A 72,089-nucleotide genomic window follows, 5' to 3' on the forward strand; every position below is an offset into this window, starting at 1 on the left:
GAGTAATCTAGATTGCGCTCGAACTCCATAAGTTTCTTTTTCCTTTCTCCTTCCGAAACTCCCACCTATAAATAGCACTGCGCAACATTTTGGTTGTCGTCAAACAATTCGAATACAACAATCAAGTACAGCTTAAACATCATCTGATTATCATCAGTCAAAGTCCTCATTCAGATAAAAATGTCTTTGATTCCAAGCTTCTTTGGTGGCCGCAGGAGCAACATCTTTGATCCATTCTCCCTCGACCTATGGGATCCTTTCGAGGGCTTCCCTTTCTCCCGCACAGTCGCCAACACTCCAACCTCTGCTCGTGAAACCGCTGCTTTCGCCAGCGCTCGAATTGATTGGAAAGAGACCCCAGAATCCCACGTCTTCAAGGTGGATCTTCCTGGAATTAAGAAAGAAGAGGTGAAGGTTGAGGTAGAAGAAGGAAGAGTTCTACAAATTAGTGGGGAGAGAAGCAGAGAGGAAGAGGAGAATAACGACAAATGGCACCGTATGGAGAGGAGCAGCGGCAAGTTCCTTAGGAGGTTTAGGCTGCCGGAAAATACCAAGATGGAGGAGATTAAAGCAGCAATGGAGAATGGAGTGCTCACTGTGACTGTACCAAAAATGGAGGAAAAGAAACCTGAGGTGAAGGCCATTGACATCTCTTGTTAAATAACAGAGGGCGCGCGAGCGGTGGCTACTGATCGCCTATGAGTTCTGTGATTCTACTTGTAATTTCAGAAGTGTTTTCAGTGTCTTGTTTTCTGGAAGTCCGTCTGGTTTTTAGTAACTTTTAGCTCAAAAATGTGTCTGCACGATGGTATTTGTATGTTTGTGGGTCTTTTACATATACGCTTGTAATCGATCAATGTAGAATGCTGTGTGCCTTTTCCGTCAACAGCTTATTTAGTGTTTACTCTGTATACGTATATCTAATATATAGTACTGATTCTTTCATCTGGTGATTTGTTTTCCTAAAGAGATTACTATCATAGCTTTAATTGAATGATACAAAGAGGTGTTGCCTGGCTTCACCAGAGCAGAAATTTTCATTGATATAGGGTACAAATGTCATTCACATAATGTTAAGAGATAAGTTTTTCAATGTCCTCAAGAGCCCACCAAGAGTTTCTTCCGGGAATTGCTTAAATTATCTTAAATTTAAATTGTATAAATTCTGAGTTCTTAAAATTTCCATTTTTAACAGATATCGAATATATTTGAAGACTCATAGCTGTCCCTTATTAATAGTACGATATACGACAAAGGGTCAAATATATCCTTTTATTTTCAAAATTGATCTAAAATTATCACTCGTTATATTATTGGGTTATTTATACCTCTGCAGTCATACTTTGGGTTCAAATATGCCTCTCATTTAAACAGAGGGACACATGTTATCGTCCTGTTGGTTAATTCTAAATATCTTCTAATTAATTAAAAAGATCCATTAATCATACCCGAAAAGTAATTTTTTTAAAGCAATTTTTTTTTTGTAAAACTGAAAAAAAAACTGAAATTATGAAAAAAACGAAAATATTTTTTTTCAGTTTTTACAAAAAAACTACTTTAGAAAAAATTGAAAAATATTTTCTAAAACAATGTTTTTGAAAAAAGATGAAAATAAATTTTTTAAAGTAATTATTTTTGTAAAAACTGAATTTTTTTTACTTAAAACTGAAAAAAACGAAAATACTTTTTTTTTCAGTTTTTACAAAAAAACTGCTTTAAAAAAAGCTGAAAAATATTTTCTAAAACAATATTTTTGTAAAAACTGAAAAAAAAAACTAGAAAGATAATTTCTAATTTAGTTAAAAATATTACAGTTTTTTTCAGTTTTTAATTGCTTTAGAAAATTATTTTTCAGTTTTTTTTCAATTTTTACAAAACTATTATGTTAGAAAATATTTTTCAGTTTTTGTAAAGCAGTTTTTTGTTAAAACTGGAAAAAGAAATATTTTTGTTTTTTCAGATTTTAGTAAAAATGTTTTTTTTAAAGTTTTTTCCAGTTTTTACAAAAAAAAAATTATTTTTCGGGTATAGATAATGAGTCTTTTTAATTAATTAGGAGATATTTAGAATTGACCAACAGGACGATGATACGTGTCCCTCCGTTTAAATGAGAGGTATATTTGAACCCAAAGTATGATTGCAGGGGTATAGATAACCCAATAGTATAACGAGGGGTATTCTTAGACCATTTTCGAAAGTAGATGAGTATATTTGGCCCTTTGGCCGTTTAATATAAAACAAAAATCTAAATTGTAACTAGTTCAATAAAGCAAGACATTGAAAATAAATCGTGAACAGTAAATCATGTTTAAGCTTTTTATGAGATCTCAGTCGATCTACTCAATTTCTGAGACTAATGTAAACGATTACATGATCTTTGCTTGTCTTTTGATAGTCGTGATACTTCAAATGAGTCCTTTTAGCATTTGATATGGAGGATATTAGCCTCATGTTTTAGTATTTCTTTTTCTTGCTTTTGGGGTTCGGCGGAGGGGGTTCGAAGAGACTACATATCATATACTTCCTCCAAATTCCAATTTCATTTATATGGGATATGTTTGAGTTTTTGATTAAAATTTTCCCTTACCTACGGAATTAGGTATATTTTTATCCTCCAAGAGCATCTTTAATCGAGGCTTTTGCATCTATATCCAGTTTTGGGGTCACAATTGAACCTACACCGACTTTACAAAAAAATTGCAAGCCTACGTACTTTAGGATCAACTTCAGACTTATCGGGTCTGAAGTTTAGTCTGAAGTGAAAAAATTGCACTTCAGATACACTTAAGGCCAAATAGGTCTGACGTACAATCAATGGTTTCATGTACTTAAAGTTAATAAGTCTGAAGTGAAAAATTGCACTTCAGATACACTTAAGCCAAAAGGTCTGGAGTGCAACTAATGTTTTCATGCACTTAAGGCCAAATAGTCCTGAAGTACAAATTGCCCAGAAATAGAAATTTGTTCTTCGAATTTTAACAATTCAATATACGATTTAATACCTAAATCTACTCTAAATGAGCTCAAATTTGAAACATAACCTCCAAATATCATCAAGAACAAACTTCAATCATCAATTTGTCAAAACAACAATAAATCTAACGAACCCATTTTGCAATTAAGAAAAAAAAAAAAAAACCTAAGCAATAGTAAAAAAATGTGAAACAGCAGCTCACCACTATAAAACATCATAAATTACCTTAAAATATATTCACAAACATCATATAAAATAATTGTTAGCTGAATAAGAAGAAGAAGAAGGAGAAGACGAAGAAGCCGAAAGATGAGAAGAAGGGCTGCAGTTATTTAAATATTGGGTCCAAGTTTTAAAAAAATTAAAAAGTGGGTACAGGTTTGTAACGACTCGACCGGCCGTTTTGAGCTTTAAAGTTCCGTTCAGTGGTTCAAGGTCTTGAGTAGCTTTCTATTGTGTATTATGACTTGCGTGCATGCTCAGATTTGATCTTTGGATGATTCGGAATGAATTTGGATGAGTGATTCTCACTTTAGAAGTTTAAGTGAAAAATATTGACTGAGGCTTGACTTTTGAGGAAACCACCCGGAACGGTATTTTGATGGCTCCAATAAATTTGTATCGTGATTTTGGACTTAGGTGTATACCCGGAATCGAATTCAGAGGTTCGTAGGTTGGTTTGTATTGTTTTGCCGAAAGTTGGCAATTTAAGGCTTAGAACTTTTTATAAGTTTGACCGCAAGTTGACTTCATTGCTATCGTGTTTAGATTTCTATTTCGGGACTTAAAATAAGTCCGTGTTGAATTCATGTATTTTGAGGTCCGATTCGTGATTTCGGATGTTATCTTGATGATTTGATCTTACGAGCGAGTTCCTGTTATATTTTTAGACTTGTGTTGATGTTTGATTTAGAGCCCCGATGGCTCGGGTAAGTTTTGGACGCATTTTGGAATGTTTGCAAGAGTTTGGAAATTGTTGGTGTGATTAGAGGCCTCAAGTCTCGCATTTGCAAGTTTTGGATTGCAATTGTGATGTTAGTAGTAGTTTGTTAGGTTCGCATTTGCGATGGGGCGCTTGGGAGAGGTGGTTCGCATTTGCGATCTTCTTGGTCGCATTTGCGATGTGTCCATGTTCGCATTTGCGAACAAATTATCGCGATTGCGGTGACAACAGAGGTGTGAGGGACTTCGCTTTTGCGATATTTTCTTCGCACTTGCGAATCCCAAGTCGCATTTGCGACACCTACGATTGGACAAAAAGCTGAGGGACGGGATGTTTGGTCTCATTTTCATATTTTGGAACCCTAGACTCGGTAGGAGGCGATTTTGAAGAGGGATTTTCATCTACAAACTTTGGGTAAGCGATTCTAATCTATTTCTAATCATATTCCATTGATATATCCTAAATATAACATCAAAATCATGTGAATCAAAGTGAAAATTTGTGAAAATTTGTCATGTTTTTGAAAAATAAAAATTTGAGTTTTGAGAGTCGATTTGGACTCGGATTTTGAAACTAATCACATATATGAACTTATGGGGTCATGGATAGTTGGAATCTACCATTGGACCCGGATTTAGACCGGACAAGTCCGGGATTGACTTTTGTTGGCTTTTGAGTAATTGTATAAAGATCATAGCTGTAATTATTGGAATTGATTTCTCTTGCATTATTTGAAGTTATTGAGTCGATTTTGATTAGATTTGAGTCGAGCGGAGGGGAATTGTAAAGGAAAAACTATTTTAGAGTATTGATTGAGGGCTTTTGAGGTATGTATCTTGCCTAATGTTGTATGCGGGAACTATCCCATAGGAATTGGTTTATTTGTACTACTTGAACTACATGAAAGACGTGTACACGAGATGATGAGTGTATACACGACTTATTTGTAGAAATTTGACTAGCTAGACTCTTAGGCTCTTATGTACATTAAAATGAAGTTGTCTTATCATGTTAAATCCCCCATTGCTAAATTTATCCTTATGTGTCTTATTTGAAGTTGATTGATTCATGTTCTGCCCTTGTTGCAAAATACACTCTTATATGCCTTAATTGAAGTCGTTGCCTTTTTATTGCCATGTTGTCTCTTTCGTAGTCGATTATCCTTAATTGAAGTTATTTTTATCTCTTCCATTATTGACTTATCCTTATTTTGAAGTCATTGTTATATATTATCTCTCTTATCGTTGAGTTGTACTTATTTGGAATCATTGTTATATGTTATCTCTTTTATCGTTGGGGTCACTCTTATTTGGAATCATTGTTACATGTTATCTCTCATATTCTTGAATTACTTTTGTTTGATATCGTTGTTACACACCTTTTCTCCCATTGTTGAGTTATTCTTGTTGAAACCATTATTTTTTGTCATGTCTTTCATTGTGAGCTCGTTCCTCCGGTTCTTTGTGTTATGTAATTCTTGTGTTGATTTCTTGCCGTACTCCCGTGTTAGTATTGTTGTTGTTGTACTCAATGTTGTTGAGTCGAGGGCTACATGTGGTTGTTTTATTGGAATTTATGTGGAGGAAATGTTGTGGTATATGGGCACATGTGGTGCGAGTTGTTATATTGTGTTGTTATATTTTTGGCACACGTGATATTGTTGAGAGGATTGTCGGGGTGTTTGCACGTGAATTGTCTGTGTTATTGTTATTATTGATATTGCACATGCGGAATGACAACATGGGCTATATATGTGGGATGTGCATGTGGGAAGACAAGGTGGAAATATTATTATGCACGTGCGGCGAGAAAAGGCCGGCATTTACTTTGTTGTTGCGCACGTGGCGAGACAAGGGGGCTATGTCGGGGATGATTTGTGATGACTTATGATAGCCTGGGTACATTGTTATTGATGACATTTGTGTAGTGGTGTGCTTACCTTGTGTGAGTCATGCATTTTACGCTTTGTTGTGTTGTTTCCTTTGTTTCATTTGTTGTCTCTGTTCTCACTTGTTGACTCGAGTTATAATAGAACACTTGCACAAGTATACACATTATTAACTACTCATATCGGTTTAATACGATGAACTCTGATGTCTATAGATCATTTACATATATTCTCTTGTACTTGCCTTCTGTGTGAGAGTTGTACTATTGGTATGTGAGTTATTTGTGAACTTATGAGTTATTGTTATAACAGGCACGTGAATTATCCGTGTCGATATGAGGTATTAATAGCATTGGCACGTGAGTTGTTCGTACAGCACGTGAGTTGTCAGTGCGATTGCGATTTGTAATGTCGGCACAAGATTTCAAGAGATTAGGGTTCATGACTTGGGACCCACTAATTGTGGTGATGAGGTATGGTACCTCGGGAAAGTTCTTGTATTAACCTTGTGTGAAAGCGGTTGTTTATTTGGTTGCTACCTGTTTTTCCTTACTTGATTTCACCGGACCTTGATTGTATTCAGCTTACTCTACGGTGCTATTACCTGTTTGTTCCTTGTTGCTAATTGTTGCTTCTAGTTTTCTATTGCAAGTATTGTTGTCGTTTTACCATGCTTAGCTTTATATTGGTATTGTTCCCTGTTAGTTCACATTTATACTTGTACATGTTATTATGCCTAGTAGGTGTCTTGACTATTCCTTGTCTCTACTCTACCGAGGTTACTCTTGATACTTACTGGATACCGCTGTGGTGTACTCGTGCTACGGTTTCTGCATATTTTTGTGCAGATCCAGGTACTTCAGAGTTTTTTGATCATTAGATAGTTGATCAGATATCGCTGCGGAGACTTCAAGGTATACATGTCATCGCGTTCGCAGGCATCGAAGTCACCTTCTGAAGTTTATTTTTTATAGTTTATTTCCGGAGCAGTTGTACGTAGAAATTTCCTAGTGAACTCAGTAGAGCTTATGACCAGCACTACCGATTTTGGGTATTGTATCATGTTAGGATTGTTGGCTTTATATAAAAATATATTGTTTATGTCTAATAGTTGTTTTGGTTAAATTCTCTCATTTAATTAAGTAAGTGTTAGGCTTACCTAGTCTTAGAGACTATGTGTTATCACGACATCCTACAGAGGGAAATTGGGGTCGTGATAAGTTAGTATCAGAGCTCTAGGTTCGTAGGTGCTACGAGTCATAAGCGAGTTTAGTAGAGTCTTGCAGATCGGTACAGAGACGTCTGTACTTATCTACGAGAGGCTATGGAACTATTAGGAAGATTTACTTCTCTCATTCCTATCGTGCGAGTTCATTGATTTTGGAGTTTTAGCCTTTATCATTCTATTCTCTCATAGATGGTGAGTACGAGCTGCAGTTACTGATGACGCTGCCCCCCAGAGCTGGTGTTGTTAGGGGATGGAGAAAAGGCTGAGGCAGAAGAGAAGCACGTGCTACAGCTAGAGCACCTACCAGAGAAGCAGTTGAGGAGCCACCAATAGCTCTGATTGGGGGACAGGTATCGGAGGCGCATGTCGGTGCCCCGGGACTTCAGAAGACTTTAGCGCAGTTCCTGAGCATGTTTGGTACATTGGCTCATGCGAGAATGATTTCGGTTGCGCCAGCTACTTCACAGACCGGGAAAGGAGCTCGGACTCCCACCGCCCGTACTCCAGAGCAGCGAGTTCACATTGGTCAGGTTCCAGGTGTTATGCTAGCACAATCTGTTATTTCGGTTCAACCTAAGGTCAGGCCAGGGGTATTTGGTGAGGAGCAGCTGAGACTTGAGAGATTCAAGAAGTATCTTCCTCCTACATTCAGTGGCTTAGCTTTAGAGGATATACACGATTGTTTAGAGAAGTATCATCGTATTCTCCGCACCGTGGGCATTGTGGATACGAGTGGGGTTGCATTTACTACATTCCAGCTATCGGGAGAAGCCTATCAGTGCTGGCGGGCTTACGAGAAGGGTAGCCCAGCCGATGTAGCTTCACTTTTATGGACTCAGTATTCAGAGATGTTCTTGAGAGAGTTTGTTCCCTAGACCCTTCAGAATGCATGGCGCGTGAAGTTCGAGCAGCTGCGCCAGAGGTGCTATGTCAATGTCAGAGTATGATGTTAGATTCATTGATTTGTTCAAGCATGCACCTGCTTTAGTTTCTACAGTTAGAGAGCGAGTCTGCAGGTTCATTAAGGGGCTCAGGTATGGTATCGGATTCAGCATGGCTCGGGAGTTGGAGATGGATGTTCTGTTTCAGCAAGTAGTAGAGATCGCTCGCCGATTAGAGGGCATGTGGGGCAAGGAGAGAGAGGGCAGGGAGGCTAAGAGGCCACCTGGAAAGGGAAGATCTACTGATCCCTATTTTGGAGGCAGGGTACGTCATAGTAGAGGTTTTGTGGGTCAGCCAGTTTAGTTTGCACTTCAGACTTCACCTGGTGCTTCAGATATCCATGGGTCCCAAAGTACCCGTACCGGACAGTTTTCACAGCCACGTCAGCAGAGAGGTTGCTTTGAGTGTGGGGTTACCTGCCATATGGTGAGAGATTGTCCCAGACTCCGGAGAGATATGCCATAGCGGAGTATTCAAGCTATGAGTTCTGCTCCAGTTGCTGTTATACCTGCACCGCCAGCTAGGGGTGGAGGTCAGGGTGGAGGTCAGGCGGGTAGAGACCGCCCTAGAGGGGGAGGCCAGGCCCATTGTTACGCTCTTTCTAGTTAGGTAGAGACCGATGCTCCAGATGATATTCTTACATGTATGGTTTTAGTTGAGTATAGAGATGCATTTGTGTTATTTCGATCCGGACCCATTTATTGGTAAGATTCATCCTACCTTGCTTCAGATATGGTTGTGTTTTGTGATTCTTCTACTCTATTCATGTGTTCACGCTAGTTGAGAATCTTATTGTGATAGCCTGTGTCTATCGTTCAGGTTTGGTTTCTATTATAGGTTATGAGACTTGGGTGGACTTTCTGTTAGTTAAATACGGTGGATTTGCTATGATCTCCGGATGGTTTGGCCCTACTTGTGGGTTGGGTGCTTTAAGGTATGAGAAGTTGTTACGTGTTGTGGTTCTATTTCTACGAGGTTGAGTTAGTAGGATGGTTTAGTTGCTGAGATGTTTACCTTACTCGTGATTCCAAGTGGATGATGGAGACCTGGTGTTCTGGATGGATAAGTGTGTTTGTACTGGGCTATGCGCTGCGGTGAGGTCATATTAAGGTAAGATTTTTTGTGGTTGTTGCGTGTGTCTTACTTCTTCCTTGTGGATTGGATCCACAATACGATATCGGTGGGGAGTTATGCATGTTTGGCTTATTTGACAGTTCTTCCATGTCTTTCTTTTTTCATATCAGTCATATTTGAGTTGTGCTTGTTGGGTTTGGATTTCGATGTGTGAGCCCAGATGGAATTTGAGGTAGCTTGTTGATCGGATGGGTAGTTATGAGTTCTGCAGGGTTCTTGCACTATTTTTAGCATTGTGAATATTTGGGACAAGGTTCTAGTCGATATAAGTCTGTTTGCCGGTACTAGGTTTGGTAATGGACGGTTGTTGCGGCCAGACTTGTTGCTATAGGCATATGAATGATGTGTTATGTCGTGTGGTTATACTTTGTGGGTGTATGCATGAGCCTTTGTAGCTAGTTAAGGGTTTTATAGTGTGTTTGTGTGATAATAGGGCCATTGGTAGATGTGAAGATTTGATTCTAAGGCTTATCGGCATGAGTGGAAGGAATAATCTACGGTTGAGATGGTGTTGTCGGGATTGTGTAAATTGAGGTGATGTAGGATCACCCGTGAGTATGTGCATGGTGAGTTTATACAGTGATTTGAAGGCTTGGGAAATGCTCTTAGCACGTTCGAGGATGAACGTCTGATTAAGAGGGGGAGGATGTAATGACCGACCGATCGTTATGAGCTTTAAGGTTCAATTCAGTGGTTCGAGGTCTTGAGTAGTTTCCTATTGTGTATTATGACTTGCGTGCATGCTCGAATTTGATCTTCGTATGATTCAGAATGAATTTGGATGAGTGATTCTCACATTAGAAGCTTAAGTAAAAAATATCGATTAAGGTTTGCCTTTTGAGAAAATGACCCTGGAACGGTGTTTTAATGCCTTCGATAAGTTTGTATCGTGATTTTGGACTTGGGCATATGCCCAGAATCGAATTAGGAGGTTTTTAGGTTGATTTGTGTTGTTTTGCCAAAAGTTGGTAATTTAAGGCTTAGAATTTTTTTATAAGTTTGCGCGTAGGTTGACTTCATAGCTATCGTGTTTGGATTTCGGTTTCGGGACTTGGAATAAGTCTGTGTTGTCATTTAGAACTTGTCCGCAAAGTTTGGCATCATTCTGAGTTGATTTGATAGGAATCGAACACGCGGTTATGTTTTTAGAAGTTCTTGAGTGTCATGTTGAATTCATGTGTTTTGAGGTCCGATTCGTGATTTCGTATGTTATCTTGATGATTTGATTGCACGAGCGAGTTCGTGTTATATTTTTAGACTTGTGTTGATGTTTGGTTTGTAGCCCCGGGGGCTCGGGTGAGTTTCAGATGCGATTTGGAATGTTTGGAAGAGTTTGGAAATTGCTGTTGTGATCAGAGGCCTCAGGTCTCACAATTGCGAGTTTTGGATCGCAATTGCAATGTTAGCAGTAGTCTGCTAGGTTCGCATTTGCGAACCCAGTGTTCACATTTGCGAACCCAGTGTTCGCATTTGCGATCTTCTTGGTCGCATTTGATATGTTTCCATGTTCGCATTTACTAACAAATCATCACATTTGTGGTGACAACAAGGGTGTGAGGGACTTCACTTTTGCGATGGTTTCTTCACCTTTGCGGCGTTCGCATTTGCGACACCTGCGACTAGACAAAAAGGTGAGGGACGGGAGTTTTGGTCTCATTTTCTTATTTTGGAACCCTAGACTCGGTAAGAGGCGATTTTGAAGAGGGGTTTTCATCTACAAACTTTGGGTAAGTGATTCTTATCTATTTCTAATTATATTCCATCAATATATCCTTGATTATAACATCAAAATCATGTGAAGCAAAGTGAAAATTCCTGAAACTTTATCAAGTTTTTGAAAAATAAGAATTTAAGTTTTGAGAGTCGATTTGGACTCGGATTTTAAAACTAATCACATTAATGAACTCGTGGGATTATGGGTAGTCGAAATCTACCGTTGAACCAAGGTTTTGACTGGACAAGCTCGGGGTTGACTTTTATTGACTTTTGAGTAATTGTGTAAACATCATAGCTTTAATTATTGGAATTGATTTCTCACATTATTTGATGTTATTGAGTCGATTTTGGATAGATTTGGGTCGAGCGTAGGTGAATTTTAAAGGAAAAGATATTTTAGATTATTGATTGAGGGCTTTTGAGGTAAGTATCTTGCCTAACATTGTGTGGGGGAACTACCCTATAGGGATTGGTTTGTTTGTACTATTTGAACTACATGAAAGACGTGTACACAAGGTGACGAATGTGTACATGGCTTATATGTAGAAATTTGACTGGCTTAGACTCTTAGGCTCTTATGTACATTAAAATGAAGTTGTCTTATCATGTTAAATCCCCCTTTGCTAAATTTACCCTTACGTAACTTATTTGAAGTTGATTGATTCATGTTCTACCCTTGTGGCCAAATATAGTCTTATATGCCTTAATTGAAGTTGTTGCCTCTTTTACCCCCAGGACTTTATTGACCGGTGCAGGGACTGGCTGCACAACATGAGGATATTGGAGTTTCACGGGGTGGATTTTACTATTTTCCAGCTGGAGGGTGGGGCCCGTAGATGGTGGCAGTCTTATCTTCTTGGCAGACCAGTAGGTTCTCCTCCCATGACTTGGGACCAGTTCACACGCCACTTCTTGGACAGATATATTCCGCCCTCTCATAGGGAAGAGTTGCGACTTCAGTTCGAGTAGCTCCAGCAGGGCCATATGTCAGTGACCGACTATGAGGTGAGATTCTCTGAGTTGTCTCGTCATGCACTTATGATACTTCCAACTGATGCTGAGAGAGTGCGGAGATTTGTTACGGGATTGCACTCTACCAGTCAGGCCACTACGGCCCGAGAGGGTGAGATGGGGACTTCTTACGAGCTAGTTGTAGAGATAACTTGGAGGATCGAGGGTGCACGTCAGCGTGCTCGGGAACAGGCTATGAGGGATAAGCGGTTCCGGTATTCTGGAGAGTTTAGTGGAGCCCCGGCTGGGGGCAGGGGTTAGTTCGTGAGGGGTCAGTCTAGCAGGACTACATATCCAGCACCGCCGCCTTCTCGGGGTGCTCTAGTGCGACCTTATTTAAGTGCTATGCCAGAGAGTTCTTACCATCTGCCAGCTATTCAGGGATCCTCTAGTGGGTATTCAGGTCATCACGGTCAGGCTTCCGGTCAGCAGTCCACCGTTCTGAAAGGTTGTTATGAATGTGGGGATCCTGGCCACATGAAGAGGTTTTGTCCTAGACTTCGGGGCAAGGCAGTGTAGCATGGACACCAGTCTATGATTACAGCACCAGCTGCCCCACTAGCCGTCCGGCCGCCCAGAGGCGGAGGGTGGGTGGGTAGGGTTTTCCTAGAAGTAGAGATCAGACAGAAGGAGGCCAGTCAGGTGGCGCTCCAGCTAGATTCTATGCTTTTCCAGCCAGACCAGATGTAGTGGCCTCAGATGCCATGATCACATGTATTATTTATATCTGCGGTAGGGATGCTTCGGTACTATTTGATCCAGGGTCTACCTATTCGTATGTTTCACCTTTGTTTGCTCATTTCCTGGGTGTTTCTCGGGAGTCCTTGGGTACTCATGTTTATGTGTCCACTCCAGTGGGCGATTTTGTTGTTGTGGATCGAATCTACCGGTCCCGCATTATTGCGCACGTGGCAAGACAAGGGGGCTATGTCGGGGATTATTTGTGATGACTTGTGATGGCCTGGGGGGCATTGCTATTGATGATATTTGTGTAGTGGTGTGCCTACCTTTTGTGAGTCATGCATTTTATGCTTTGTTGTGTTGTTTTGTTTTTGTCATTTGTTGTCTCTATTCTCACTTGTTGACTCGATATGTAATAGAACACTTGCACAAGCATACACGTAATTAACCACTCATATCTATTTAAGAAGATGAACCCTGATGTCTATTGATCATTTACATGTATTCTCGTATACTTGCCTTTTGTGTGAGAGTTGCACTATTGGTACGTGAGTTGTACGTACGGTTATGAGTTATGGTTATTGCTGGCACGTGAGTTGTCCGTATAGATATGTGATATTGTCACTCTCTTAGCACGTGAGTTGCTCGTGCCGATATGAGGTATTAATGGTATTGGCACGTAAGTTGTCTGTGCGATTGTGATTTGTAATGTGGGCACAAGATGCCAAGAGATTATGGTTCGTGACTTGGGACTCGCGAATTGTGGTGATGAGGTGTGGTACCTCGGGAAAATTTTTGTATAAACCTTGTGTGAAAGCAATTATTTATTTGGTTGCTACCTGTTTTTCCTTACTTGGTTTCACCGGACCTTGATTGTATTCATCTTACTCTAAGGCATGTTTGTTCATTGTCTCTAATTGTTGCTTCTAGTTTTCTATTGCAAATATTGTTGTCGTTTCACCATGCTTAGCTTTATATTGGTATTGTTTCCTGTTAGTTCACATTTATACTTGTACATGTTATTATATCTAGCAGGTGTCTTGACTGTTTCTCGTCACTACTCCACCGAGGTTAGTCTTAATACTTAGTGGGTACTGCTTTGGTGTACTGATGCTGCTCTTTCTGCACATTTTTGTGCAGATCTAGGTACTTCGAAGTTTGTTGATCGTTAGATAGCTAATCAGATATCGCTGTGGAGACTTCAAGGTATACCTGTCGTCGCGTTAGTAGGCCTTAGAGTTACCTTCTGAAATTTATTTTGTACAGTTTATTTCTATTCCGAAATAGATGTACTTAGAAATTTTCTAGTGAACTCAGTAGAGCTTATGACTTGTACTATCGATTTTGGGGATATTGTATCATGTTGAGATTGTTGGCTTTATATAGAAATATATGGTTTATATCTAATAGTTGTTTTGGTTAAATTCTTTCATTTAATTCAGTAAGTGTTAGGCTTACCTAATCTGCGATCACGACATCCTGCAGAGAGAAATTGTGGTCGTGACAAGGTTAAATGGGGGCGACCAAATAGGACGCCTGTGTAATTTTTACTCTTTAATCTCTTCACTTTGCTAAAGTGGAGCATATTTTGTGTCACTAATGACCCATGTTGAAAACTAATGGTGATATCCCCTGTGACACTCAAATGATTGTATAACACTAAACCCATGGTAAAAGACTAACTCTATTCCTAATTCCCTCTCTACTCCAACTGTAAATGGCTGTTATAATATATGTCTCGAAAGTTTTAATATATTTCTCTATAAAGGAGATAATTTTTTATTTTGGCTTTGCTTTTGTTGTATCAACTAATGGTTTGCTTGGCTATTGATTCTACAAGTTATGCACCTGAATTCGCTGCTATTTGTATAAACCAGTCAAAACACCTGAATGGTTTGCTTGACTATTGATTAAAAAAGTCAAATTCATATCCTAAAAATATGAAGAAGGCAGAACCTAGAGGGGAATCACCACGTGAGAGTCACAGAGATAGCACCATTTGTTTTTAACATGGATTTGTTAGTGAGACTAAAAATGCTCTACTTTAGCAAAGTTAAAAGATTAAAGATGCTCTGAATTATATTTGGAGCACAAAATTAGACCCACTCTCATAGATAAGGGATAATTTTAGTCCAAAATTCAAATATATTTGATTAGACATGAAGTATAAGAAAAACTGACTAAGTTGCGAATTTTTGGCTTCAAAAATTTCAAAAATTTCTTTGGCTATAAAAATATATTATTAATGTTAAAATTAAATTAAATTATTTTAAAACATAAAAATAATATACCTTTAAAAATGAACTAATTAAAATATAATCTCATATAACAAACAAGAGAAGGTTTATCAAGTGTTTCTTTTATAATTGTAAAAAGATTGGACAACCCAAAATTCAGTTATCTAACTATATTAAATGATCTTTTAAATTGGTTAAGATTTTCTGGTTTATGGCCGCTTTTCTATGGTGTATCCGTTGTTGCTTCAGTGAATATTCTTCACTAATAGGTTTAGATCAAACAAAGGAAGTAGCTTTAATAAGCTATTCGCAATAATCAGATTTTCGACGAGGCATAATCAAAGGCTATACAGGGGCTTGAGACCTTGGTAATCCATGTTGTAAATAATGAGCGTTCACCCTTGGTCTATGCGAATTATGGGCCTGGCTAACGCATGAAACATTCCGCTTCGGGAGTATTGTCTCAGGACCAAAACTCAAAGAAATTGATAAAAGCATATACAAGCAGTGGAGCATGTGGTTTATTTCGATACAACACGTATAATTTTACCGGCCCTTGACATATATATGAAAAAAAAACCTGTGCTTTTATGGGATGGAAGCAAGCTCACTCTCATTTTAGAAAATAGAGGAAAGATAGTGATAAAGTTAGAAGTTTTAGGCTTGCTTTCTTTATTCTATTCTCTTGCAGTTGTCAATACAAAATTTGATTATTCAGAGAATAAAAATGGTTCTATTAAAAATAGGTTGTATTGATGACCAAAAAAAATCTTTCCAAGATGCAAGCTTATTGAATTAGAATTAAATCATGGGATCATTTAAACTAATCATGAACAGAACTCTCTCTTTTCTCCTTTTTCTGTCCTTTTAAGTTTTGTACCTATTGGCATTTTATTCGTTTGAAGAAGGAGTTATGTGACAAAAATCGATGAATATCTAGATAGTTCTTGAAATTAGTACTAAAATTGGGGAGGAACAATATTATAATAAATATGATCTTTAGATATAATACCACTAAATCCGTATTGGGGACGGGAATTAGAAAAATCAAAGAAGGCTATCCAAGCATATATATTCTTCTTTCTTTCTAGTTATTGTTTACAGAATTTGTTAAACAGTTTTAAATTCAAAATAACGAAAAGTATATTTCCATCAAATTATATTCTGTTATGGTTCATTGTAAGGTATGCGACTTGAATCTTACATCGATATTGTAATATACTGATGTAGGATTTATATTGTCTTGGGCTCTCTTACCTCACTGTCTACGCTCCGCATCCATGGTCCTCAATAGCATCGGTATTATAATAAGTCCTACAATTGACCATCCTCGACGACTTTCTGCTAGACTATATTAGCGTCACCATCACGATGGTCACATAGGGAGGTGGGTAGCAAAATAGAATAACGATCATGTTATTCTATTGGCCAAATATATCGACAATCCCTTAAAGCTATTCATACTTTTCACTTAGATACTCCATTTTAAGTCCGTTCTATTTTACAACTTCAACTACAACTCAAATATGTCATTTAGACACAATTCGGTGATGTGGCATAGTGAGTACTACCCACCTCTTTAAATAGCGTGACATGCATATAATGTTATTGTTAGAGGTCCCAAAGAACAAGTGTTAATAAAAAAATAAAGTGCTAACTTTTTCTCTCTCACATCTCCATCTACGAAGAGCACCTAAAGTTCTCCATTTTTCTTCTTCATGTTTAGAGCTAAACTAGGTGCAAAGCTGGAAAAAGAAAAGCAACACCACCACTGGCTCATCTTCTCCAATTATCTTCCATCATGTGAGCTTTACCCAGCTTCTCAGCCCAAAAATAACAAAATCCTATTAGTTTGTCAAAAAGTAACATGAAGAAGAGAGACACTACTAAAAATCTGCTAAAAACCGATCAACTATTTCCGACCAACGTTGGTCGGTCAAAAAAAGCGACCAAAAACCGTCCAGGTTGGACGGAAACTGAAGAAATTTTTTTTTATATTTTTTAAAACTAAATACCGACCAACGTTGGTCGGTAAATTGGTCAACGAATTGACCCGGCTGGTCAGACAAGAAAATTTTGGATTACCGACCAACGTTGGTCGGTAATCTGGATCCAATTTTTTAAATTTTAATAATTATTTTATTATTTAAAATGTTTTATAATATTTAAGAATTTATATTTAAAATTACCGACCAACGTTGGTCTGTTAATGTAGGGGAAGCATTTACCGACCAACTTTGGTCGGTAATTGTTATTTTCTGCAAAATAACCGACCAAAGTTGGTCGGTTATTACGTCAACATTGATCAAACTTTCGAATTACTTTTATATTTACTATCTAAATAATATAAATGTAATTCGTTAACACTTTTGTAATACAAATAATGAATACACTAACATATACTATATATAACATGCTATTTGTAAATTGATTTATCGACTTATAACTTACTTAGATGCATCGATGAATATTAAAAACAAAACGTTTGACCTATATCGACTAATAGTAAAAATAAAACGTCTCGACTTATATCGATTAATCTAGCTATGAGCATTATTAGTGATGAATGAATGAAAAATAAAAGAATTAATACTAAACATCTTTGACTATATATATATATATATATATATATATATATATATATATATATATATATATATATATATATATATATATGGATCACAAATTAAATAAACGAAAGAAGATATTAGTATTAAGTAAACGAGTTAAATTAATAGGTCAAACATGGTCAAACTTTAATAAGCTATATATATACACACTAACATATACTATAACAAGCTACATATATAGTTAAAGTATTACAGTGAAGTGTGTTTGTGTGTGTGTATATATATATAAGAACACGAAGCGCTAGGACCACAGGGTCGGGTTCTTTTAGGGATAGACTTGGGAAGATACTAATTAGTATATATACTTTATCATCAAATATATCTATTTGTAAATTGATTCATCGACTTATAACTTACTTAGATATATCGATGAATATTAATCGATGATTCATCAAAACGTCTCGACCTATATATCGATTAATCTATGTCATGCATTATTAGTATGAACGAATGAAAAAAGAAGTTATTAGCATCAATTACAATATAGTGTATGTGTGTGTGTGAGAAATTACTCACATACTTAATTATAACTTAGAAAATTTACTTAGATAGATGCTATTATAATTTATTAAAATTAAATAGTTAATATAATTATTTATAAAGATTATGCTTATAGTTTATAATTATTTATAATAATTGCATAGTTAAATAAAATAAATGCTTGTAGTTTATAATATTTTTTTATAGTTTATAATATTTTAAGAAAAAAAAACACAAAAAAAAATTTAATTTTTTTTTTAAAAAAACCGACCAAAGTTGGTCGGTTTTTGGTCAAACGGTCAACACTTAATGTACCGACCAAAATTACCGACCAACTTTGATCGGTAATTCTGAAATCAGAGAATTGAAAAACGGGGAAAACCCCCATTTCTCTGAAATTTTCCCCTCTCTTCACTCAAAACCTTCCCCCATCCTTCTCCCAGCCCTCGCCCTCGCCGTCCAGCCTTCGTCGTCGCCGCCGTTGCCGTCGCCGCTGCCACTGCCACTGCCGCCCCTCTCCTTCTCCATCTCCTAAAAATTCTAGGTTTGAATTACAACCCATTTATTTATTATTTCTAGGTTTTGTTAATTAGTTATGAATTAGTTTCAATTGATTAGTGTTTCAATTATTTGAACATTGCATTTTATTGAGGATTAGGGTTTAGGTCTTGTTTTAATTAGTTTTGTTAATTAGTTTTATTAACTAATTAGTTTTGTTAATTAGTCAATTAGTTATGAATTAGTTTAGTTTAGGGTATGGGTTGAATTTCTTTAGTTTAGTTAGTTTATGTTTAAACTCGTAGGATATGAATTGAAATTTTAGTTTTTAGGATTTGTTCTTGTGAATTGAACTTTTAGGATATGAATTGAACTTTTAAGATATGAATTGGACCTTTTGGATATGAATTGAACTTTTAGGATATAAATTGGTGTAATTAGGAAAAAATAATTATCTTGAATTAACTAAAAAAGATATAATTAATTTATAATTGTAGAATAAATTAATTTGTTCTTGTGAATCGAACTTTTAGGGTATGGGTTGAATTTCTTTAGTTTAGTTAGTTTATGTTTAAACTCGTAGGATATGAATTGAAATTTTAGTTTTTAGGATTTGTTCTTGTGAATTGAACTTTTAAGATATGAATTGGACCTTTTGGATATGAATTGAAATTTTAGGATATAAATTGGTGTAATTAGGAAAAAATAATTATCTTGAATTAACTAAAAAAATATATAATTAATTTATAATTGTAGAATAAATTAATTTGTTCTTGTGAATCGAACTTTTAGGGTATAGGTTGAATTTCTTTAGTTTAGTTAGTTTATGTTTAAACTCGTAGGTTATGAATTGAAATTTTAGTTTTTAGGATTTGTTCTTGTGAATTGAACTTTTAAGATATGAATTGGACCTTTTGGATATGAATTGAACTTTTAGGATATAAATTGGTGTAATTAGGAAAAAATAATTATCTTGAATTAACTAAAAAAGATATAATTAATTTATAATTATAGAATAAATTAATTTGTTCTTGTTTTATTTGTATAGATGGAACATCGTACTTGGATGTACAATAGAAATTATCCTAATCGGCGGGGATTAAGGGAGGATTTTGTAGAAGGGGTTGATGACTTTATTAGACATGCAATATCACTTCCACCATACCAAAGTGAAGGAGTAATTAGGTGCCCTTGTGTCAGGTGCGATTGTATGAAGTTTAAAAAATCGGAGGAAGTTAAGCTTCATCTTTATAGGAAGGGGTTTATAGAGAATTACTTTGTGTGGACTAATCATGGAGAGATCGATGGTAGCCGTGGGATATTTCATAACATGGTTGTTGGTGAAAGTAGTAGGTCGGTGGAGAATACAAATCTTGATTCTAGAATTCAGGATATGGTTGCGGATGCTTTTGGGGGTGAGCCCAATGAAAATGTTGAACAAACTCCTAATGATGACGCAAAATATTTTTATGAACAGTTAGAGGAAGCTAGTCGTCCACTACGTGAAGGAAGTCCGCACTCTGAGCTGTCTGTTGCAGTTAGATTACTAAGTATTAAATCTAATTAAAATATTTCTCAAGCAGCCATGGACTCTTTCATTGACCTTATGAGTGAACTAGTTGACCCTAATATCAACTTACCTGGTGATTTCTATAAGGCGAAGAGATTGGTTTCTAAGTTAGGACTTTCGTCAATGAGAATTGATTGTTGTGAAGATGGTTGCATGTTATATTATAAAGATGATGCAACTTTAGACAGTTGTAAATTTTGCAAAAAGCCTCGTTTCAAGAGGCTTTCCAGCGGGAATATGGTCGCTGTCAAGGCGATGCATTATTTACCTCTTATACCTAGGTTAAAGAGGTTATATGCGTCGATGAGTTCTGCTCCTCATATGAGATGGCACTTTGAAAATAGAAGACCACCTGGTGTTATGTATCATCCTTCAGATGGAGAAGCTTGGAAGCACTTTGATAGGACATATCCAGATTTTGCTAGTGAACCAAGGAACATTCGGTTAGGTCTGTGTGCGGATGGCTTCACGCCTTTTTCTATATCTACGACACCATATTCATGTTGGCCTGTCTTTCTTACACCTTATAATCTACCACCTGAGTTGTGTATGACTAGTCCATATATATTCTTAAATTGTATTATCCCCGATTCACGTAATCCGAAAAGTTTGATTGATGTATATTTGCAACCTTTGATTGATGAGCTAAAACAATTGTGGTATGATGGTGTTGAAACATATGACATATCAACCAAACAGAATTTTAATTTGCGTGCTAATTTAATGTGGACTATTAATGATTTTCCTGCGTATGGAATATTGTCTGGGTGGATGACTGCTGGGAAGCTAGCTTGTCCTTACTGCATGGAAAATAGTAAAGCGTTCACTTTGAAACATGGCCGAAAGCAATCACGGTTTGATTGTCACCGTCAATTCTTGTCTGATGATCATGAGTTTAGAAGGATGAAAAATGCATTCAAAAATAAGAAAGTGGAATATGATTCTCCACCTCCGATACTTTCAGGTGAGGAAATTTGAGAGAGGGTCCAGAACTTCAGTAAAGTTACTGAGGCTCCACCTTATAGATTCTCCGGATATGGTGTTAATCATAATTGGACGAAACAGAGTATATTTTGGGAGTTGCCTTATTGGAAGGATAATCTTCTCCGACACAACCTTGATGTCATGCATATTGAGAAGAATTATTTTGATAATTTGTTCAACACAGTGATGGATGTTAAAGGTAAGACAAAAGATAACCCGAAGGCTAGAATGGACTTACAAGAATATTGCAGGCGGCCTGAATTATATTTGCAGACAGCAAACAATGGTAAGGTGTTCAAGCCCAAGGTAAGTTACACATTCACTTTGGAGGAAAGACGACAAATTTTTGATTGGGTTACGAAATTGAAGATGCCTGAGGGTTATGCGTCGAATCTTGGAAAAAAAGTAGATATGGAGGTAGGGAAGTTGATCCATTTGAAAAGTCATGACTACCATGTTTTCATGGAGACCTTAGTGCCTATTGCATTTTTGTGGTTTGCGTGAAAGAATCTGAAAACTCATCACAGAGATTAGTTTGTTTTTCAAAGACTTGTGTTCTACCACATTAAGGGAAGAAAACCTACTTCGGATGGACCAAAACATCCGTGTAATTTCTAGTAAGATGGAAAAAATATTCCCATGTGGTTTCTTTGATGTGATAGAACACCTTCCAATACATTTTGTACACGAGGCACGACTTGGAGGGCCTGTTCAATGCAGATGAATGTATCCCTTTGAGAGGTAATATTATAAGTTTGATGTAATATTCTATTTTATTTGAATGTTCTTGGCTAACATGAGATTATGTAGGACAATTGGCAAATGCAAACAATTTGTTAAGCAGAGGAATAAGATTGAAGGATCTATATGCGAAGCCTATCTTGCAAAGGAAACTGCACATTTTTGTTCTTATTATTTTGAGAGTAACGTGCCATGTTCTAGGAATAGGCCCAATAGGCACACGGTCGAATGTGTGAATGATCCATTATATCCACCAATGTCCATATTCAATCAACCAGGCCGATGTTCTAAGGATGTTAGAAAGAGAAGTTTGAGTGATATGGAGTACAAGTCAGTTACACTTCATGTGTTGCTAAATTGTCCCGAAGTTGTACCATTTCTCAAGTAAGTATTGATTTATTAGTTATCAAAATGTAAAATTTACTGTGACTACATATTGATGCAACTATTAAAAATATTTGATATGTCACAGTCACTTCGTCGGTCAATTTGGCTATGATGTTGTATATACGAGATTTGATACGTGATTCAAATAATTTGTAAGTGTGTATATATATATATATATATATATATATATATATATATATATATATATATATATATATATATATATATAGTGAATGTATAAAAATTGATTCATAAGTTGTGCTAACTTATGAATTTTTTTAACTCTATGTAGGTAAATAATTCAAATAATGGTGTAAATCAATTTTTGAAAGATACATCTTGGGGACCTGGGCTTCAGGTCACAACAATGTCTAAGTACGTAGTGAATGGTTATAAGTTTCATATAGAGGATTGCTCTAAAAATAAAAATAGCAACAACAGCGGGGTGTGGGTTCAAGGTGGTGATGGCAACCAAGTTGGAGATATTGATTATTATGGTGTGGTCAAAGAAATATTACAACTAGAATATACAGGTTGGCCATATAAGAAATTGATACTCTTTAGATGCAAGTGGTTTGACCCAAATCCAACAAGAGGTACAAGAGTACACAACCAATACAACATAATTGAGGTTAATCATACGAGGGAGTATGATCGCTATGATCCTTTCATAATTGCACATAACGTTAGGCAAGTGTATTATGCTCCTTATCCATTGCGGCGGAATAAGTTCGATTGGTGGGTTGTAATAAAAACTAAGCCTGTAGGTAGGGTGGAAGTCGAGAATATGTTAGATGTTGCATATCAAAACGATATCTCCAATGTTCACCAAATAGTGGACGATCAGTTAGAAAATGATTTGGAACATCCTGAACGCATATTGGAAGAAGTTGATATAAATGAAGTAACAATTATAGAAAATGAGGACGAAGAATCAACTGATGAAGCTCAAACAAGTGAGGATGAAGAATTCTCGGACGAGGAACAATACGTCGATGAGGATTAAAAAGTTGGTTTTTTAAAGCACTCTCATTTTATAGCTAGTTTCTTATATGTTTCAATCTAAATGTGTATTATATTATGCAGATGGCAGGCAAGGGTCAAGGTAACAATGACCCTACTAGTTCTCGGGGTCGAGAAAAGGGTAGGAAGGGAAAGAGGAGGGTAGAAAATAATACTCCCTCTTGTCCACCCTTTTCAGAGATGCCTATGTCTTATCCTCCACCACACGGCTATATTGAGCTGCCACAACATCACGAGCCGTACACCTTCATTTAGACACCCAGTCTTCCATCACAGGACCATAGGACGATACGTCCGACATATAGTCCAGCTGCCTCACAACCATCTGCATCACATCCACATGGATCACATCCCTACATATCACAGCCACATGGATCGCATCCATCCATGTCACAACCACTCGGGTCACAGCCACTCGGGTCACAGCCATCGGTATCACATCCACTTGGGTCGCATCCAGCTATGTCGCAGTCACATGGATCGCAACCATCTTCATCATCGACTCCATCTATTGCAGGCCTTCGCCTGCGAGGCATTAGCTCTGACCCGCCTACACCATCTTCACATGCCTCTGATACACATGCTTCGGATGGTGATGACGAGTTAGTGTATTATGATCGATATGGCAGGATCATCATAGTCCCTGAGGGTGATGGGTAAGTGTTATTCATTATTTTTGCGTCTTTTGATTTGTAACATTTTTACTAAGATATTAATGTGTTTTTATTGTTAAATTGCAGGTTCAGACCGGGTAATAAGACTATGAGGATAATCACCAATGCCATCAGAAAGCTTTATGATGGCCCTTATGCGACTTGGACTGATTGCCCATTCTCACTGAAGGAGCAAATTTTCAATCAATTTAAGGTATAAATGTTCTTTTAAATAGTTTAATAATTTATATTTATGATGTTTTCATCTAATATTTAACTTTTAAAATACAGAGCAAGTGTGTATGGGAAGACCGCTAAAGCGCGAAAGTGGCTACAAATTTTTATCATAAAGCTCGCAAGAGATTGGCGGATGCTTTCTCGGATGCTAGAAAGAAGAACAAGAGGCCTGGCTGGTTACTTGAGAATTTGTGGAATGATTTGCAAAGGCAATAGCTTACCGCAGAGTTCTTAGAGAGGAGCGAAAAAGGAAAGAAAGCTCGTGCATCCGAGAAGGGAGGCTCCTTGAACACTGGAGGTGCGATCAGCCTAGGGACAATAAAAAGAAGATTGGTACGTAATTGCTTAAATTATTTTACTTTTCTAAGTATATCTATTCTGTTTATTAACTAAATTAATTTATTTTTAGGAAAAGAAGTATGGGCGTCCAATGAGTCATGATGAGCTATTCAAGGAGACACATATTGTGAAGAAGAAGAAAGAGGGGGATCAAGATAGGTGGGTCGAGGACTGGGCCTCGACTGCATATGTAAGCTTTCAATTTTCTCTAAGTATTATAATTTACTTTTATAAAAATTTTAAAATACTGATTTAATTTAAAATAATATAGGGTCGCTACCAAAGTAACGTGGAGGAATTCATCCGTAGTCATCTAGCTGGTGAATCGGGTGAGCCAACCTAACCTTCGGACGAGGATGCTGAAAGAATATGGTTGGAGTCTGTTGGCGGTCCAAAATGGGGGAAGGTATACGAGCTTCCTACTAAAAACTTCCATCGCTATAAGTGTGGAATGCGAGGAATAGGGACTTTCTCGCAAGGCGAGCAACTTAATAGGGAGAGCCTCTCCGCTATGCGGGAGACAGTGACAAAGCTCACATCAAAGCTAGAAGCGGCCAAGGAAAGAGAAAGGCTTAGAGATGCTCAATTCCTTGGTATGCAAGCTCAGATCAGAACTCTCCTATCTAGTGGAGCTTTTCCGTTGCCCCGATCTCGTGAATCATCTCCAGAGGGTCGACCTCCACGTGATCGTTCCTCCCGTCCTGCTCGTGATCGTTTCTCCCATCCTTCCCATGATCGTGCTTCCCGTCCTTCACAAGACCGTTCTCTATATCGTCTTGTAAATGAAAGTTCATCAGACGGTGATGATGATATTGTAGAAAATACCCCTTGACTTTTATATACTTTGAACTAGACAAATAGAACCAGTTTTGAACTAGTTGTAATTAGTTTTAACTTGGTTTTGGATTTTTATGTTCAATTGAACTTTAATTTGTTAGTTTTAAAGTATTTATTGAATGTTGTTGTTGTTGTTGTTGTTGTTGTTGTTGTTGTTGTTGTTGTTGTTGTTGTTGTTGTTGTTGTTGTTGTTGTTGTTGTTGTGTTGTTGTTGTTGTTGTTGTTGTGTTGTTGTTGTGTTGTTGTTATTGTATTGGTATGCTGACACGTGGTGTAGCTGCCAAAACAGGCATTTTATGCCAAAATTAAACCCAGAAGTTGGTCGGTTTTTAATAAAAAAAATAAATTATTCCAAAATACCGACCAAAGTTGGTCGGTTAATGAACATTGAATTCCCAGAATTCAACATTACCGACCAACTTTGGTCGGTATTTTGCTTGCACTGTTGAGATTACCGACCATAGTTGGTCGGTAATGTTTAATTTTAATTATTTTTAAAAAATATATATGTTCAATTACCGACCAAAGTTGGTCGTTTTTTTTTTAATTTTAATAATTAATAAAAAAAATATAATTTAGTTAAACCGACCAACCTTGGTCGGTAAAATTAAATTAATAAAATATGTTTCCGATCAAAGTTGGTCGATAAGTAATTAAACTTGTCAGATGGTCGTTTTAATCTACCGACCAAGTAAGAAGGTCCGTGAATTGATTGTCACATCGTTCATTTCTAGAAGATTATGAATAATGTTCTAGAAGGTTACAGAACCATACATTCTTCCTCAGAAAAATCTTGAAATTTCCAGACTCTTTTATTTCCTCTTATATATATATATATAACTCACTTCTCTTGCGTTCCAAATCAGCAAACATCTGTTGACAATCGAAGCATATCTCAGACTCTCAAAAGCCCTCTCAGTCAAGAATGTCTCTTATCCCAAGCATTTTCGGCAGTCGATGAAGCAACGTCTTTGATCCATTCTCTCTGGACATGTGGGATCCCTTTGAAGGTTTCCCCCTTTCCAGCAATTTGGCCAATGTACCCAGCTCGACTCGCGAAACCTCTGCCTTTGCCAACGCTAGGATTGATTGGAAAGAAACTCCAGAAGCGCACATTTTCAAAGCTGATCTTCCGGGGCTGAAGAAGGAAGAGGTGAAGGTGGAGGTCGAGGAAGGAAAAGTGCTGCAGATTAGCGGAGAGAGAAGCAAAGAGCAAGAAGAGAAGAATGACCAGTGGCACCGTGTTGAAAGGAGCAGTGGCAAATTCCTTAGGCGATTTAGGTTGCCGGAGAATGCCAAGATAGATCAGGTGAAGGCTATTATGGAAAATGGTGTGCTCACCGTTACAGTTCCCAAAGAGGAAGTGAAGAAGCCTGAGGTCAAAGCCATTGAGATATCTGGTTAATTCTTTCTTTCCTTACACATTGCAAGTGTCTCCTCTGTTGTAGATTCATAATGAATAATTTGTGTCTCTCTGAGCTATGCTTCTTATAATGTAATCTGGTTGGTGATCGGGTGTCAAGTTTGTTTGTGAAAGATGGTTGTAATGTAATTTGCTATAATAACACTACTTATTCACTGTTACAGCCTCTAGGCAATCTGCACAACTTACCCCAGAAAGGTTTGCACCTTCTTCTTCTTAGTAGCTGATTTGCATACTAAAAATTCTTGAATAATAAGGTAACCAGATCCTTACGCCATTCAGGTAGCTTCAGTATTATTACCAATTTCCAATGAATTGATATGATTATAGCCTCCGAAGACAAACGGTTAAGATTCAAAACAATTAGCAAACATTCTATACTCCAGATTATAGCCACCACTACTAGAAATAAGGTGATTTCCGTCTAAGGCTTTTCGATCGAAATCGATCGGGAAAATAATCGACCGAAATCAGTCAGAAATAAGAGTATTTGGTCGCAAAAGTCAACAAAAATTTTCTGACAACAAAAAAATAAAACTTCCGACCGATTTCGGCCGGAAATTGGTCAAATATTTGGTCATGCGTGTATATAATGTAAAAAATAATTATTTATTAAAAAAATTTCAAATTTTCAACCGAAATCTGTCTGGAAAGTTTGAAATAATTAATTCCCACCCAAGATAAAAATTATATATATTTAATTAACCAGCCGAAATAAGTTATAATTAAATATTTCCGACCGATTCGGTTGGAAAAACGATTTTAAAATAATTAAAATATAAATTTATTAATATTTTTGTGTGTGTATATATATATATATATATATATATATATATATACATACATACATACATCTTAATATAGCTAATGTTATGTCGAATATAGTTTATGTAAATAATAAAGAACTTTTAAATAAATAATATTTAATACTTATTTGATATATATATATATCCCAATTATAACTAAATCCTATCCTACCTTTTAATTTTAGAGAACACCCACAAAAGAGAGAGCTAAGAGAAAACAGAGAAAAAAAACCTAGAGCCTCTAGCATCAAAAAGTTGCGCATCAGCTTCATCCTCTAAGAAAAAGCAGCGGCTCTTTCTTCTTCAACAAGATAAAACATCAAGTGTTTACCATGAAAATACAGCCATGAAACTTCATCCATAATACCATCCTTCTTTCCAAACCAAAGGGCACCATTTTCAGCTCTAAAAATTCGAGCTCAAACCAGTCCCAAACCCATCTAAAACTCCATTAAAACAACCCTTGAACCGCCAGAAAAGAGCTGCGCAAATCAGCTCCGAGACACCCCCAAATTCCTGCAGTTTTTCCTCTTAAAACCAGCCCCAAATTCTCTGTTAAACCTATCCGAACAGCAATGAAAACGCAACTGTAAACTCATCCCCAAATGCCACAAATTTCAGCTCCAAATTACCCCAAAAATCAGCTCTAAACCATCCCCAAATCATCCCCTAATAGCCCTCCCCCCCTAAAACTCGAGCTCAAACCAGCCCCAAACCCATGTAAAACAGCCCTTGAACCGCCAGAAAAGAGCTGCGAAAATCAGCTCCAAGACACTCCCAAATTCCAGCAGTTTTTTCCCTTAAAATCAGCCCCAAATTCTCTATTAAACCCATCCGAACAGCAGTGAAAACGCAACTGTAAACTCACCCCCAAATACCCCAAATTCATGCTCCAAATTACCCCGAAAATCAGCTCTAAACCATCCCCTAATAGCCCTCCCCCCACCCCCCTCCCCCCCAAAAAAAAACAAAACCAGTCACAATTTATCGTTTGGGCTTCGTCAAAACTTATTGTTGTCACACATTTTTGAGGTTCTAATATATCAAAGAAAGAAATCTTGCTACACTAAGGCCCACTTCTTTCTCTTGTCTTTTCTTGTTACAAGTAAATTGTGCTAATGCTTTGAAATGTGTATCCTGATTAGTTTTTTTTTTTCTTTTTCTTACACGATATGCTTTGTTCTGTATATAAGTTGGTATGTGCTGATATGATTTGATACTCCAATTATTATTTTTAGTTTTAATGATTGGAGTTGATTGTGATTTACTGTTAGTATGAATAAGTCATTCACTTCAAAAATTATTACTTTGATGGTTCATGAAGTTATTTACAATTTCTTATGCAGTTTGGGTAGTAAGTTAGGTAATTGAATAAGTAAACACCAGGTCGCTTTAATTTGATTGGGTTTAGGCGAAAACCAAGGCCCAAGACGCTAAAGAATTCAAGTTGGAATATTGTTAATTTATCAAGTTATAACCTTTAATAGCCCCCTAAAGTATAAATGACCCTCTCAATACTAGTATTGGCCGAATCATGCTATTTATTCCACAATAATTTCTCATCCATAAATCAGGACCCACAATAATCCAAAATTAGAATAAGCAACTTATAAACATTCGTACCTTGATTTAGGCGTGATTAATAAAATATTGTGGCTATGATTTATGATTAATGCTAGGGTTTAAGTTTTTTTAATTTAACTAATTTTAATTATGATTAATACTAGGGTTAGCTAATTTTATTTCATTTAATTATATTTTCCTTTAATGGTCTAATTGAATTAAAAAAAACTTATTTAGGGATAGATATGAACTTTCAAATTAATAAGCACTCAAATTATTTAAATTAATTATATTGTAACTAAAGTTTATGATGTAACTTAATTCTATAAATTAATCTGAAGTATGATTAATATAATTTATTCGTTCTTTATGTAGATGGAATCTCGTAGTTGGATGTATAATTGGAATTATTCTAATCGTCAGTTTTTGAGGGAGGAATTTATAGAAGGGGTTAAGGAATTTATTACGCATGCAATGTCACTTGAACCGTTTCGGATTGGAGGGTTGATTAGGTGTCCTTGTGTGAAGTGCAAGTGTTTGCATTTTTTTGGATCGGAGGATGTTAAGGCTCATCTTTATAAAAAAGGGTTTATGGATAATTATTTTGTGTGGAGTAGTCATGGAGAGGTTGATGGTAGTGATGGTATATTTCATAACGTAGTTGTTGGTAAAAGTATTAGGTCGGTGGGGAATAACATTCAACATCCTAGATACCATGAAATGGTTGCGGATGCTTTTGGGATGCACTTCGATTTTGAAACCCATGAAAGTGTTGAACAACCTCCTAACAAAGAGGCAAAATATTTTTATGAACAGTTAGAGGCCGCTAGTCGTCCACTAAGGGAAGGGAGTATGCACTCTCAGTTGTCTGTTGCGGTTAGATTATTAAGTATCAAATCAGATACCAATATTTCTCAAGCGGCAATGGATTCTTTCATTGGCCTTATGAGTGAACTAGTTGACCCAACTTTCAACATACCTGAAGATTTCTATAAGGCTAAAAAATTGGTTTCTAAGTTAGGACTCTCATCTATAAGAATCGATTGTTGTGAAGATGATTGCATGTTATATTATAAGGGTGATGTAGATTTAGAAAGTTGTAAATTTTGTGAAAAACCTCATTTTAAGCGGCTTTCCAGCGGAAAGAAGGCTGTTGTGAAGTCAATGCATTACTTACCTCTTATTCCTAGATTAAAGATGTTGTACGCATCGATGAGTTCCGCTCCTCATATGAGATGACACTATGAAAATAGAAGGCCGCCCGGTGTTATGTGTCATCCTTCAGATAGGGAAGCTTGGAAGCATTTTGATAAGACGTATCCGGATTATGCTAGTGAACCGAGAAATGTTCGGTTGGGTTTGTGTGTTGATGGTTTCACGCCATTTTCTGTTTCAGCAATACCATATTCATGCTGGCCAGTCTTTATTACGCCGTATAATCCTCCGCCTAAAATGTATATGACTAGTCCATCTATTTTTTTAAATTGTGTTATTCCCGGTCCCCGCAATCCAAAGAGTTTTATTGATGTATATTTGCAACCTCTAATTGATAAGCTTAAACAGTTCTGATATGATGGAGTTGAGACATATGATATATCAACTAAGCAAAATTTCAACTTGCGTGCTAACTTAAAGTGGACCATTAATGATTTTTCTGCGTATGGAATGTTGTCTGGGAGGATGACTACCGGAAAGTTAGCATGTCCTTACTGCATGGAAAATGGTAAAGCGTTCACTTTAAGACATAGCCGAAAGCAGTCATGGTTTGATTGTCATCGTCAGTTCTTGCCAGTTGATCATCAGTTCAGAAGGATCGTCATCGTCAGTTCTTGCCAGTTGATCATCAGTTCAGAAGGATGAAAAACGCATTCAAAAAGAATACAGTTGAACATGATTTGTCACCTCCAATTTATTCCGGTAAGGAAATTTGGGAGAGGGTTCAGAACTTCACTAAAGTTACCGAGGCCCCACCTTCTAGATTTCCTGGATATGGTGTTACTCATAATTGGACAAAACAAAGCATATTTTGGGAGTTGCCATATTGGAAGGATAATCTTCTTCGGCACAATCTTGATGTCATGCATATTGAGAAGAACTGTTTTGACAATTTGTTCAACACAGTGATGGATGATAAGAATAAGACAAAAGATAACCCTAAGGCTAGACTGGACTTACAAGAATATTGCAGGCGACCTGAATTACATTTGCAGTCTGGGAACAATGGTAAGGTGTTCAAGCCCAAGGCCAGCTACACATTCACTTTGGAACAAAGACGACCGATTTGTGAGTGGGTTACAAACCTAAAGATGCCTGAGAGCTATGCATCGAACCTGGGAAAACGTGTCGATATGGTTGAGGAAAAGCTGACTCATATGAAAAGTCATGACTGTCATATATTCATGAAAACCTTAATCCCTATTGCATTTTGTGGATTGCCTGAAAATATATGAAAACCCATCACAGAGATAAGTTTGTTCTTCAAAGACTTATGTTCTACCACATTAAGGGGAAAAAACCTATTTCAAATGAATCGGAACATTCCTATAATCAGTAATAAGCTGGAAAGGATTTTTCCATGTGGTTTCTTTGATGTGATGGAACACCTTCCAATTCACTTTGTACACGAGGCGCGACTTGGAGGCTCGGTTCAATACAGGTGGATGTATCCATTCGAAAGGTAATGATCAAACCTTGATTTATTCTTGTAATTTTCTTTAACGTTATCGTCTAATATGACAATGTGTAGGACTATCGGCAAGTGTAAACGATTTGTTAAATAGAGGAATAGGATTGAAGGATCCATATGCGAAGCCTATCTTGCAAAGAAAACTGCCCATTTTTGTTCTTACTACTTTGACAGTCATGTGCCATGTGCTTGAAATAGGCTCAATCGGCACAATGTGGTGATTGAGATTGATCCATTATATCCACCAATGTCCGTATTCAATCAACCAGGCCGAGGTTCTAAAGATCGAACAAAAAGGGGCCTAAGTAGTATGGAGTACAAATCAACTTCAAATCATGTGTTGCTAAATTGTCCGGAAGTTCAACCCTTTCTTAAGTAAGTATTGACGTAAGATTAATTTATATGGGATACTATTTAATTTGGTTGATAAAACTAACAAATAATTCTCAATGCGTCGCTCAGTGACTTCGTGAGTCAATTTGGTCATGGTGCTGTATATTCTACATTTGAGGCATGGTTTAAAGAGTGTGTAAGTGCATCTTACATACTTTCTCACATTTGAATATACATACTTGTAAATATACTTGCTCACTTGTGATTTATTTACCCCTACATGTAGGTTAATAATTCAAACAACGGTGTTAATCAATTTTTAAAAGACATATCTTGGGGACCTGCACCTACGGTTAGGACTATGTCTAAGTATTATGTGAATGGTTACAAATTTCACATCGAGGAATGCTCCAAGTATAAAAAAAAAAAAGCAATAACAGTGAGGTGTGTGTCAAAGGTGGTGAAGGCAACCAGGATAGGAAAAATGATTATTATGGTGTGATCAAAGAGATTCTAGAATTGTCATATTCAGGTTGGCCAAATAAGAAGATTATACTTTTCCGATGCAAGTGGTTTGACCCAAGACCTAGAAGAGGTACAAATGTACACTCGTAGTACAACATAATTGAAGTTAATAAAAGGAGGGAGTATGATTGCTATGATCCTTTTATAATTACAGAAAGAGTTAGGCAAGTGTACTATGCTCCATATCCATTGCGGAGGGATAAGGCTGATTGGTTGGTTGTAATCAAAACAAAGCCTGTTGGTAGGGTGAAAGTTGAGAATGTGCTAGATGTTGCTTACCAAAACGATACCTCAAGTGTTAACCAAATGGTGGATGATCAGTTAGAAAATTACTTGGAGCACCCTCAACGCATATTAGAAGACGTTGATATGGAGGAAATAACAATCATAGAAAATGAGGATGAAGAATCACCTAATGAAAATAAAATAAGTGAAGAGGAAGGATTTTCAGACAAGGAAGGATACGTCAATAAAGACGACTAGCATGTTAGTTTTTTCAAGCGCTCTCAACTTATATAGATTTATATTCTCAATTCTAACATTTTCTTTAATTTATGCATATGGCCAGTAGGGGTCGAGGTAGGTCTAGAAAGGATAAAATGCCTATTGATCATGATAATGGTGCTACACCCACGCTTCTTTCCACTCCACACTTGCATCCCTCTGCTGCTGATGGCCGGAAGCAATCTTCTAGGAACAGATCTATTCCACCGCATCCATCTACTCATCATACTACCCACCATTCGCCTGCCTAGCAGTATTATCACCATTCTCCGCCACAGGGCTATACCTCGCTTCATCCTCATGATCCTACCAGTACTAACATGGGTGCATCGAGTCACCAGTCACAGAGCCATATGGTACGCCCGTCATCTGCTCCATTTTCTTCATCTCCAGCTGGATCGCATCCATCTAGATTTCAGCCGGCCGGATCGCAACAGTGGTCTGGACCGTAGCAGGGGTCTAGATCGATATAGGGGTGTGATCACAGCCATCTTCATCAAGAACCCCGTCTCCCACTCCACGGAGTTCGTCTCCTAGCATTTCTAGACTTCGTCTTCGGGATAGTAGCACTGAGCCAGATGCCCCCCCTTCTGCGCACACTTCAGATTTATCGGAGGATGATGATCTAGATGATGTGCGTTATGATCGTTATCATAGGATCATCATCAGGCATGAGGGCAATGGGTAAGATTTATTTATTACTTCTTTATTTTTGCAGAATTATAATAGCTACTCTTGTTTATTTAATGTAATTTCTATGTTGCAGGTTCATTCCTAATCATCAGGTTACAAAGATAATCACTGATATTCTTGGCGGGTTGTATAATGCACCCTATCCAACTTGGAGTGACTTTCCAGAGGATCTTGTGCAGCAGATGTTCAACCAATTTAAGGTTTTAATACAATTCTTATCTATTTAAGTATTATATTAATAATATTTTTATCTAACGTTACATACTTTATTTGCAGACTAAGTGTGCCTAGGAGGACCGGTATAACCGTGAAATTTGTAAAAATTGGGAGTACAAATGCCGTAAGAAACTCTCTGATTCCTTCAGCTCCGCTCGAAAGGTTAAAAAGAAGCCTTCATGCGTTCTACCGGATGTATGGGTGGATCTGCAAAGGTATTGGGCCACCGAGAAATTCGAGAAGCAGAGTGAACTGGGAAAGAAGGCCCGAGCATCTGAGAAGGGTGGCTCCTTGCACTGTCTGGGTTCAAGGAGCATGGGGGATACGAGGAGACAACTGATAATTTCTTAAAATATTTTGGTCTATTTTTATCGAACTATATTTATATATGTTAATTTTGTTAACACGTTTTATTATATTTGTAGGAAAAAAAATATGGGAGGAAGATGAGTCATGATGAGTTCTTCATGGAGACTCATATCCGAAAGAAGACGGCACCGACAGATCCAACTAGATGGGTCGAGGACCGGGCGGAGACTACACATGTAAGTTTCATAACAACTATAAATGTTAATAATATTATATAGTTAGTAATTTTCTATCTTCTAAATAAAGGGTCGCTACAATATTAATTTGGAGGAGTATACTCAGAGCTTGCCACCGAATGAGCAAGGCAAGCGACCGCCCATTTTAGATGAAGAAGCGCAGAGGATATGGTTGGATGTTGTCGATGGTCCTAAAAATGGAATAGCATACGGCCTTCCAAATAAATCATTTTGGCGCTACAGGGCTGGATTGCAAGGTATAGGGACTTCCGCCCAAGGCGAGGCGATTGATAGATCGACTATATCGTCTATAGAACAGAAGATCGCAAAGCTGACAACAGAGCTTGAAGAGACAAAGGCTAGAGAAAAAAAGAGAGATGAACAATTTTGTACCCTTAAAGTTCAGCTATAAAGGAGGGACGAATAATTTAATCTCTTTCAAGGTCAGCTGGCCAATCTTCTTGCTAGTGGTGCTTTCCCCATTCTCCGGTCTCGTGATCCTTCCCTATGTGCCGACGATGAAGGTTCTAGGAGTAAAGATAGAGATGATGCTAGATAAAAAAACTCATTGAATGGTGTGTATTGCTAAACAAAGTATTGAACTTGTCAATATTTAATTGAGACTAATTTTGAATGATGATTATATTGTTATTTTAGTAGTTGTTATTGTGGTTGTTATTAGTTGTTGTGGTTGTTATTAGTTGTTGTTAGATAACGGTTGTTAGTGTTAGTTAATAGTTTTTGTTAGTTAATTGTTGTTGTTAGTATATTCATTGTTGTTGATTAATTATGGTTGAATGGCAGTAATATAATATTGCCATTATAGGATGGATATTGGTTGTAATTGGCAGGTGGTGTAGCTCACAAATAGGCATTTTTTGCCCAGTTTTTACCCAGATTTCCGACCGAATTCGGTCGGAAATTAATTTTTTTGCCTAGAAATTCATAATTTCCGACCGAATTCGTTCGGAAATTTCAAATACATTCTCCAATTTATGGAAATTTCCGATCGAACTAGGTCGAAAATTATGAATTTATATTTATTTTTTAAAATAAATTAATAATTTATTACAATTTACAACTAATTATTTAATTAAATAAAATTATTATTTTTTAAAATTTCCGACTGAATTCGGTCGGAAAATAAAAAAAATTAAAAAAAAATATTAATAGTTTCCTACCGATTTCGGTCGGAAATTTGAAAATGAAAAAAAATAATTAATAGTTTCCGACCGATTTCAGCCGGAAATTTGAAAATTAAAAAAATATATATTTAAAGTTTGATAGTCAGTCAACGCTTTGAGGTTTTCGACCGAATTACACTGTTTTTTAGTAGTGCACAATCAGAAAAACTGTTGTGATGAACATTTAAGTGCTATCATGTTGTGAATTGTGATTTATATATTAGTCTCTCAAACGTGGATGACTGACAATTCACTCCCAATTCTGACGTCCGCTTAGCAATGAATTACTAATTGTAACGACCTGACTTGTCGTTTTAAGAATTTATGCCATGTTCGGTGACATAAGGTCTTGAGCAGCCTCACAATATGTATTATGACCCGCGTATGTGGTCGAGTTTGATTTACGGATGATTCGAAGATATTTGGGACACTTAGTCCCTGAGATGGAAGCTTAAATCTTAGGATTTTTACCGTAGCCAGAACTGTGTGAAGACGATTACGGAATAGAGCTATGTCGATTTTGTTAGCTCCATTGGGTGATTTTGGACTTAGGAGCCTGTCCGGACTGTGAATCTGAGGTATGTAGCCAATTTAGGCTTAAAATGACGAAAGTTGAATATTTGGAAAGTTTGACCGGGGTTGACTTTTTTGATATCGAGGTCGGAATGCAATTCTGAGAGTTGGAACAGCTCCGTTATGTTATTTGGGACTTGCCTGCAAAATTTGACGTCATTCCGGGTTGGTTTGATAGGTTTTTAGAAGTTGGAAGTTTTTTGAAGTTCATAAGTTCGATTTGTGGTGCGATTTGTATTTTCGACGTTATTTGATATAATTTGAAACCTCGAGCGAGTCTGTGATATGTTATGGGACTGGTTGGTATGAGTGGCGGGGTCCCGAGGGGCTCGGGTGTGTTTCGGGGTGGTTTCAGACCAAATTGGAGTTGTTTGGACTGTTGTTGTTGAAGTCTGGTTTCCTTCTCCGCGAACGCGGAGGGAGTCCCGCGTTCGCGAAGAGGAATTTGAGGGGCTGATGATTTGTCCTTCACGAACGCTAAGCTGTGAACGCGAACGCGAAGAAGGAGCAGGGCAAGCCTTTGCGAACGCGGCCCAGGCAACGCGAACGCGAAGAAGAAAGGAAGATAAGGGCCTGGGGTCGTTTGGCCTTCGCGAACGCGAAGCGTGGAACGCGAACACGAAGGAGTTGGTCAGCTGGTCATCGCAAACACGACGAGGACTTCGCGAACGCAAAGCAATGGTCGCGAACACGAAGAAGGCTTATCTGGGCCGAATTAAAAGTCCCAAAAATGGGGGTTTGAGTTCATAACTCAAAATCTAATTTGGTGCTCGGTAGAAGGTGATTTTTGGAGAGATTCTTGCATGGGTATTCTGGGTAAGTGATTATTATCCAGTTTTGATTAATTTTCATGATTATGTCTTTGAATCCATCATTTAATTCGGATTTAGTGGAGGAAAAATTAAGATTTTTGTAAAATCTTCCAAAAACGAAAATTTAAGATTTGAAAGTCGAGTTGTTATTGGAATTCGATAAAATTGGTATGGTTGAACTCGTATTGGAATGGGTGTTCGAATTTCATAAAAATTAAGTCGGGTTCCGAGAGGCGAGTCCCGCGTTGACTTTTGTTGACTTTTTGGAATAAATTTTTAAGTCGACGTGTTATTATCCGGAATTATTTCCGATGACTTGTAATAAAATTATATTATTAATTTGGATAGATTTGAACTGTCCGGATATCAATTCAAGCAAGAAGACTATTTTAAAATATCGGCGTAACTTCAATAAGGTAAGTGTCTTACTTAACCTCGAATGAGGGAATTTTCCCTTAGGAATTGAGTCTTATGTGCAATTTGTGTAATTGAAAACCATGTACGCGAGGTGACGAGTACGTACTTGGTTTATATGTGCAAATTTTATTGAGTTAAAGTCTTGAGCATATTGTGTAGTAAATTGGATAATTGTTGGCATATATTTAATCATCTACTTGTCGTGCCTAAATCCTTGTTGTTGACTCTGTTGTTATATGACAATGTGATGTGATTGTTATTTGATTATTTATGAAATTTCGTGAATTTGCTGGTTTGATAATTATTGGAATTTAATTTTATTTTGGATTTTTCCCTCTGCAAATAATTAATTAAATGAGCTTAAGAAGAGGTGTTTATATAATTATTGAAAATTTTGATTTTTATGAAGACTTTGCTTTATGTTGAGTAGTTTATATCTCTATTGATTGTTTTTGGGTGTTGTACACATTATGTGGAGCATTTGGCAATTTGTTGTGAAATTAATTGACTTGGCTTTGGAATTTGGTTGTGGCCATTGGGCAAATTGTGATATGAATTGGTTTTTGTTATGTTGCTGTGATAATTTCTCGTGTAAATTATTGTGTTGTGTAAGTTGTTATTTTGGGGAGATAAGGGTGGCATTTCACCGTTGATATTATGTGGTTAGAAGGGTGGCATTTCACTGTTGTTGTGTTTGTTGGAATATTGTCTGGGCGAAGCGATAAGGGTGGCTATAGGAGCGATAAGGGTGGCAATAGGAGTGATAAGGGTGGCTATTGATATTGTCTGGGCGGAGCGATAATGGTAGCTATAGGAGTGATAAGGGTGGCAGTAAGAGCGATAAGGGTGGCTATTGTCAGGGACGATATGTGATGATGTGGGGTTGTGGTGTTGATAATTTTTATGTGATGTTGTGACTTTCTTGTATTTATTTTATACCTTGTGCAATTTGTCTTGTTGTTGGTAAATTGATAACAATCTGATTTATGTTGAAATTGAGAGCATGTGGCTATGGCCAAGCGAATTATAAAATGAAATGTGGGCACAAGATGCCTTGAGTAAATAATGAGGATATTTGGCACGTGAATTGTCCGTGCAATTGAGATATGAAATGTTGGCACGTGGTGCTGTGATGAAATAATAATGATATTTGGCACGTGAGTTGTCCGTGCAGTTGTGATATGAAACGAGGGTACGAGGTGCCGGTGAAATATAATGGTTTAATTATGGGCACGAGGTGCCGTGGAAACATGAAAAATGGGTTGAGACCCGTATTTACGAAAAATAAGAAAATGGGCTGAGACCCGTATTTTTATGATTTTAAAATGAGGTGTCACATGGTGACTTTTAATTGAAAGTATTATATTCAAAATATTTATTTGAAAGGATTTTTATTCAAAAAGAATTATATAAAAGAATTGTATTTGAAAGATATTTATTTAAGGAAATTATATTTGAAGATATTTATTGAAAGAATTTTATATTCGAAAGATGTTTATTTGAGGAAATTATATTTGAAAAAGAGTTTTATTCGTAAGAATTATGTGTGAAAGATAGTTAATTGAAGAACTTGATTTAAGTGGGTGTAAATGTATTTATCAATTGTTGAACGATATTAATGATAATTTTATTGTTTTACTGTGCACGTCACTGGTTGTTTTATGCTGCCTTTATTGTTATTTGTTTCCTATTATTTTGTATATTATATTGCACATGTTATTAGACTAGTGAGTGTCTTGACTGTACCTCGTCTCTACTCCATTGAGGTTAGTCTTGATACTTATTGGGTACCGACTGTGGCGTACTCATACTACACTTCTGTACATTTTTGTGCAGAGCCGGGTATTGAAGATAACGGACTTGAGCGGAGCTAAAGCGGGATCATAAGGATTCAAGGTAGAGCTGCTTGGTCATCGCAGTCCCTTGGAGTCTTTTTCATTTCACTGTACTGTTAACTTGTAATCAAACAGTATTGTATATTCGGTCCTCGTGATCACTCTTTGTATCTAGTTAGAGTTCGTGACTCAGTACTACCAATCTTGGGAGGTTGTATATTGTAATTATTTTCGCTGTTAGTTTTTTTTTTTAAAAAATGGCTTCAAAATATAATAGAAATCGGCTTACCTAGTCTTAGAGACTAGGTGCCGTCACGACGCCTGTGGTGGGATTTTGGGTCGTGACACTAACGCTATCATTTTTTGTCTTTTTTTAACCGTTGTGTTCGGATCAGCTTAGGTGCATCTCGACTAATTCTACGGAATATATATTACCTCTCACAAGCCACCAACAATAGGTACCTTCCCAAATTCGACTTCTTTCCCCGGAACAGCAGCAGAAAGAGTGAACTTGCCCAGTGAGGTCCGAGACTCATGCTATCAATAAGAAGGAGAGACGGTTTCCACTCCCTAAGAGGAGAATTCTATTGACCTCGCACATAACATGGGGAATTTGGTTAACACCCATATTTAAGAATAAAAGAACAAAGACTTAACTGGACGGTGACAGAAAAGGGAATATGAAATAAAACGAGAACTAATTCAAGAAAACATAAAGAAACAAATACAGTTAGCTTACAAAATAAAGGAAGGGGCACAACATAAACCTCAATAAGAGAAGGAGGCAGACAAAAAATGCATGGATTCGAACCGTATTTGCTTTATTCCTTTTCTCTTCCTCCCTCCCTCCCTTTTGTATTCTCTGTTTTGTTGTTCTGTTCTTTTGGATTTGTTGTCGACCTACCCTTAACACTTGTTTATATAAGGGCAGGTCTACATCGTCTGATTTTTCGTTGCTTCTGTGGTTCTGTAGTTAAAATAACTGTCACTTTCGTGTACCCATTGGATGACAGTCTTTTCGGGGGTTCCTTAGAATTCGGTTCACTCTGCGTGAATTGACTGAACGCAGAAAATATTTCACTGGCAGGCGATCGTGTTTTTCACAGAATTTTTTGTTACTCATATCAGCATTCTCACTTCTCTCTATAGCTTCAATAGTTCACTGAAAGCCTTAGGTGTAATAAACCGCAAGCCCTTCAGAAAGAAAGACATAATATAATAATGAATTAACTAATATTAATTAATAAATAATAATTATTCGTGATTTTCAGTTGGTTGAGAACTTGAACAGTAAATGGGAAGAAATCATCTAGAGTTTTGCGAATTTGAACTTCAGATCTTATGATTTTCACTCCGTAACAATGTATAATTCTTTTAAGTAGACCTACAGTATCCACCAAGGACGATGAAAGGATGTTCTCTTTTGGATAGCAATCTTGAATTTTCTAGGTAAATAATTACATCAGTAGCTTTTCAAATTTGACACAATTTATAAGTTAGATACTTCAATTTAGCTAGTGATTATTTGAATATCTTTATTTGGCAGGGGATGTCTTGTCATAGTCGGCTCAATAAAAATCATAATTATTAAAAAAATCCTTAAACTTATATAGTAAAAATTATACAATAATATGACACAAAATAAACCTTTCGACTTTGGTCTAAGAGCAAGTACATAATGTGCGGATTAGGCACACAGACTTTGTCATACACAAAATTATGATATTTAAGTGAAAAATAGTAGAGGAACGAGCCTATTATGTCATAAGTTTCGAAACTTGCTTATTTACACTCGAAAATTTCTCGATTAACAAAAAGAAGACATAAAAAAATTTATTTTCTTATGTATGAATCAACATGACAAAATGGAATAGCTAATCTAGAAAATCTATTACAAATTAGAAAGTGAAATTGTTGAAAACATTAAAATGAAATGAGTACATATATAGAAGAGGAAAAATTAGAATTAAAAAGGAAGGTAAGTATTAGTTTAATGAGAAAGAAAAATTATGTTATTTACTCACTCTTTAGATATTAAGAATTTAAGATCTTTATTAATAATAATTAAATTACATATTATATATAATAATAATATGTTACTTCAGAATTTTGTAATCAGAATTTTTGTGGTGTAGCATTAAATTTTGGCGAGGCATAATCAAATGCTATACGGGAGCTTGATACTGTCGTAGTCCATGTTGTAAACGATGAACGTTCGTCCTTGGTCTATGCGAATCATGGGCCTAGCTGACGCGTGAAATATTCCGTTTGGGGAGTATTGTCGCAGGATCAAAACTCAAAGAAATTGACAAAAGCATATACAAGCAATGGAGCATGTGGTTTAATTCGATACAACGCGCATAATTTTATCGGCCCTTGGCATATTTATGAACAAGAAAACCTATGCTTTATGGGATGGAAGCAAGCTCACTCTCATTTTAGGAATTAGAGGAAAGCTATTTGTCGTGATGAAGTTAGAAGTTTTTGGTTTGCTTTCTTTCTTCTATTCTCTTGCAGTTGACAATACAAAATTTTGATTGTTCAGAGCATAAAAATAATTCTATTAAAAATAGGTTGTATTGATGACCAAAAACAAATCTTCCGAAGATGCAAGCTTATTGAATTATAATTAGATCCTGGGACTATTTAAACTAATCATGAACGGATCTATCTCTTTTCTCCTTTTACTGTCCTTTTAAATTTTGTACCTATTGGTATTTTATCCGTTTGAGGAAGGAGTTATGTGACAAAAATCGATGAATATCTGGATAGTTCTTTAAATTAGTACTAAAATTGGAGAGGAACAATATTATAATAAATATGATCTTTAGCTATACGATCACCAAATTCGTACTGGGGACGTGAATTAGAAAAATCAAAGAAGGCTATCCAAGCATAGACATTCTTCTTTCTTTCTGGTTATTATTTTACAAATTTGTTAAACATTCTCAAATTCAAAATAAACAAAAAGTATATTTTAACCAAATTATAGTATGTTATGGTCCATTGTAAGGTATGAGACTTGATTCTCACATCGGTATTGTAATTTACTGATGTAGGATTTATATACCCTTGGGCACTCTCACCTCATTGTCTATGCTCTACATCTGTGGTCCTCAATAGCATCGGTATTGTAATAAGTCCTGCAATGGACCATCCTCGACGGTTGTGTGCTAGACACTTCTAGCCTTAGGCAAATATTGCTATATCAACGTCACCATCCATGGCATGATGGTCACATAGGGAGGTGGGTGGCTTTGATATCATTGATACAACCCAAAGCAAATTGTAATACCCCAGAAAATTTTGAAGTACTTAAGCGCTATTAAAAAAAATTGATGTGCGCTAATTATATTATTTTGTATACAAACGAGGATTATTAAAATGATGGATATCAATTGGATATGGTAATAAGTATACGAGGTATATTATAAGTGACGTGGGGTCTAAAAAGAGGTCTAAGTCTAAGTCAAGTTGAAAAATTACATGATAGACTAAAGTTCCAAACGAGTGCGCACAAGACCAAACTTTGGACGAGTATATCTACATATATATATATATATATATATATATATATATATATATATATATATATATATATATATATATATATATATAGGATTTATATGATGAACAACCTATCAAATATAAGATCTTCGAGTCTAGTTTCTAACACTTCAAACCGTTCGTCATTTGGACACTCATACAAGAAGTTATGACCAAATTACCAAAAGCTAGCAAAATGTGACACTACAAAATTTTGAAGGGGCTGTGCAAATTGTTTCTAGGCACATTTTTCAATTCCACACCGTGACGCGGCTATGCAAATTGTGATTTTTTTATAACCCGACCCCATTTCGTTAAATAGACGCAATGGACCATTTCTTGAGTTAAAACCTGATATTTTTAGAGTGAGAGAATGCCCTAGAGTGGGAAAGTTTTCCTCTACAATTTGTTCTTCAATTCTTGCTCAAATCTTGAAAGATTAACAAGAAAAACACACAAGGTCTTCATCCTAAAGGTAAGATTATACACCCTAACCCTCAATCTCGAATTTTATCTAGAAATGGGTAATTAGTAAGATAATATTTGGGCATGGGAGTTGTTCATCTTGCATGCATGTATTATCAAAGGGTGTAAAAATATTGTTGAGCTAAGAATGGCAGATAATGGGTTTGGGATAATGGAATCCACCATAGGAGGACCTTGAAACTTTAATGCACACCTAGTGTTTGATAAAATGCTCAAATGAGCTAGAACCATGATCATCCTCCTAATTTTGGTTCAATTTGTTATATTTTTAAAATAGATTGAAGTTGCTAAGAATTCCGGAATATTTTAGAGTTTAAGGAATCTCAATTGAGGTATGTTGGCTAAACTTCTTTCCTAGAATTGAATCCCATGATGTTCTTGTAAGTCCCGAGTTATTCTTTATAAATTAACTATTCCGAATAAGCTTTGTGTTGAAAAAGTATATGTTCAAAATGTGTTCCGGATGCTCTTATATTATAATATTATCCTTCAAAAATGTGTTCAAAGTATGAGTTGTGTATAAAAATATTATGACTCCAAGTAGTGTTTCAAGTGAAGGCTATTATGCCAAATTGTGTAAAAAGTCTCAATGTGCTTAAGATTCTTAATTGTTCATAGGTGTACTAAGAGTTATAATTAGAGATCCTTTGTTGTCGAAAATCTATAAAGTTGCTTGAAAGTAAAAGTAGTGAGTTGGGGATATAAAGTGTGGACGCCGTGCCAAGAATGAAAGTTATACTTGTGGCCAAAATAGCCAATGAAATGAAATGATGTGTGAAATATTATGAAATGAGCCTTGATTCAACTATTTCAAATTGACTCCGAAAATAGAATTATCCAAAAGTTTATGTACTCAAGTCATGTCCAAATGTAGTTGTTCTAACTAATGCTATGTTTGGTAGGTATTTCCAATAGGTTTTGAGTTCTCACGTATTCATAAGTCGAAATTGTGTATTGCCCTTTTTGCGGAAAGGTATTTCAAGAGTATTCTATAAGGTGATGTTTATGATGATAATTCTTGAAAGTAAAGAAATAAAAGTGCGGAATATGATATACGGCCACAGTGCCATAAATAAAGAATAATATATATGGCCAAGGGAGCCAATGAAATAATGATGTTATAAGTAGTTGAAAGTAATTGTGAAGTGATACATGGTGTGAAAGGTTATGAGATGAACTTATTTGTACTTACGTTTCCAATTTGTTATAAGCTCATACGCCCTCATGAGGAGAGGCTATGGTGTTCCTAAATATTTTAAATGTTCTTGATGTCTTATGATCACCCATGGCAAGTACAAGTAAGTGATGATATGAAAATAAAATGTGGTTGTTTGCCAAAATGAGAATTATAAGGTGTTGTATGTCCCTATGGTTTCAATCATAGTATGTATTCTACTAAAATAATTAATGTAAATGACTTCGACATTAAGTCCCCAAGAGCCATGAAATTAGCTAATGGCCTCAAGATGTCAAGATAGTGAATAACGAGATAGAAGGGAGATGTCTTATGCTAAATGATGATGAACCTTAATAAAGGAAATTGGGCCCATGTGCCATTGAAATAGACTTATTGGTTTACCATGCATCTGCTAATGTAATGAGTTGTGTTTCTCCATGAGGAGCAAGAATGTAGAAGAGATGACGTGGGAATCGGAGGAAGAAATGAAGTCTAAATACCCCCACCTATTTCAAACTGAAGATATGGTTCGAGATGGGACGCTACAACATAGCTCTATGTAGGCTAGCAGGTCATCAGGTAAGCTTTTATTTTTCACTTTCAATATTTATGATTTACGGTCGGTGAGGCAAATTGCTGCTATTTATAAAGATTGGCCATATGTGGCATGCATAGTATGTTTCTGGCTACGTGCAGGTTGGTTTTAACCTAGTGTACGAAGGATACTTTGGCAAAATTTTCCAAAGTCTCTAAGAGTAAACATTCGAGGACGAATGTTCCCAAGGGGGGAGTGATGTTACACCCTATATTTTCGTACGTAAAAATGCGTCGTAAGCAAACTAATGTAGGACCAAAAATGAGATAATATTTAAAAGTATATAAAGTAAGTTAATCATGTTACCTCTGAGGTTACAAATATTGAAGATCATGAACAACAAGTACAAAGAGGGTTGGACAGTTCAGAAGCTAAAGCAATTAAATAAAATAATGTTTCGTCGAAAGTCGACAAGTTGGGAATGTTATAACATGTACCTTTGGGGTGAGACTAGGGTGATTAACATGATAAGGAGATTATGTTATGATTTATATTAGTCGTATGACATCCGTGTGTTATGTTTTAATGTCAAGCGAGTTGTGGAACAAAAGTCGATGAAAGTCATCACAAGTTACACTCATAAGTTTTACTAAAGTTTTGGGTCAAATGTAACTGCAATTTTCTCCCAATATACTTAGAGTTATGGGGTGTTCCACCCATCAAATTAAATATCTATGAGTCTATTTTCTAACTCATTAAACCGTTTGTCAATACAACATTGGAGTAGAAAGATATGGGAGATTGTACGATACTGCGCAAGCTGCTAGGTGACAAGTAGGTGTGTCACCTACTTGCTTAAATGAAAGCCCAAAAATGGGCCATTTCGGGTCGTCCAAAGAGGCCTTTTAAGTGCCTATTTTCTTCATATATTAGACTTAAAATAGAGCATAATAACCAGACATAAGCTCTGCAAAGAATCCTCCCATAAATTTCCCACAAACCCTAATTGATTTTCTCTCCCTTTCAAGTTCTAATTGGAGGTAAAACCTAGAGTTTGAAGAACCAAGATAATAGCTGAGTTATCCAACAAATAAGGTGAGTTTACTTCTCTCTTTCATCCAATTTTTCTTCTATAAATTCATGGTAAGTCGTTCTATACTTGTAAGAACTCACGGGATGGTGATCGGAAGCCGTGAGTTCGAGTTATTCACTTGTAGCGTACTGTTTTGTGGACTGTTTTGTGTTGCTGTTGGGCTGCGTGTTTTACTACTATTTTGTGGAGTTTTGGAGGAGGAAGGGGGTTTATAAACACCATATAAATGTAGGGTGGTTGGCTGGTTGTTCGTCATAACATTTTCAGGTCGTTTGACACTACTACGGTGGTCGTTTTGTCTACGAAGAGATTGGGGTGTGTTGGGCTGTTTTATAGTATTTGATGGTTTATATAGGGCTGGAAAATGATGTATATATGTTGTTACTGTTCTGTTCTTGTATTGTTGGTGTTATCTTGAATTTGGAGGAAGTAAGGATTATAGGAGAGATGCTGCCCGTTTTAATACAAAATAAGTTTGTCGTTCGTTGTGCGATAGTTGTACCTTTCGTAACTTAACGATAGTATTATTATAGTTCTTGTAGATTAAGGTCCAAAGAGGTGAGTTCAACTTGGTGATTGGAAAGATTGTGATAAGGTATGTTAAGGCTAAACCTTCCTTCATTTTGGCATGATCTCGTAGCTACATGTGTTAGTAATGAGACAAAAGAGAAGTTCATATTCATGAATTTATTCACACTATTCTAGTCTCATAAGTTACAATATTATTCCTTATCGAGACTCTATATTCAATTTTAGTATTGTCTTCTTCCAGTCAAGAGAGCAGCAAGCCTATATATACAGTATTACAGTATTTTCATTACCATCGAGCTATAATCGATGGGCAGGCCCCTATTGGGCAACCTCTGATCAGATGGAAAGTTATATACCGAGCCTACTGTGGCCGAGCGCCTATGAGCGAGCCCAGCATGGTCGAGATACATAGCCTAGTATGGCCGAGCGCCTATGAGCGAGCCTACTATGGCAGAGCAGTTATATATACCGAGCCTTATAAGGCCGTACAATTATTTTACTTACTATATTGAAGGAGTTGAGTCAGTATCAGCAGGTAAGTATATCTCCAGATCATCTTTGACTCCCAGTTACTTCCAGTTATTATATTATCAGTTCAGTTTTGATTTTCAGTTATGTTATTGCCTTACATACTCGGTACATTATTTCGTACTGACGTCCCTTTTCCGGGGACGCTGCATTTCATGCATGCAGGTTCAGATAGACAGACGAGTAGATCTCCTCAGTAGGTGTTTCCCGAGTTCAGCCTGATCGGTAAGCTCCACGTCTTTCGGAGTTGCCAGGTCTAGAGTGTTGTGTACATCTTATGTATATCTGTATATATGTTATGGGTAGGTCGGGGCCCTGTTCCGATCATAGTACATCTATCAGTAGAGGCTTGTAGACATATCCTGTTGGTTAGTGCAGTATGTTGGGTTTGTAGGCCTGGTATGTATAATTTGGTGGTTTGTCAGCTGTAGTAGCTATGACGGCCTTTTCAGCCTAGCTTTATATTGATGTTTAGTTAGCGCTAGTTTCCATTCAGTTTTATATTTTGCTTCGCAAATTGTCTTGCAAGGTGGCCCCATGGCCAAAGTATAACATTATGTGTTCAGAGTCCCTTAGTCGCAATTTGGTACGCCAGGTTAGGTGAGGCACCGGGTGCTTGTCTCGCTCCTAGGTTCGGGCGTGACAAACTTGGTACCAGAGCAGTTCTATCCTAGGGAGTCTACAAGCCGTGTCTAGTAGAGTCTTGTTTATAGATGTGTTGTGCACCACATTATATAAGCAGGGCACTACAGGGCATTTAGGAGTTGGTTACCCTTCTTTGAAATCTAAATCGTGCTACAGAACTGAGTTATAGGAAATTTGAATTAAACTTATGTGTTGGTGTTTGCATGCACAGATGACGGTGACTAGGAAGACTATGGCTAGCCAGAGGAGAGATACAGCAGTAGGTGAGGGGACCAGCAGGGTACCCCCAGTAGATGGGGCCCAGTCTGAGGCTCAAGGTGAGACCCCTACTCAGCCATTACCGGCTCCTCCACCAACTACGGAGATTCCTAGGGAAACCGCACATCCAGTTCCCCCTCCACTTCCATCAGATCAGGACTTAAGGAGTGCGGTGCATTTGTTGACACAGTTGGTAGCTACCCAGCAACAGGCTAGGGCATCAGCTAGTGCAGGAACTTCTGAGGGGTCTGGGAGTTCAAGGGTCCGAGAGTTTATTGCTTTGAGTCCCCCAGAGTTCACGGGGACAGATCAGAGGGAGGACCCGCAGGATTTCATAGATCAGCTTCACAGGATCTTTCGTGTTATGCATGCCACGGAGAAAGAGGCAGTTGAGCTAGCAGCTTTTCGACTCCGAGATATAGCCATCCTTTGGTATGAGGGATGGGAGAGGTCCAGGGGACGTGATGCACCTCCAGCTATTTGGGAGAATTTTTCAGATGCCTTCCTTGACCAGTACTTACCACGGGAGATCCGACAGGCTCGAGTCGATCAGTTTCTAGCCCTCAAGCAGGGTAATATGAGTGTTCGAGAGTATAGTCTCCGTTTTGACTCATTGGCCAGATATGCACCATCCATAGTTGCTACTATGCGGGACAGGATTCACAGGTTTATAGCAGGGTTAGCCCCAGAGTTAACCGAGGCATGTGCCACCGCTGCATTGCAGGATAGTATGGATATCTCCCGGATTCAGGCATTCGCCCAGAATATAGAAAGGGGTAGGCGACGGCAGCAGGGTACAGAGAGGGCTGAGCAAGGGCAACGTAAAAGGATGAGATTTCCTAGGTCTCAGGAGAAATATCAGGGTAGTTGTAGGACCCAGTACTTCGGACGGCCACCTAGGCCTCCGCCACCTCAGTTACAGGGTTACAGGTATGACCGTTATACTCAGTCAGGACCAGGTGAGAGCTCACGGGCGTCGGGTTTGCAGCGACAGCGAGGATCTGCGCAGACATGGTCATTTCCTCCACGGTGTGACATCTGTGGTAGAGGACACTTGGGCCAATGCCGAGCAGGTTCTGATGCTTGTTATACATGTGGGCGTCCAGGGCATATGATGCGAGATTGCCCAAATAGAGATTCGGGGGGAATGGCACAACCAGCGAGTTCAGCAACAGGATCATCTATGTCCGTGCATCCTTCAGGGCGCGAGTCTCAGTCTTCGGCTGGTAGAGGTCGGGGCAGAGGTAGAGGTTCCAGTTCAAGTGGTAATCAGAACCGTATCTATGCTTTAGCGGGTCGACAGGACCAGGAGTCTTCACCAGACGTTGTGACAGGTATATTAACCATTTGCTCTCACGATGCTTATGCTTTGATAGACCCAGGATCTACTTTATCGTATATTACCCCATTTGTCGCGAGGAAGTTTGGTATAGTGCCTGAAATACTAAGTGATCCTTTTGCGGTATCTACACCGGTCGGAGAATCGATTATTGCTAGACGGGTTTACCGAGGTTGTACGGTGACAATTTGTAGTCGTCAGACCTCAGCTGACCTAGTTGAGCTAGAGATGATGGATTTTGATGCTATCATGGGCATGGACTGGTTGGCAGCTTGCTATGCCACAGTTGATTGCCGAGCAAAGGCAGCCAGATTTTATTTTCCGGGTGAACCAGTCATTGAATGGGTAGGTAATACACCAACACCCAGAGGTAGGTTTATTTCCTATCTGAAGGTGAGGAAAATGATCGCAAAAGGGTGCATTTATCATATTGTGCGAGTTAGAGATGCAGATGCTGAGATACCTACACTTCAGTCTATTCCCGTAGTCAAAGAGTATGCAGATGTGTTTCCAAATAAGCTTCCAGGTATTCCTCCAGAGCGAGAGATTGATTTTAGCATCGATTTGCTTCCAGGAACTCAACCAATATCCGTCCCTCCGTATAGAATGGCACCTGGCGAATTGAAGGAGTTGAAGGAGCAGTTAAAAGATTTGCTGGAGAAAGGTTACATCAGGCCCAGTACCTCACCTTGGGGTGCACCAGTACTATTTGTGCGGAAGAAAGACGGCTCGCTGAGGATGTGTATCGATTATAGGCAGCTGAACAAGGTAACTATTAAGAATAAGTATCCACTTCCAAGGATCGATGACTTGTTTGATCAGTTGTAGGGGGCTAGATGCTTTTCAAAGATAGATTTGAGGTCGGGGTACCACCAGGTCAGAGTTCGGGAAAAAGATATTCCGAAGACAGCCTTCAGGACCCGATATGGCCACTTCGAGTTCCTTGTCATGTCCTTCGGGTTGACTAATGCACCCGCTGTATTTATGGACTTGATGAATAGCCTATTCCGGCCATTTTTAGATCTGTTCGTGATAGTATTTATTGATGATATTCTGGTTTATTCCCGTTCAGAGGATGAGCATGCGGACCACCTGCGAGCGGTACTCCAAACCCTCCGTGATCGTAAGTTGTATGCTAAGTTTTCTAAATGTGAGTTCTGGTTGAAGTCTGTAGCATTCTTGGGGCATATTGTATCAGATGAAGGGATAAAGGTGGACACTCAGAAGATTGAGGCCGTGAAATATTGGCCTAGACCTACCACTCCGACAGAGGTTCGTAGCTTTCTAGGCTTAGCAGGATACTATCGGAGGTTCGTAGAGGGTTTTTCTTCCCTTTCGGCACCATTGACGAAGTTGACACAGAAAGAAACTAAGTTTCAATGGACAGAGGCTTGTGAGCGGAGTTTCCAAGAGCTTAAGAACAAGTTGACCTCAGCTCCAGTTCTAACACTTCCAGAGGGTCTAGAGGGTTATGCCGTGTATTGTGATGCATCAGGTGTCGGGTTAGGATGTGTCCTGATGCAACATGGGAAGGTAATTGCATATGCTTCAAGGCAGTTGAGGAAGCACGAGAGGAATTATCCGACCCACGACCTCGAGTTAGCTGCGGTTGTCCATGCACTTAAGATATGGCGGCATTATTTATATGGTGTTCATGTTGATGTATTTACTGATCATAAAAGCCTACAATATATCTTCAAGCAGAAAGAGTTGAATTTGTGACAGAGGCGATGGCTTGAGTTATTGAAAGATTACGATGTTAATATTCTCTACCATCCAGGGAAAGCTAATGTTGTAGCAGATGCCTTAAGTCGCCGATCTATGGGTAGCTTAGCACATATAGAGCCCAAGAAAAGACAATTAGCTAGAGAGATTCATCAATTGTCTTCGTTGGGGGTTCGGTTAGTAGATTCTGAGGATGGTGGAGTTGTACTCCAAAACACTACAAAATCATCCCTCATAGAGGAAGTCAAGGAAAGGCAGTACGAGGACCAAGAGTTGGTCGAGTTGAGAGAGCGAGTTCCGCAGCAGAAGAAGCCATTGTTAGAGCTCAAGGGAGATGGGGTTCTCAGATACAAGGGTCATTTGTGTGTTCCAGATGTAGCAGGGCTACGAGACAGGATTATGTCAGAGGCACATTATTCATGGTATTCTATCCATCCTGGATCGACGAAGATGTATCATGACATTAAGGATGTGTACTGGTGGAACGATATGAAGAAGAACATTGCTGAGTTTGTCGCCCAATGTACTAGTTGCCAGCAAGTGAAGATAGAGCACCAGAAGCTTGGAGGGCTAATGCAGACTATAGAGATCCCGACATGGAAATGGGAGGCGATAAACATGGACTTTATCACGGGTTTACCTCGTTCTAATCGTAAGTTCGATTCCATATGGGTGATAGTCGATAGGCTCACGAAATTAGCTCACTTCCTACCGGTCAGATCTACATATACAGCAGAAGATTATGCAAAGTTATATATTAAGGAGATAGTGCGGCTACACGGAGTACCAGTTTCTATTATATCTGACCGTGGGGCTCAGTTTACAGCACATTTTTGGAGGTCATTTCAGAGAGGTCTAGGGACTCAGGTGAATCTCAGCACAGCTTTTCATCCACAGACTGATGGACAAGCCGAGCGCACAATTCAGACGCTCGAGGATATGTTACGAGTATGTGTGTTGGATTTTAAAAGAAGTTGGGATGAACATCTACCTCTTATCGAGTTTGCATATAATAACAGTTACCACTCCAGTATCCAGATGGCTCCGTACGAGGCTTTGTATGGGCGTAAGTGCAGATCTCCTATAGGGTGGTTTGATGTTGGAGAATCTGGGTTACATGGGCCAGACCTGGTTCAGCAGGCCATAGAGAAAGTAAAGCTTATCCGGGAGCGACTGTTGACAGCTCAGAGTCGTCAGAAGTCATATTCTGACGTGCGGCGACGAGACTTAGAGTTCAGGATTAATGACTGGGTATTCTTAAAGGTATCACCTATGAAGGGCGTGATGAGGTTTGGCAAGAAAGGCAAGCTTAGACCATGGTATATTGGGCCTTATAGGATCATTCGGAGAGTGGGCCAAGTAGCTTATGAGTTAGAGTTGCCCTCAGAATTGGAGTTTGTCCATCCGGTTTTTCACGTATCTATGCTACGGAAGTGCATTGGCGATCCTACCCGAGTGGTGCCCACGGATGATGTACAGATTACAGAGGACTTGTTATACGAGGAAATTCCAGTTGCCATCCTAGACCGACAAATACGCAATCTACGAAATAAGGAGGTAGCTTCCGTAAAGGTTTTATGGAGGAGCAAGAATGTAGAAGAGATGACGTGGGAATCGAAGGAAGAAATGAAGTCTAAATACCCCCACCTATTTCAAACTGAAGATATGGTTCGAGATGGGACGCTACAACATAGCTCTATGTAGGCTAGCAGGTCATCAGGTAAGCTTTTATTTTTCACTTTCAATATTTATGATTTACGGTCGGTGAGGCAAATTGCTGCTATTTATAAAGATTGGCCATATGTGGCATGCATAGTATGTTTCTGGCTACGTGCAGGTTGGTTTTAACCTAGTGTACGAAGGATACTTTGGCAAAATTTTCCAAAGTCTCTAAGAGTAAACATTCGAGGACGAATGTTCCCAAGGGGGGAGTGATGTTACACCCTATATTTTCGTACGTAAAAATGCGTCGTAAGCAAACTAATGTAGGACCAAAAAATGAGATAATATTTAAAAGTATATAAAGTAAGTTAATCATGTTACCTCTGAGGTTACAAATATTGAAGATCATGAACAACAAGTACAAAGAGGGTTGGACAGTTCAGAAGCTAAAGCAATTAAATAAAATAATGTTTCGTCGAAAGTCGACAAGTTGGGAATGTTATAACATGTACCTTTGGGGTGAGACTAGGGTGATTAACATGATAAGGAGATTATGTTATGATTTATATTAGTCGTATGACATCCGTGTGTTATGTTTTAATGTCAAGCGAGTTGTGGAACAAAAGTCGATGAAAGTCATCACAAGTTACACTCATAAGTTTTACTGAAATTTTGGGTCAAATGTAACTGCAATTTTCTCCCAATATACTTATAGTTATGGGGTGTTCCACCCATCAAATTAAATATCTATGAGTCTATTTTCTAACGCATTAAACCGTTTGTTAATACGACATTGGAGTAGAAAGATATGGGCATTTGTGCGATACTGCGCAAGCTGCTAGGTGACAAGTAGGTGTGTCACCTACTTGCTTAAATGAAAGCCCAAAAATGGGCCATTTCGGGTCGTCCAAAGAGGCCTTTTAAGGGCCTATTTTCTTCATATATTAGACTTAAAATAGAGCATAATAACCAGACATAAGCTCTGCAAAGAATCCTCCCAAAAATTTCCCACAAACCCTAATTGATTTTCTCTCCCTTTCAAGTTCTAATTGGAGGTAAAACCTAGAGTTTGAAGAACCAAGATAATAGCTGAGTTATCCAACAAATAAGGTGAGTTTACTGCTCTCTTTCATCCAATTTTTCTTCTGTAAATTCATGGTAAGTCGTTCTATACTTGTAAGAACTCACGGGACGGTGATCGGAAGCCGTGAGTTCGAGTTATTCACTTGTAGCGTACTGTTTTGTGGACTGTTTTGTGTTGCTGTTGGGCTGCGTGTTTTACTACTATTTTGTGGAGTTTTGGAGGAGGAAGGGGGTTTATAAACACCATATAAATGTAGGGTGGTTGGCTGGTCGTTCGTCATAACATTTTCAGGTCGTTTGACACTACTACGGTGGTCGTTTTGTCTACGAAGAGATTGGGGTGTGTTGGGCTGTTTTATAGTATTTGATGGTGTATATAGGGCTGGAAAATGATGTATATATGTTGTTATTGTTCTGTTCTTGTATTGTTGGTGTTATCTTGAATTTGGAGGAAGTAAGGATTATAGGGGAGATGCTGCCCGTTTTAATACAAAATAAGTTTGTCGTTCGTTGTGCGATAGTTGTACCTTTCGTAACTTAACGATAGTATTATTATCGTTCTTGTAGATTAAGGTGCAAAGAGGTGAGTTCAACTTGGTGATTGGAAAGATTGTGATAAGGTATGTTAAGGCTAAGCCTTCCTTCATTTTGGCATGATCTCGTAGCTACATGTGTTAGTAATGAGACAAAAAGAGAAGTTCATATTCATGAATTTATTCACACTATTCTAGTCTCATAAGTTACAATATTATTCCTTATCGAGACTCTATATTCAATTTTAGTATTGTCTTCTTCCAGTCAAGAGAGCAGCAAGCCTATATATACAGTATTACAGTATTTTCATTACCATCGAGCTATAATCGATGGGCAGGCCCCTATTGGGCAACCTCTGATCAGATGGAAAGTTATATACCGAGCCTACTGTGGCCGAGCGCCTATGAGCGAGCCCAGCATGGTCGAGATACATAGCCTAGTATGGCCGAGCGCCTATGAGCGAGCCTACTATGGCAGAGCAGTTATATATACCGAGCCTTATAAGGCCGTACAATTATTTTACTTACTATATTGAAGGAGTTGAGTCAGTATCAGCAGGTAAGTATATCTCCAGATCATCTTTGACTCCCAGTTACTTCCAGTTATTATATTATCAGTTCAGTTTCAATTTTCAGTTATGTTATTGCCTTACATACTCGGTACATTATTTCGTACTGACGTCCCTTTTCCGGGGACGCTGCATTTCATGCATGCAGGTTCAGATAGACAGACGTGTAGATCTCCTCAGTAGGTGTTTCCCGAGTTCAGCCTGATCGGTAAGCTCCACGTATTTCGGAGTTGCCAGGTCTAGAGTGTTGTGTACATCTTATGTATATCTATATATATGTTATGGGTAGGTCGGGGCCCTGTTCCGATCATAGTACATCTATCAGTAGAGGCTTGTAGACATGTCCTGTTGGTTAGTGCAGTATGTTGGGTTTGTAGGCCTGGTATGTATAATTTGGTGGTTTGTCAGCTGTAGTAGCTATGACGGCCTTTTTAGCCTAGCTTTATATTGATGTTTAGTTAGCGTTAGTTTCCATTCAGTTTTATATTTTGCTTCGCAAATTGTCTTGCAAGGTGGCCCCATGGCCAAAGTATAACATTATGTGTTCAGAGTCCCTTAGTCGCAATTTGGTACGCCAGGTTAGGTGAGGCACCGGGTGCTTGTCTCGCTCCTAGGTTCGGGACGTGACAAGTTGACCAGAGAGTTGACTTTTGAGAAAACGACTCCGAAATGGAATTTCGATGATGGCAATAGCTTCGTGTGATAATTTCGGACTTAGGCGTGTATTCGGATTTGGATTTGGAAGTTCGTAGGACAATTCGACGTATTTTGGCGAAAGTTGGAAAATAAAAGATTTTTGAAAAGTCCGACCGAAGGTTAAATTTTTGATAACGAGGTCAGATTTTGATTACGGAAATTTGAATAGCTCCATTACGTCATTTATAATATGTGTGCAAAATTTGAATTCATTCCGGATTTATTTGATACGTTTCGGCGCAAAATATAGAAGTTGGAAGATTTGAAAACTCATAATTTGATTCGATGCGTGATTCGTAATGTCAGCATTGTTTGACGTGGTTTAAAGCCTCGATGAAGTTCGTATTGTATTTTAGGATGTGTTGGTATATTTGGTTGAGGTCTCGAAGGGCTCGGGTGAGTTTCGGAGGAGCTTCGAATCAATCAGAACAATTTGGCTAAAGCTGGTATTGGGCAGTGTTCTGGTGTATCTGCATCTGCGGAGATTTGATCGCAGATGCGGAACCACTTCTGCGAGGTTGTTGGTCGCTTCTGCGACGTAGTCCTGTGGCGTCGCTTCTGCGGAGGCAGCCACGCAAGTGCGAAGGCCGCTTCTATGGTCCAGCGATTGCATTTACGACGTGTCTCGCTTCTGCGCTCCTTGTGTCGCTTCTGCGGAGCCACGTGGCTGCTATATTGTCCGCAGGTGCGGAGCCTAGACATAATCATAAGGACCAAAAAGGGTCATTTTTTGAGCTCGGATTTGGACAATTCTGGAGGAATGTTTCACAAGCTTGGTTGGGGAAGTGTTCTATATCCTAAAGTGATTATATTTTATGAATCTATGGTTATATACATCGTTTAATTCGAGTTTAATGGAGGAAATGAGAATTTTTGTAAAAACTTTTCAAAAATGAAAAATTAAGATTTGGAGGACGATTTGTTAATGGAATTCGATGAAATTGGTACGGTTGAACTCGTATCGGAATGGGTGTTCGGATTTCATGAAAGTTATGTCGGGTTCCGAGAGGCGAGCCCCACGTTGACTTTTGTTGACTTTTTAGAATAAATTTTTAAGTCGATATTTTATTATCCGAAATTATTTTCGATGAATTTTAATGAAGTTATACAATTAATTTGGATAGATTTGAGCGGTCCAAAGGTTCAATTCAAGCAAGAAGGCGATTTTGGAATATCGGCATAACTTCAAAAAGGTAAGTATCTTGCCTAACCTTGAGTGAGGGAAATTCCCCTTAGGCATTGAGTCTTATATGCCATTTGTGTTATTTAAAACTATGTACGCGAGGTGACGAGTACGTACTTGGTTTATATGTGTAAATTATATTGATTAAGATCCTTAGACGCCCTTATGTATTAAACTGGAAATTTTTGGCACTTATTAAATCCTTTAATTGTCTTGCCTAAATCCTTGTGTGTGTATGTGTGTGGGTTTGCGCATGTGGCAAGACAAGGTGGAAATATTATTATGTGCGTATGGAGAGACAAGGCGGGCATTTACTTAATTATTGCACACGTGGAGAGACAAGGTGGGCTATGTCGGGAATTGAATTGTGATGGCTTGTTATAGCGTAGGGGCATTGTTGTTGTTGCATATTTACTTTGGGACTACGAGGCGGTACCTCGGAAGATCCCCCTGTCTTGCATATTTACTTTGGGACTACGATGCGATACCTCTGCAGATCCACATGTCTTGCATATTTACTTTTGGGACTACGAGGCGGTACCTCGGGAGATCCCCTATTGAGCATTTACTTTTGGGACTACGAGACGGTATCTCGGGAGTGCCCTTTTGTTGACATCTCTCTATGGTTGCACTTGCCTTTGGTTATTTTGTATTTTCGTGTTAGGTAAATTCTTGTGATCTGCCGTGATGTATTATTTGAGTTTGACTATGTGTTTGTAATCCTTTTTGTATTGTGTTGGCTTGGGCTTTTTAGTACGAGACTCTGAAGATTTATATTCCCGGTTTTTACCAAGTTTTGATGACTGAATTGTTTTAAATAAAAGAAATTACTATTATGTTTTGAATTAATAAGTTTTATATCCGAATCAATAGATTATCTGATGTTTTATTTAAATTGAAATATCATTTTTCTTTACTCAAACTATTTCTAAAATAAACTCATTTCTTTGTTGAATTCTTACTTTCTTTAAAAAAAATTATAACCTTACTTTATTGAAAATAAATTAATCATTCGGATCTTATGTATTGAAATATTGGGCACGAGAGTTGTTCGTGTGGTTGTGATTAGAGATATGGGCACGAGGTGCCGTGATAATATGAAAGGGGGTCGAGAATCGTATTTTATGATTATAATATGAGATATTTATTTGGAAGAGTTTTATATTCGAAGGATACTTATTTGAAGAAATATATTTTGAGGGTATTTATTTGAAGAGATTATATGTGAAAGACTTGTTTAATCGGTTGTTCTTGTATTTCTTATTCGTCTGAGTAATAATTATGGTGTTCTTGCTGCATTACTGTTTATAGCAATAGTGGATTATTGTTGTTATCACTGCTATTTATTTTCGATTATTTTAGTATGTCACAGGTTATTTGACTAGTGAGTGTCTTGACTGTACCTCATCACTACTCCACTAAGGTTAGTCTTGATACTTACTGGGAACCGACTGTGGTGTACTCATACTATACTTCTGCACATTGTTGTGCAGAGCTAGGTAATGTGGAGTCAGTTGACCGATCGCTAGCAGTATGGATCTTGCTGTGGAGACTCAAGGTAAACCTGTTGCAGCGTTCGCAGGCTCCAGAGTCACCTTCTGATATTGTATTTGCACTGTTTTATCTCTATTTCAAAACAGTTGTATTTATAAGCTTTCTAGTAACTCAATAGAGCTTATGACTTATACTACCGATTTTAAAAATTGTAAATTTTATAGAGATTTTTATTTTAAAAATTATTAGATGTTATTTAATTATTGTTGTTATTCAGTAAATGTTAGGTTTACCTAGTCCCTAAGACTAGGTGACATCACGATACCCAACGGAGAGAAAAATTGGATCGTGATAGCCGCTTTATGTAGAGATTATGGTATTGTAATACACCTCCACCCGCATATATTGGGGTGAGGCGGCATGGCCGCTTTGTGTAGGGATTGTGGTATTGTGATACACCTCCACCGGCATATATTGGGGTGAGGAGGTAGGACCGCTTTGTGTGAGGATTGTGGTATTGTGATACACCTCCATCCGCATATATTGGGGTGAGGCAGCAGGGCCGCTTTGTGTAGAGATTGTGGTATTACGATACACCTCTACCCACATATATTAAGATAAGGCGGCAAGACCGCTTTGTGTGAGGATTGTGGTATTGTAATACACCTCCACCCTCATACATTGGGGTGAGGCGGTAGGACCACTTTGTGTCAGAATTGTGGTATTGTGATACACCTTCACCCGCATATATTGGGATGAGGCGGTAGGGCCGCTTTGTATAGGGATTGTGGTATTGTGATATACGTCCACCCACATATATTGGGGTTAGGCGGCAGGGCCTCTTTGTGTAAGGATGGTGGGATTGTGATACACCTTCACCCGCATATATTAGGGTTAGGCGGTAGGGCCGCTTTGTGTAGAGATTGTGGTATCGTGATACACCTGTACCCGCATATGTTTAGGTGAGGCGGCCGGGCTGCTTTGTGTGAAGGTGGTTATAGAGGATCCCCGACTTTATATCTATAAATGATTAATGGAAGCTCTTAGTAAATTGGCTCAACGTTGATGGCTATCTAAGCCCTTTTATTGTTACCATGATTCATCATATTCATGTTGTATTTTCAAGCCCTTGAATAGGTGTATTGTATAGGTGATACTGTGAACGGTCTATGAGAAGCATAAGTGTATAATATGATATGTGAACACTAAGGACAGTCTATGAAATGTATATGTGAAAAATAAGAGAGGAAGGTGCCACTTTCATTGGCCTTGTTTGTACATGTTGTTACAATTACACTATATTATATATTCCACGTATAGTTCATATGAGTCAGTTGGTCCTAAAAGAAGTTTAGAATGATGCAAGTATAATAAGACTTGAAATGTGATCCTATGAGATGTTTCGTAGTTTCTTCATGTACTTTATTTGCCTCTTATTTGAGTTACCTTATTTTCATATGTTGTTTTGACTACCTTACATACGAGTACTATTCCACATGTACTCACGTCCCTTTTGCCGGGGGCGCTGCATCTTTTAATGGATGCAGGTATACTTCTACAGGATGATATGAATATTTGATAGGGATCTTCTTCACTACTCAGCTTATGGTGAGCCCGCTACAATTCTAGTGGGTGTTTGGGTCTAGTATCTATGTTCACAGTATTTACAGATATTTATAAAGCTCTGTACCAATCATGAGGAGAATTTTAGGCCATTGAACCAAATGTATTCAATATGAAAGTTAAGATCTAATTATGTTGTGGTAAATCATGCATGAGTAATGATGAGAGGTTAATGTAAATTAGGCTTGCTCGACTGGGTTTACTCGGTTGAGCGCCGATCGCACTCCTCGAGTTTGGGGCGTGACACAAATTACCCCAAAAGCTAGCTATTGAGATGGGAGAGCCCAAGGCAAATATAAATCCCACATCAGCACATTATAATTCTTATATGGAACTCAAGTCTGATACCGTGCAATAGGCCATAACATCATATCAAAGAGTCTTTTCTTTCTTTTTGGTTATATTTTGCAGAATTTGGAAAAATTAAGTTCAAATTGTGCAAAACTATTTTTCAGCCAACTTATGCAAAATTTCAAGAAGCTCGATAATGAACAGAGTTTTTAAAAGATATTCAAAAAACTTTATCTTCTTCGGTGGAGCTTTCATACAACTCTAGAGTCACAGTAGTATCATTCCTTATTGACTCAAATGTAACTATCCACTGTCAAAAAATATCATTTGCTGAGACAATATTTAAATGAAACAAAATTGAACAAGAAGGATTTATGATTAAGGTTCCTAAGGCTTGACTCATTGGTCATCCCAAGTAGAGGCAGCTTCAAGTACCTTGGGTCGGTTATCTAGTGGGGGGAGGAAGATCAACGAGGATGTCACACGCCGTATTGAGGTAGGATGGATGAAGTGGAGGTTAGCATCTGGAGTCCTGTATGACAAGAGACTGCCACCTATACTCAAAGGTAAGTTGTATAAAGCGGTGATTAGGTAGGCCATGATGTACGGGGCTGAGTGTTGGCCTGTTAAGAACTCACATATCCAGAAGATGAAAGTAGCAAAAATGAGGATGTTGAGGTGGATGTGCGGGCACACTAGGATGGATAAGATCGGGAATGATGATATTCGGGAGAAGGTACGCGTGGCTCCCATTGATGACAAGATGCGGGAAGCGATGCTCAGATGGTTCGAGCATGTACAGAGGAGGAGCCCAGATGCCCTGGTAAGGAGGTGTGAGCGGCTGGTTGTGGAGGGCACGAGAAGAGGTAGAGGGCAGCCGAAAAAGTATTGGGGAGAGGTGATCAGGCAGGACATGGCGAGACTTCAGATTTTCGAGGACATGACACTTGATAGGAAGATGTGGTGGTCGAGTATAAGGGTTGTAGGTTAGGAGGTAGTTGAGTCTTGCCTTATTTCGTACCGTTGTGATACTAATTTGGTAGGGTTTTTATCTAAGCTAGCTAGTTGCAATGTCGTGTCTTACTATTTTGTGTTTCAGTGCCGGACCTATTTACTAGCTATTGTTTTTGCTTTGCATCTTTCTTCTGGATTTCATGTTGTTCCTATTTTTCCTATGATTTATGTGGTGATACTGATATTGTCTTCGTTTGTCTTTTTGTCCTCTTGAGCCGAGGGTCTTTGGGAAACAATCTCTCTACCTCTTTGGGGTAGGGGTAAGATCTGCGTACATACTATCCTTCCCAAACCCCACTAGTGAAATTTCACTGAGTTGTTGTTGTTGTTTGTTCCCTTGATTACATCAAGAACCATTATACAACTAGAAAATTTTCCCGCGCTAATATAAAGAATAAACAAAATAACTAATGTCATATAAAAGAAAATCAATCTCTACTAATCCAACATTTCTTCATGATTTTACCATGAATTATAACATTGATTACACCAGGTAAAATGAAAAAGTTAAGTAGGCGTTTGGACATTATTTTGTTAAAGTTTGAAAAACAAAAGTATCTGATCTCCAAATATTATTTCTAATATATAAAATAATATCCATTGCCAATCCAACAAAGAAAAAGGTTACAATGCTCCTCATATTTTCTCGGCATTGTTTACAGAAGGACTCATTCTCGTATATTAATGCAATTGTCTTAGAAAGACATTATAATGCCATCTAAGGCATAGTCCTGACATGGATGAAATGACACTCTTCTCTTAAATTCTGGAGTTGCCCTAGTCATCACGGAGCTTCTCTTCCTGTCTTCAAAAACGCTTTCGATATGATCATCCTAATGATAGAGGACAATTTTCATTTTTAGGAGAGGGATGATTCCATCTTCTTTCCTTTCGAGTTTCCGAAGTCATGGAGATAAAAGACGATGGTAAATCGATAGTCAATTAATGATTATACACCACGTAAAAGATGGTGGCAAAAAGAATAAATTGATTGTTATCATGCTATTTTTAAGAGTATGTTGGATTTTCTTTTTCTTAAATGGAGTTTTCCACTCGGAAAAACTGCATATTTATAACATTTACCTCTAAACTCTTCCAACGATTATAAGGTGCCATTTGCACATAGGGCTTCATGATGCCATTACTCAGATTTTGTCCTTGTTAAATTATGTAAGATAGATTTGTCTACAAAATAAAATTTTCGTTCAATTATTTTTGAAGGAGAAATTTAGCCTCCGGACTACCGGAAAAAGAATTTAAAGAGTGGCCTAAAGAAGGCCAAATAAATAAAAAAAATTTAAGGAGAAAATGGTAAATTAATCCCATGCATAACGATCGTGTTATTCTATTTTACACTTTCAACTGATGGAACTAATTGTATGGGCCAAGCCTAATAAAACAGTCGAATTTACATGAAATACAACCTTTTAAAGACTTATTTATATTTTCTATAACTGCTTTTACAAAATTACTTTTAGTATAATTTATTTTAAAATCTTACCTTTTTAATTAAATTATATACAACTTTTCATATCCTAAAATCTCACTCTTGAGATTCTCTCTCACTTAAAAGATATCTCTTTCTGATTTTCTCTCACCTAAAGTATCTATCACTATCAATTTCCCCTCAATTCCTTTGATAAAAGATATTCTTGTATATCACACGCGTCTATCCCCTTTTCTCCGTCCCATATATTCTGTGTAGGACATAAAAAAAAAAAAAAAACTGAACTAGATCATCATTTCCACCACAATTTCTCACAAAAATAATCAAAAGAAGAGCAAAATCAAGGACAATGAAGAGGAAGAAGAATACCTCGAACTAGAAGGGAGAAGAGAAGTAGAAACATGAAAAAACATAGCAAAAATAAAGAGAAAAAGAGGATTTAATTGAGAAATCTACTTTCTTCTTTTAATTTTTTACAGAACTGCATGTCAATTATTCTGCCGTTTTCAATAGCAAGGTTTGAAAATTTAATTAATTTTAAGATTGTGTTAACTATCACATATATATATATATATATATATATATATATATATATATATATATATATATATATATATATATATATACACACAGCATTAACATACTAATTAAACTTACACTTCTCTTCAATTGGGTAAATGCCAAATCCAAACTTCAAACGTAACATGTAGAAATATAGACATATAATTAAATGTACTAGTATATATCGTTAACATAACAAATATTTATACAAAATATGTCACACATACTATGCATGCATATTATACTAAATATATATAAATTATATATACACCTTATGTTAGTAAAAAAAAACGTTGAATTGAAAATTCACAAGACTGGCTTTCAAAAGCGCGAATAATAGCTACTAATACGTATGTTCAAGCAATTTTAAAATAATTAATACACAAATAATTCCAACAATTTTTTTAGTCATAAAAAAAAGTAAAAAGTAAAAAAAATAAAAATGAAAAGGAGGCCAAAGAAAGAGAAAACCTTATCAAAATGTCTTATCGGAAAAATTAGTTGAAAGAATGGAGATCGTCTTGGATTTGGATAATTATAAATCTTTAATGTAATTGAGAATATTTATGGATAGATTGATGACGAGATATGTTTCAGAATTGGTTTTCTTCTTTATAGGGAACTACCATATTTTATAGGGTATATCTTTTTATACTTTTACTATGTTCAGATTGTATAATATGTTATTCAATTAATAGTTGTAGATTATGAAATATTTTATGAAACCAATAAGTAATTATGTAAAAGATGGGCTCACGATTCATAAAGGCCCAAGTAAGAAGGTCCGAACTTTGATTGTCACACTTCATTTCTAGAAGATTATGAATAATGTTCCAGAAGGTTACAGAACCAAACATTCTTCCACAATTTGATAGGAGTATTCAAGCAAACATGAAAAAAATCTTGAAGTTGCCGGATTTCCTCCAATATATATATAACTCACTTCTCTTGTGTGCCAAATCAGCAAATATCTGTTAACAATCGAAGCAATCTCCGACTCTCAAAAGCCCTCTCAGTCAAGAATGTCTCTTATCCCAAGCATTTTCGACATGTGGGATCCCTTTAAAGGTTTTCCCATTTCCAGCAATTTGGCCAATGTCCCCAGCTCGGCTCGTGAAACCTCTGCCTTTGCCAACGCTAGGATTGATTGGAAAGAAACTCCTGAAGCGCACATTTTCAAAGCTGATCTTCCGGGGCTGAAGAAGGAAGAGGTGAAGGTGGAGGTCGAGGAAGGAAAAGTGCTGCAGATTAGCGGAGAGAGAAGCAAAGAGCAAGAAGAGAAGAATGACCAGTGGCACCGTGTTGAAAGGAGCAGTGGCAAATTCCTTAGGCGATTTAGGTTGCCGGAGAATGCCAAGATGGATCAGGTGAAGGCTAGTATGGAAAATGGTGTGCTCACTGTTACAGTTCCCAAAGAGGAAGTGAAGAAGCCTGAGGTCAAAGCCATTGAGATATCTGGTTAATTATTTCTTTCCTCACAAATTGCAAGTGTCTCCTCTGTTATAGATCATAATGAATAAGTTGTCTCTGTAAGCTATGCTTCTTATAATGTAATCTGGTTGGTGATCGGGTGTCAAGTTTGTTTGTGAAAGATGGTTGTAATGTAATTTACTATAATAATACTACTTATTTTATTGTTGTATCAATTAACTTGTCTATCATTATTATTTGGAATCATTATCACATGTTAACTCCCTTATCATTGAGTTGTACTTATTTCATTGAGTTGTACTTATTTGGAATCATTGTTACATGTTATCTTTATTATGGTTAAGTTACTCTTATTTGATATCGTTGTTATACACTGTTTATCTAATTGTTGAATTATTCTTGTTGAAACCATTATTTCTTGTCATGTCTTTCATTGTGAGCTCGTTCATCCGGTTCTTTGTATTCTATGATTCTTGTGTTGATTTACTTGTCGTACTCCCGTGTTAGTGATGTTGTTGTTGTACTCAGCGTTGTTGAGCTGGGGTTACGTATGGTTATTTTATTAGAATTTGTGTGGAGGAAATATTGTGGCATATGGGCACATGTGGTGCGAGTTGTTATATTGTATTATTATATTTTTGGCACACGTGATATTGTTGAGAGGATTGTCAGAGTGTTCGCACATGAGTTTTTCGTACTATTGTTATTATTGATATTGCACATGCGGCGCGACGAGGCGGGCTATATATGTGGGTTGCGCGTGCGGTGAGACAATGTGTGAATATTATCATGCGTGTGCGGCGAGACAATGCGGGCATCTACTTTATTGTTGCGCACGTGGAAAGACAAGGGGGCTATGTCGGAAATGATTTGTGATGACTTGTGATGGTATTGGGGCATTGTTATTGATGATATTTGTGTAGTGGTGTGCCTACCTTATGTGAGTCATGCATTTTATGCTTTGTTGTGTTGTTTCGTTTGTGTCATTTGTTGTCTCTATTCTCACTTGTTGACTCGAGTTGTAATAGAACACTTGCACAAGCATACACGTAATTAACCACTCATATCGATTTAAGAAGATGAACCCCGATGTGTATTGATCATTTACATGTATTCTTGTGTACTTACCTTTTGTGTGAGAGTTGTACTATTGGTACGTGAGTTGTCCGTGCGGATATGTGATATTGTAACTCTCTTAGCACGTGAGTTGTCCGTGCCGATATGAATGTAACGGCCCGACTGGCCGTTTTGGGCATTTATGCTCCTTTCTACTATTTGAAGTCTTGAATACCTTCATACGATGTATTATGACTTGTGTGAATTGTCGGTTTTGGTTTTCAGGTATTTCGGAGTTAGTTTGGAAGAATAAAATCCAAGGCTTAAAGTTTAGGTTAAAATAGTGACCGGATGTCGACTTATGCGTAAACAACACCGGAATAGAGTTTTTATGATTCCAATAGTTCTGTATGGTGATTTTCGACGTAGGAGTGTGTCCGAAAATTTATTTGGAAGCCCATAGCTAAATTAGGCTTGAAATGGCTAAAATAAAAATTTAAGTTTGAAAGTTTGACCAGAGAGTTGACTTTTTGATATCGGGGTCGGAATCCGATTCTGGAAATTAGACTGGGTCCGTTATCTCATTTATGACTTGTGCAAAATTTGAGGTCAATCGAACTTGATTCGATAGGTATCGGCATCAAATGTAGAAGTTGGAATTTCTTAGTTTCATTAAACTTGAATTGGGGCATGATTTGTGATTTTAGCGTTGTTTGATGTGATTTGAGATTTCGACTAAGTTCGTATGATGTTTTAGGACTTGTTGGTATATTTGGTTGAGGTCCCCAGGGGCTCGGGTGAGTTTCGGGGTGGTTTTGGTCCATTTTTAGGCCATTTTTAATGGCTGAGTTTTGTCTACAGAGGTGTGCATCGCGATCACGAATATTTGATCGCGTTCGCAAAGAGCAAACAACAGTTTGGGGCCTTGTGAATCGCGATCGCGGAAGCTCTTACACGATCGGGTGGAACAAAATCTGTGTTGCAATGACCCGACTTTGAAAGCTTATATCTCGCAATCTATAAGGAATTTAGAGATGATCCAAAAATGAAAGTTGTAGCAGTTGATGTCTAGTTTTTAGAATGTCAAACCATTTATCATTTGAAATTTCGTACAAAACGTTATGACTATTATGCTAGAGGCTGTCTGGAAGAGTTGGGGAGTTTGTTCGTCACGATCGCGATTGGTTTTCCGCAATCGCAAAGGGCAAATTTTGGGCTGGAAATTTTTGAGCTTCACGATAAATGCCTGGGCAGAAGCTATATTTCGAGGTTTCGGCCATTTTAACAAATTTGGAGCTCTGAAGCTCGGATTTAAGTGATTTTTGAGGCGATTTACACCATATGGATTGGGTAAGTGATTCTAACTCAGTTTTGGTTAAATCACATGAATATATTGTTGTTTTCATCATTAAATTAGTGTTTTGGGTTGAAAATAGTAGAAAATTTCATAGACTTTAAATTAGTGTTTTGGTCTCGTGGTTGAATGGGTTGTCGGATTTTATGAGTTTTGTCGGATTCCAAGATGTGGGCCCCACTGACAATTTTTTAGTGTAATTTCGGATTTTGTGAAAAAATTAGTATTTTCAAATGGAATTAATTCCTATAATTTGTGTTGAGTGAATCGAATTAATTATGACTAGATTCGAGCCATTCGGAAGTTGATACACGCAGAATGGAATTTCTGGAGCATTGTTTAGCTTGCCCGATAATGGACGCGTCTTGTTCGAGGTAAGTAACTCTTCTAATCTTGGAGTTGAGGGTATGAACCCTGATTATACGTGTTATGTGTTTGGTATTGAGGTGACGGGCATGTGGGCATGTAGGCATGCACCGTGTGAGTTGTGACTCCGTTATTTCTATGGTCCTGTGTAGTTATCTGAACTTGTCTGAAATCATGAAATCTCTACGTACTAGAGTTATCAAAATGTGATTCATGCTATAAACTATGTTTAGGATACATGCTTATCCTGTTGGGACCCACCGAGGATTTTGTCTGTTGTTGAGTTATCTGCTTTTATTGCATTACTTACTCAGTCATACGCATTCATATGCATATCATATCTTAGTCTTTATTGTTATTTATTCATACATCATTTTCGGGCTAGTTTCATGACATTGTGAGCCCGTGAGAGAGAGACTGGAGAGATTGATGACTGAGTGAGGTCGAGGGCCTGATTGATTCTGATATTGATATTATGGCACGTGAGTTGTTCGTGCGGATTATAGCGCTTGGGCTGTAGGAGCCCCTCCAGATTCTGCACACACACACACCCAGTGAGCGCGGTTCATTTATATTGAGGGATGGATCATCCCTCGATATGGATCTTGTCCGAAGCAATTATATTGAGGGATGCATCTTCCCTGGACATGGATCTTGTCCGAAGTATTTATATTGAGAGATGGATCTTCCCTGGAGATGGATCTTGTCCGAATCATTGATATTTGGAGATGGATCTTTCCCTGGGCTGGATTGGCCTTGTACAGTATTGAGTGACTGGCTGTCAGTTATTATGTATATATATTGGGATGGATCTTTCCTGGGTTGGATTGGCCATATACAGTACTGAGTGATTAAATACTTTTAGAGTGCGAGTACATGAGTTCATCTCTGAGATACATAGCATTGACATGCACACATGACATACATGCATAGAGATGTATTTTTTTCATGATGTACGGTATCACGTCATTCATGACTTTTCACACATATTGACATATGGGTATAGTGATGCATTTTACACTGGCTATCTGGAAAGAAAATGAAACATCTTATTTATTGTTAAAAGGAGTTTTGGGAGAATTACTCTTTTCAAACTCACTCATATTTTTAGCAACTTCGGTAAACGACTTGGGTTTTCACTGATACACTTAAAAGACAGAACTATTTTCAGAAATCATGATGAAGCTGAGCATTTTATCGTTGAGTTACTTCTTTTATTACTTGCTTTATGTTGTCATGAACTGTTGTTGGTTATTGGAGTTAGACTCTGACCTTGGTACAAGCTCGTCACTACTTTCAACCTAAGGTTAGGTTTGTTACTTATTGAGTACATGGGGTCGGTTGTACTCATACTACACTTCTGCACCTTGTGTGCAGATTTTGGATGTCAATGATGTTGTACATGACGGGAGCTGGATCTGAAGATGTACCTGCATTCCAGTCATTGCTGCCTCTTATTCATGGTAGCTTTAGAATTTTAATCTATTTATGTACTTTTCAAACAGATGATGTATTACGTCATACCAGTATTTTAAAAGGCGTGGGCGTAAGGCGAGGCGTTTTACATATGACTCAGCGAGGCGTAAGCCCCGAGGCACGGGGCGTAAGACCCATAGGTATTTAATATTTAGTATTTTTTAAAATAATATAATGATAGTAAATATTTATTAACAGGTAAAATTGCATACAAATTGAAGAAAACTATATATATATATATATATATATATATATATATATATATATATACACACACACACACACACACACATATGTGCGCGCGCGTGCGCGCTTCATCCCCACAAAAAACTAGTCAAACAATCTATTATACGCTACTTACAAGTAATGTTTTAAAAGGCGGGGCGTTTTACTTGATATGGGGTGAGGCGTAAGCCTGGAGGCGGGGGGGGGGGGCGTAAGCCCCATGGATCTTTAAAATTTTAATTTATAAATTAATAAAATAACATAATAACACAAAAAATATAAAATATAAATTAAAAATTAAAAATTAAAAGAAAATTAAAGGAACTCATAGAAAAATAATATTTAGCATGATCCTTAAGTATAACTAATGCATACAAATCACGTATAACGTCTTTAACTTTCAAATAATTAAAAACTTATAATTTCTTTAAAAAATGATCAAACTCCACATTTTACCTTCTTAAAAGTAAATAGTTAATAAAATCTTATTAGTACGATAATTAAAATATTACTCCTTCATGAATAAATACAAATTAGTTTAATATATCAAATTAATAAAAGTATATAACAAGGAGGGACAAATGAACTAAGACACGACCAATAACAAGTGAAAATATAAATTCGCAATACTATGTCTCATTATTAGAGTTATGCTCAATCTTGATATTTCTATCGAAGAATAGAACTTTTATCATTAATTTATTAAAGAATTTTGAAGGTCAACGATATTAATTAGGAAATATGACACGTGATTTGCGTTAGAACTGTTAGACGAGCCCCGAGCGTTAGGCGTTGGGTGTGTTTAGCGCGCACGGTCGGGCGCTTGGGACGTAAGCCTAACAGAAATAAGCCCCATACATGATCCCCAGGGCATTTGCAAGTGCCCCACCCAGGGGCGATCCTCGGGCGAGTACCAAATATGCCTTTTAAAACATTGCTTCATACCAGCTTTGTATACTCTATTCTTAAAAACTCATAATTTTTACTACCAGTTCTTGGAGAACGTATAAGATTCAGATAAATTCTTTACTTAATTGCTTTATTAATTATCTTGTTAAATTATATTGGAGTTGGTTAGTGGTTAATTGGCTTACCTAACGGGTTGGGTTAGGTGCCATCACGACTAGTTGGATTTTCGATCGTGCCAAGGTGGTATCAGAGCTCTAGGTTCATAGGTTCTACAAGTCATAAGCAAGTGTCTAGTAGAGTCTTGCGGATCGGTATGATGACGTCCATACTTATCTTCAAGAGGCTACAGGGCATTTAGGATATATACTTCCCATATTTCTTTCCTTATCGTGCGGAATTGATTCAGCTTGAAACATAACTCTTTGAATTCCTTCCACACATTCGTATGCGCACAAGAGCGCTCGGTATCAGTTGTGCATCGCCGGCTTGTGATTCTATGAACGAAGTTCGAGAGGTGTTTTGGTGATGGGCCAGTATGGAGGACTTGAGGCCATAGTTGAACCGTAGCTTAAGCTCGGTAGCTTCAGTTGTAACTTGTATATTTGCACTCATATGTCTGGTAATGTCCCTACGAGTGGAATTTGTGGCTCGATGAGCGGTGAAATGGCTTTCTGATGAGTATGATGTAACTGCAAGATGTGTTAAGACGATTTGAATGTGGCAAGAAGTGTTTCCTTGAAATGTAAAGGAAGGCCATTGTGTGCTTGATCTTCGTTTTGATGTGACGTACAGTCTCGAGTGTGAATGTTTTGAAAGATCTTTCACGTTGTTAAATTTTGGGGCAAATTAAATTCTCGTGTCTAGTTAATGAGTTTGGACTCAGAAAGATTAAGTGATTTCATAGTAATTTTGGCTGCGAAAGGGTATAACAAGATGCCAATTTGAGACTAAGTAGGTAGGTTATCTCCTGCGAAGTAATCTACGTAGGTGTATTCCTTATTATGTGAATAAAGAGTTTCTTTTATGCCAGCGGGGCGTATGTGTTGAGACTTGAATTTGAATCTAGTTGAGAAAGTTGACTTGAGTGTTAAGGGAATGGATGCGAGCTTAGCGGGCGATTGAGGTATTTTTATGGTTGGCATGGTATGCGCTTGAGAAGAATTTTCGTTGAACTGACCACGGTGTTATGGCAGTAATAGAATATGGGTACTGCAAATTATCGAGTGTTTTAATTGATGGCTTTGAGCCAAGTGGGGACCCTGCTATTGACAATTCAATTCATGGTTATATGTCAATTTTCTTTTTTGGTCTGAAGTATACTTGGGAATCAGTGATGACTGGCAGAGGTGGAGTTCGAGAATGACTCGAGTAAGGAAATTTTTGGATACGGGTTATATTTCGCTTATGAGTATATGAAAATCGTGGGATGAGTGAGTTGTTATTTGTGAATAATGTAGTGTGCACAGAGTATGAATTTGATAGTTGGTATTAAAGTAGAGTTACTTCTTTGAGTGTTGTTGTGCTAATGGGGCATGTGTATTTTGTCCCATTTGGGCGGTGTAATTTGGATTTGAACAAAGGGGGAGACTCTTGAGAAAGTTCCAATAGGTTCAAGGTTTATATATAGCAATTGAGAATTTCTCCGGACTTGTGTTTGGATAAAATTTGAGATTTACATTTGATGGTGCCTGGACTTGCGAAAATTCTGTATGACTATGGATTCTACATTTTAGTATAAGGAAGGTAAGAAGAACAATTTTAAATTTACATAAGGTATTTTCAGAGTGAGTGTTACAGTTATGGTATTTATGAAGGTGCTTAAGAAGAATACAATTGCTTATGGGCCATAGGGCGTTGAGGTTCTATGCTAAGGTTTGTGGGGTGATTTGTGGTTAAAGATCGTGGCATTTTAGCAAGGAGAAGTATCTATCTGAATACAAATTCGGAAGGGACTCAGAGAAATAGGACAACTTGGTAGTAGGTTGGATCAGTACGGTAATGGATA

The 72,089-nt window shown here is 37.6% G+C and overlaps 2 protein-coding genes, 2 long non-coding RNA genes and 1 pseudogene across 4 annotated transcripts; all 5 read left to right on the plus strand.

Moving 5' to 3' along the window:
* The first annotated feature begins 89 nt into the window (after positions 1-89).
* LOC104115980 (17.8 kDa class I heat shock protein-like) lies at positions 90-945 on the plus strand. The gene has a single exon (XM_009626727.4). The coding sequence runs from the start codon at positions 181-183 to the stop codon at positions 658-660; it is 480 nt and encodes a 159-aa protein (XP_009625022.1). The 5' UTR covers positions 90-180; the 3' UTR covers positions 661-945.
* Positions 946-26,043: 25,098 nt separating this feature from the next.
* Positions 26,044-26,669, plus strand: LOC104094891 (17.8 kDa class I heat shock protein-like; annotated as a pseudogene).
* A 5,019-nt stretch (positions 26,670-31,688) lies between these two features.
* LOC138908746 (uncharacterized) lies at positions 31,689-32,291 on the plus strand. The gene is made up of 3 exons (XR_011415151.1): positions 31,689-31,986; positions 32,074-32,140; positions 32,231-32,291. It is a non-coding gene; the product is annotated as an uncharacterized lncRNA (long non-coding RNA).
* A 58-nt stretch (positions 32,292-32,349) lies between these two features.
* On the plus strand, positions 32,350-34,221 carry LOC108948009 (uncharacterized). Its single transcript, XR_011415152.1, has 4 exons — positions 32,350-32,955; positions 33,041-33,657; positions 33,740-33,866; positions 33,943-34,221. It is a non-coding gene; the product is annotated as an uncharacterized lncRNA (long non-coding RNA).
* A 29,945-nt stretch (positions 34,222-64,166) lies between these two features.
* On the plus strand, positions 64,167-64,913 carry LOC104086978 (18.1 kDa class I heat shock protein-like). The gene has a single exon (XM_009591345.3). The coding sequence runs from the start codon at positions 64,290-64,292 to the stop codon at positions 64,728-64,730; it is 441 nt and encodes a 146-aa protein (XP_009589640.1). The 5' UTR covers positions 64,167-64,289; the 3' UTR covers positions 64,731-64,913.
* Positions 64,914-72,089: the final 7,176 nt, after the last annotated feature.

This window comes from Nicotiana tomentosiformis, chromosome 3 (genome assembly GCF_000390325.3).
Source record: "Nicotiana tomentosiformis chromosome 3, ASM39032v3, whole genome shotgun sequence".
Taxonomy (NCBI): domain Eukaryota; kingdom Viridiplantae; phylum Streptophyta; class Magnoliopsida; order Solanales; family Solanaceae; genus Nicotiana; species Nicotiana tomentosiformis.

What these genes read in the sequence shown, in the direction of transcription:
- LOC104115980 (XM_009626727.4), top strand. Translation starts at nt 181, where the DNA reads ATGTCTTTGATTCCAAGCTTCTTTGGTGGCCGCAGGAGCAACATCTTT.
- LOC104086978 (XM_009591345.3), top strand. Translation starts at nt 64,290, where the DNA reads ATGTCTCTTATCCCAAGCATTTTCGACATGTGGGATCCCTTTAAAGGT.